The following is a 72,089-nucleotide window of genomic DNA, read 5'->3' as shown; positions in this document are numbered from 1 at the left end:
ACTAATTACTGTGAGGATTCAGAAATGGGGTTAAGCACTAGGATTAGGTTTTTTAGTTTTTTTATTAATTCTTAGGGGGATCAGAGTTGAAACTGTTAATTCATGGTGTTGCTGTACTGGGGTAGTGATTAGGGTTGTGCCGGTTGGTTCAAGAACCGAATGGTTGAAGGGGAGTAGCTGTTCTTGGACCTGGTGGTGTGGGACTTCAGGCTTCTGTACCTCCTGCCCGATGGGAGCTGCGAGAAGATGGCACGGCCCAGATGGTGGGGATCTTTGATGATAGATGTAGCGTTCTTGAGGCAGCACTTTCAATGGTGCGGAGCAATTTATTTGAACAAAAACAGGTCAAACAAGGGCAACGTGTAGTCAAACCAGGGCATTTAACTCAACCATTCAGATATTTCCGTGAACTGAGTTCCCACATGGCAGAAGATGGTTGCAGTCCCACAGCCGCTGGTCATTCTCCCAAATGCTTGTTTGTATGGACGGGCTGTACATAAGTCAGGTGTTCATAACTGGGGGAGGACCTGTATTATTATAACCAAGTCTACATTAACATTGTTGAAGCTCTATTTTCATTGTGTTAATTTGCCTGCAGATTTGCTCCTCTACATCCTTGTTTCTTGTTGCTGACCTGTAGTACAATGAAAGTATATTGTTTCTTAACTGTAACCAAATTGATTCTCTTGTGCACTTCAATATTCTTGCCAATCAGTGTTGCCACACCCTTTTCTTCTGTCTCTATCTTTACAAACCAATCATTAAGACATTATTGAAGCATGATTTGGTGATTGCTATGGTATCATATTCCCATATGACTATTTATGCCTGCAGCTTATTTGCGTTATTTATTACAAGTGTGCCTGCACACAAGCATCAAAGAGGCACCTTAGTTGCATATTTATTCTTGGTTTGATTCCATTTAAGGCACATTAGTTCTAACCTGCAGCAGGCTGTCTTTCTTCAGTGTTTTAGCACTTTGCTTCTCCTTCTTCACACTGGTGCTCAATCCCCTCCCCCACTTCTAATCGCTTTAAACATTCCCAAACATCTTTAATTCAAGAGCAATTGGGAATGGACAATAAATACTGACACTATCCACAACATCCATATCCCCTGAAAGAACAAGTAATAAAAACAATATTAATCTCATAAAGAGTCAAAGAGCATGGAAATTGGCACAGCACGTCCAATGACCAGTGTGTACCCATCCGTATTAATGCCATCTTCGAGCACTTGGCCCACAGCTTTCTGGGCCTAGCAACTCAACTGCTCATCTAGACACTTCCTAAATGCTGTCTCAACGCTGCTTCAACTGCCCTCTCAGGTGCTGTATTCTAGGTACTTACCACTCTCCGGATAAAAATGATCCCCTTCAGCATCCCTCTAAATTTCTTACTCCTTTCCTTAAATCTATGTCCTCTCATTTTATTCACCTCTGATATGGGGAAAAGTTTCCTGCAGTCTACTCTATCCCTGTCCCTCATAATTTTAGATACCTCAATCATGTCCCCTCTTAGCGTCCTGTGTTGCAGAGGAAACAGACCCACCCTCTTCAGTCTCTCCACGTAACTGAAACACTCTATCCTAGTCAACATTCTGGTAAGTTTCCTCTGCACTCTCCCTAGAGTTATCACATCCTTCCTCTGGTGTGGTGACCAGAATTGAACACATTTCTCCAGCTGAGGTCCGACAAATGTTGGAGCATAACTTCCCCACTCTGTATTCAGTGTCCCGAGTAATGAAGGCTAGTATCTCATATGCATTCTGAACCATGTTGTCTAGTTGTGCTGGCACCTTTAAGGATCTTTGGAGTTTCACACCAATGTTCCTCTATTCCTCCTTACTCCCTAGGACCCTACTATTCATGTTGTATGTCCTAACCTCATTGGTGCTCTCAAAATGCATCACCTCACATACATCAGGATTAAACTCCATCTGCCATTTCTCAGCCCATTTCACCAACACATTGATGCCACCCTTTTGCCTTAGACTACCCTCCACACTGTTAACAACTCCACCAATCTTAGTGTCATCTGCAAATGTACTAATCAAGTTACTTACTTTCACATTCAAATTACGTGCATTACAAATATCAAGGGTTCCAGCACTGATCCCTGTGGAACACCACTGGTCATAGGCATCCAATCAAAAAAAGCAACCCTCTATCATCACCCTATGTCTCCAATTAGCAAGCTAATTTTGGATCCAGTTTGCCAACTTGCCCTAGATCCCATGGGTCCTAATCTTTTGGGCAAATCTCTAATGTGAGACCTTATCAAAAGCCTTACTGAAGTTCATGTAAACCACATCTACTGCACTGTCTTCAGCAATACACTTTGTGCTGAATTCTAGAGGCGACCATAAAAGATTGTTCTGATACCAAAGCAGTAGTTAGCTTGAATGTGACATCAAGGAGCCCTGGCAAAACCAAGGTCAACAGGGAAGATATTCCAATAGTTGGATTGATACTTTGCACAAAGGAAGGTCGTTTTGGTTGTTGGAGATTAAACCTTTTCGCTCCAGGACATCCTCCGAGGCCCAATCATTTGAGCTACTTCATCAGTGGCTTTCCTTCCATCACAGGGTCAGAAGTGGGGATGTTCACTGATGTTCCATTCCATTTGCCACTCAACAAATGCAGTGTCTGTGTCTGCGAGCTCTAAAGTCTAAACAACATTCAGGCAGGGGCTGGTAACTTCATTCCACAATGAGTATTTTGTACCATTCATGCCACAAAAGTTCTAGTCAATAACCATCTCCAACAAGGGAGAGTCTAACCACCTTCCTCTGATGATCATGGCATTACCATTGCCGAGGCCCCCACCATCAACATTCTGAGGGAAATCATTGGCCAGAAACTCAAATGGACCAGCCACGTATCATTGTTGCTACAAGAACAGGTGAGAGGCTGGGTGTCCTGGGCTAACTGACTTTCTTCTGATGTCCTTTCCATTATCTAATAGACACAAGTCAAGAACATTATGAAATACTATTCACTAGCCTGGATGAGTGTAGCTTCAAAAACATGAAAGGAATTATTCCAGGACAAAGCAGCCTGCCTGATTGGCTCTTCACCCACCAACATAAATGTTCATTCCTCCATAATCTGTGCATTACCATTTCCATGTGTATCACCTACAAAGCGTATGATGGACACACGTGGATGAAAATAATGAAAAATTCCAGTTGCTGGAAATCTGAAAGAAAAGCTCAATGGGTCAGGCAGCATCTGTGGGAAGAGAAACAGAGCGAACGCTTGGGGTTAAGTAACCTTTCTGAGGGCTGGGAAGGAGAGAAAACAAGTCAGGATGAAGCATTAACAAGTATTAGTGGTTAATACTAACAGTAACGCTTTCTCTCCTTTCCAGTTCTGGCAAACGGTCTTCTCACTCAGCCTCACTCTTTGTAATTGCATCTTCCAAACCCGCGGCCACCGACATCAAGAACGGCCGTAGGTGCAGGGGAATACCGCAGCCTGCAGGTTTGTATCCAAGGCCTTTGTCCTTCATTGTCATGGGGTCTACATCTTGGAACTACTTGTTCAATGGAAATGGTGCAGTGACTGGTGCTGCTACCTCACAGCTCCAGTGATCTGGGTTCAGTTCTGATCTCAGATGCTGCCTGTGTGGGGTTTGGATGTTTCCTTTGGCTGCCCTGGTTTCCTCCCACAAGCCAAAGACATGCTGGAAGATCGTTAACTGACGACTATTCATTGTTCTTATTAGATGGGTGAGATTTGGCGTGGGGGGGGGGGGTGAGGGCATAAGTGGGTGGATGCCAGTGGTGCAGTGGGTGGATGGTAGTCATGCAGTGGGTGGATGGCAGTGGTGCAGTGGGTGGGTGGCAGTGCTGCAGTGGGTGGGGATACAAGAGTAAAAATAGAGTGAGTGTAGATTTGTGTTTGATAGCTGGAGTAAGTGTGGTGGGCTGAAGGACCTCTTTATGTGCCACAGGATCATTGTGGAGGAGGTTGGCTCACCCCACCTTCTCGAGGGCAAATAGAAACAGGCAATATGCAAGACTTGAAGCAATGCCCACATGTTCAAAAATTAATGAATATAAAGTACCTGTAATCCTAATGCAGCATCTGAAAGTAGAAAATATGTCACATGCCATTCCTGTGTTCCCAATGTACCTTTTCTGGTCAGTGCCATCTGAATTGCCCATCACAGAGGCATCTGATGTTGCAAAGCCAGCTGATTTCACTGGAGCATTAAGCTTTATGGAGAGCTCAGCATTAAATTACAGCTGCTGCAGGATCAATACATATGGAATCACACTGAAAATGTGGAGATGTATCTGCTGGCCAAGCTTCAGAAGATCTAATGTGAAACCTGGAATGGGACTTCAATCCACTGCCTTCTGAATTGGAGTGAGGTTGCTTGTATTTGGCACAAGGATGAAAAGAATCCTTGAACTTTTGATTGTCTTCTTTTCCATCTGGAATCAGATTAAATGTCCAAATGCAACAGAATTCACACAAAGCTGATTCTGGATCACAATATTCCACTGATAATCATTTATTTTAATTTTTAGTTACCTTCCATTGCAGTTCTTGAAAAATAGGTGTGATCTACAAGTGACATGGTGTAATTTAAAAGTTAAATTAAATCAAAGCACTTGCAATAGGAAAAGTGGGCGGTTGCAACACTAATTATTTACCTTCAGCCTAAAACCGCAGAGTATTTCTCTTACTCAACTTTCTGATGTTTGAACTTGTGGCTTACATCAGTGAACATTTCTCACTACCGTTTTTTCTGATAGTGTATTGGTGAAGTGGGACCAGGTGCCTGGATTCTAATCGTCATATCCTGGAAATTTCAGACCCCTGCACCAGTCTTTCTTTGGTTATCAGTCTTTCTGAAGCAAAACTGTATGTTGAGTGGCACAAACTAACATGTGAGTGTGAGTGGGTATGTGGAGGCTGTTCAAATACTATAAACCAAACTAGATTTGTAACAAGGTGAGTGCATGTAATGCATATTGCGGTGGCTTATTTAGATTGAGACATTTCCATGGAGAACTCTTACACAGTAAATTAGACTAGTTCAGTGACACCTAGATCGTGTGCACTGCCAGTTAGTCTTGTCACTTCTATGGACAGAGTTTCCAGTGACAATTAGTGGGGACATAACAATGGAAAACTCATTATCAAATTCCCCTATTTTAACCAGAATGTGGGAGTGGTGCACATGAAACAATGGGCTGAATCTCACTGATGTTAGGCTATGGGTCCATGGAGAAGCAATGCTAAGTTTCAGTGTGCACATCAGCACAATCCTGACTTCTGGGACTGTCACTATAGCTTGAAGGGATGGAACATGCTGGAGAGTGGATGACATAATTGAGTCCAGAAACATTTAAAAGTGATCTGAGATGTTGGGGTGTACACTCCCTGTTTGGTGCCTTGGCTATACAAGGGCCAGTGCATCTTGAATGGGATCACCAAACTTCATCTTTCCACTTTTCCATTTCAAGTCATGTTGCAGCTAAATAAAACATTAGTCTGATCACACTTGGGGTATTGTGTGCAGTTCTGGTTGCCCCATTATAGGAAGGATGTGGAGATTGTAAAAAAAGATGCAGAAGAGGTTTACCAGGGCTTTGCCTCGATTAGAGGGTAGGAGCTGTAAGGACAGGTTGGACAAACTTGGGTTGTTCTCCTTACTGCGTCAGAGGCTGAGGGGAGACATGATAGAGGTTTTTAAAATTATGAGAGGCATTGATAGGGTAGACAGTCAGAATCTTTTCCCCGGGGTAGAAATGTCAAACACCAGAGGACATGTTTTTAAAGTTAGAGGAGGGCAGTTTAAAGGTGATGTGAGGGGCAGTTTTTTTTACACAGAGAGTGGTAGGTACCTGGAATGGGTTATCAGGGGTAGTGGAATCAAGTGGTTTGATGGAGTTTAAGAGGCTTTTAGATAGACACATGAATGTGAAAGGAATGGAGGGATGTGGATGATACACAGGAGGAGGACATTTAGTATAAATCAGCATCAAGATCAGCTCAACGTTGTGGGCTGAATGGCCTGTCTAGTGCTGGACCGTTCTATGTTATAGGATAACCTTATCTGTTTCTATTAAATGCAGAAAGTCACTTGATAGCTAATGACGCTTCCCACATTAGCTGTGCTGACTAAGAGTTCTTTGTTGACAGTGTTGAATCACTTATTATGACACTGCAGTGATAGAGGTAAGCTTCATACCACAGGTATTGTAACGGTCAACTAAAGAATCTGGAGCCATTTTGTGGATGTGCAACTGAGGTGAAGATCTTTGAAGTTCCACAAGTGGTGGTCCAAATTCAGTTTGCAACACCTCCATTTATAAGTGATCCAATAGTCATTTCATACTGAGTAGATCTCATCCATTACAATGCAGACAGGCAACATCCAGGTGAAATGGTGCTGAAGATCCACTAGGTGGAAGTCAATAGCCAAGGCACTGAAGCATAATTCATTTATTCGTTACACAGCACACATGACTGTCGTTTGACACATTTTCTGGAGGCAATCTACTGGGACAATATGATGAAAGAAAATAGTCCTGTCCCTAATCACGTGGAAAGCTGAAGGCCTGAAGAATAGAGGAACGTCAAGTCAGTATTTGTCATTGGGCCAAAGAATCGGTTGGTGGCAACGTGTCTGGAAACTCCACATCATTAAATCTCTTTTCCCACTCTGGAGTAAGAGATAAAGAAACAATTAAGTTTTCAGATTCCTTATCGCAACTGTGTAAAACTGATATTAGTCACCGATCATCTGCGCAGTTCAATGTAGAGAGATGGAGCTTTCTGCCAGAGATTTACTGTTTCTGCAGGGGGCGTGCTATTGCTGCTTGAACAGCAGCAGTCACCACTGATGTCACAAGAACTTCATGTTTTGTGTGCTATTCCCATCATAAAAATCATTTAAAAATGTACCTTGATGAATGAGGTGCAACTGAGCATTTGATGTCATACTAAGCCATATGCATGAACAACTTTTTTCTAAAGTTTATGATATGTTATCTTTATCTTATCCATGTTGTTTAGAAAATGGAGATTTTTAACTGCCTGGTTTCCTCCAGTTTTATTGTTTAGTGTGACAGTGCACTCAGCAAACCTGATCCAACCGAAAGCACCACACAGCTGTTTACTTTGGGAAAAGAAGAAGACCCATACCACAGACGTATTGAAGATTTGTAGGCATGTCTGAAATAAGGTTGCCAAAGGTCCTCTGAGGCACCAGATTTCTGTAACTAAAAGGAAAAATGTTGCCCTGCATGACTTTGACACAGAATGTCAATTCCCTGTGCTGGCAAGTGTGAGGCTGTGGAGGAATGGCCAGGACGACACAGTAGCACTGCATGTAATGCAGCTGTCTCACCGTTCCAGCAACCCAGGTTTGATTCTGGCCTCCAGTACTGACTGTGGAGATGGCATTTTTCCCCTGTGGCAGTCTATAGTTCCACGTGTACCACCTTCCTCCCACATTTCAAAGATGCACGGTGCTTGATGCCCTCCACCTGGCTTTGTCTCACCTAGATCAAAAGGACACTTATGTTAGGATGCTCTTTATAGACTTCAGCTCCATCTTTAACACAGAACCTCATAAGGAAGCTACACCTACTGGGCCTCAGCACCTCCACCTGCAATTGGATTCTGGACTTCCTCTCTGAAAGGCCTCAGTCAGTTCGCATCGGATATACCGTCTCAAAAATCACCAGGCTGAGCACTGGAGCCTCCCAGGGCTGCGTGCTCAGTCCACTGCTGTTCATGCTTCTGACCCATGACTGTTCTGCCAACTCAAGCTCCAACCACATCATCAAGGTTGCTGATGATACAACAGTGGTGGGCCTCATCAGCAGGAATGATGAAACAGCTTACAGAGAGGAGGTGGCAAGGCTGGCGGACTGGTGCTCAGTCAATAATCTCTCTTTGAACGTGGACAAAACAAGAGAGATACTTGTGGATTTTAGAAAGGCCCAGGCTGACCACTCACCCTTGTGCATCAATGGCATCATTGTACAGAGAGTCAGCTGTTATAAGTTCTTGGGAATATAGCAGATGACCTGACCTGGTCAACTAACATCTCTTCCCTCGCCAAGAAGGCACAGTAGCGTCTATACTTTTTATGGCGGCTGAAAAGAGCAAACCTGCCTTCCCCCACCCTCTCCACATTCTACAGGGGTACCATTGGGACTGTCCTGACCAGCTGCATCTCTGCCTGGTACGGCAACTGTGACATCTCTGACCATAAGTCTTTGCAGAGAATTGCGAGTACAGCGAGAAAGATCATTGGAGCACCTCTTCCCTCCATCCTGGATATCTACAACACACGATAAACCCACAAGGTCTGCAGAATCACAGATGACCCCTCTCATCCCTCCCATGACCTATTTGTCCCACTGCCATCTGGTAAGCGGTACCAGAGCATCCGGGCCAGAACTACCAGATTGCACAACAGTTTTCTCCCCCAGGCTGTCAGGCTCCTGAATACCCTGGTAGACAAATGCTGTGTTAAAAGCCCTGGTTTGCACAATGGCGTATAAGAACTTTGGCTGCTGCTAAACATGTTTATACAATGAGTACAACACACTGAGTTTGTATTTCTTTTTGTCCAACTTGGTTTTACACTAACTCTGCACTAAATTTGTATTTTGTATATACCGTTCTTTTGTACTATTTGTACTTGCACTATTTTTTTGGTTTTTGTTTTTTGTCTGTGTTTATTGTATGTCTTCTGTTCTACGTATGTCCTCTGCTGTGTGAGTCTGGGGGAAACAACATTTCATTCTGTCGTGTGTTTTTATAGCATATGGGTGAACGATAATAAAGTAACTTGACCTTGCACTTGAACTTGGTGCTCATGAGGTGAATTGGTTAATCGAAATTGCCCACCCTGTAGGTGGCTGGCGTTGTGCCAAGTTTGCACTAATATTAGAGATACATTACTGACAACTAGTAAATGGTAAACTGAATGAAACTCATTAAAAAAAAACTGCAGATGCTGTAAATCTGAAACAAAAAACAGAAAATGCTGGAAAAACTCAGCGGGTCAGACCACATCTGTGGAAAGAGAAACAGAGTTAATGTTTCAGATTAAAGATCTTTTGTCAGAACTGTTTCCCTTTTCACAGATGTGGCCTGACCTGCTGAGTTTTTCCAACATTTCCTGTTTTTATATTATAAAAAAGGGACAGTTAACATTTCATGTCAAAGACCCTCCATCAGAACTGAGAAAGTGAGAAAGCTGCACTGAACAAAATGGTGCACTAAGCTGTATTCAAACTCCTAATTACAACGACAAAGTGCAAGCACTCACATCTTGTACAGTATACCACCTGTCAATACACAAGGTGATCAGTCTCAGTCAGGCTTGTGGCCTCCTGTCCTGGTCCAACCACGTAGACACCACAGCCAAGAAAGCTCAGCAGTGCCTCTACTTCCTCAGGAGGCTAAAGAAAATTGGTATGTCTCCTTTGACACTCACCAATTTTTATCGATGCACCATAAAAAGTATCTGATCTGGATGCACCACAGCTTGGTATGGCAACTGCTCTGCCCATGACTGCAAGAAACTGCAGAGAGTAATGGATACAGCTCAGCACATCACGGAAACCAGTCTCCCCTCCATGGACTCTGTCTATACGTCTCACTGCCTCTGTAAAGCAGCCCACATAAAGGTCCCACCCACCTCAGACGTCGTCTCTTCTCCCCTCTCCCATCGGGCAGAAGATACTAAAGCCTGAAAGCACGTACCACCAGGCTCAAGGACAGCTTCTATTCTGCTGTTATAAGACTATTGAATGATGTCTTCGTAACCTAGTACGATAAGATGGACTCTTGACCTCACTATCGACCGCGTTATGACCTTACACCTTATTGTCTAACTGTGCTGCACTTTCTGTGTAGCTGTTATACTTTATTCTGCATTTTGTATTATTTTACCTTGTAATACCTCAATGCACTGTGTAATGAATTGATCTGTATGAACAGTAGTCAAGACAAGTTTTTCACTATACCACGATACAAGTGTCAATAATAAACCAATTCCAATTCACCAAATCCTATTCTCAGTCTTCCTTTGGAAGCGTTGGTCCTGCAGTCTTTCTGTGATCCCAGGATCTTGTGCTGTTCCAGTGTTCAGTAAGGAGCTAAATTCTGTTCCCAGGACCCTTTGTTCTGACCAATGAGATAGCACCAGAGTGATGTTCCACCCTAGGTCCCACCCACTTTGTCCGCCTTCCTCCTGCTGCAGTTGGGCGTTGGTTGCTACACTGCCATCTTCATTTTCCACTTCAGCAATTACGGGCACTGAGCCAATCAGGTACAGAAGGGTGTGGAATTAATTTCTTACGATAGCTGTGTCTCATGAGCAAGTCTCAACACACAGGTAATTTACTGTGTTGACCCAGTCCTCTAGTTATTTCTTATTACCATGACAACAATGACCTCTTCTGCTCACCTTTGAAGCCTTAGATGTCTTAGGAGATGTTTCAGAATGGACTCTTTGCTTCTTATCTCACTGCAACCTAATGCCTTCTCTCTACTTGTTTTCAATTTATTTGTATCCAAGTCGCAACAAAGCCAGACAACTCCCTGGTGAGAATAATGAGAATGAGAGAATGTTAGTTTGCAGCATTGTTCCATTATTGGGGGAATTGCAATTGGTTTATTATTGTCACTTGTACCGAGGTAGAGTGAAAAACTTGTCTTGCATACCGATCGTACAGATCAATTCATCACACAGTGCATTGAGGTCGTACAAAGTAAAACAATACAGAATGCAGAGAGTGTTACAGCTACCGAGAAAGTACAATGCTGGTAGAAAATAAAGTGCAAGGTCATAACGAGCTTGGACCCACATGAAAACCTAGAGCTGCACTTTTGATCTGGAGAAATTGGAATCGGTTCATTATTGTTGCATATATTGAGATGCAGTGAAAAAGTTAGTTTTGCATGCCATCCATACAGCTCATTTCAAAACATGAGGACCTCGAGGCAGTACAAGGGGAAAGCAATAATGGAATGCAGAATATAGGGTTACAGTTACAACTCCAAAGAAAATGCACTGCAGGTAGACAATAATGTGCAAAGGCCCTGAGGAGGTAGATCATTAGCTTGAGAGTTCATCTTCAATATACAAGAGGTCCATTCAAGAGTCTTATAACAGCGGGATAGAAGCTGTCCTTGAGTGTGTGTGTTTTCAAACTTTTGTATCTTCTGCCTGATGGAAGGAGGAGGAAGTGTGAATGTCCATGGTGGGAGGGGTATTTCAATATGCTAGCTGCTTTTCCAAGGCAGCAAGAAATGTAGACAGAGTCTGTGGAGGGGAGGCTGGTTTTCTTGATGGACTGAGCTGTGTCCACAACTCTGCAGTCTCCTGTGGTCTTGGGCAAAGCAGTTGCCATACCAAGATGTGATGTCTGGATAGGAGGCTTTTGACGTTGCATCTATAAAAATTGGTGAGGGTCAGTGGGAACATACTGACTTTCTTTAGACTTCTGAGGAAGTAGAGGTGAAGGTTAGCTTTCCTGGCCAAAGTGTCTACGTGGTTGGACCAGGACAAACTACTGGTGATGTTTCCACCAAGGAACATCTCCACCTCAGCACTGTTGATACAGACAGTGGCGTGTTCTCTGCCCTGCTTCCTGAAGTCAGTGACCAGCTCTTTTGTTTTGCTGATATTGAGAGTACTTTAATCCTTCCTCTTTCGTACTTGATGCTATTTAAGTGTTCACAATTTAAGTGAAGGAATGAAAGGTTTTAAACTTCCTTCTTTGGAAGAACATCAAATCGATGTTACATGCAAACGAACAACACCTGTAGTAAAATACGTCTGTAAGCTCTAAATTCAAACATAACATGTTTATTTTAACATAATTTGTGACAGCTGGACTGCTAAATACCCAGACTGGTTCACTCCATGCTGCCATGAAGCTCTTCTGTTTCTCACAATCCACAATCTGTATTCAGAACCTTCCAGAAGTTTGGTTCTCTTAAAGCACGATGGAAAGCTGCATTTTTAAAATCAACTTCAGAGATACTCTTTCACTGCACAGTGCCTTGCATGGCTTTCAAGAGGTACAGTCAGAATTTTTCTCTGGGTATTGCTACAAGACTGCACCCACAACTGACAAACATCTTGACTTTTATCGACCCCACAGCCAGCCCTCCATTACCCAGTTTCTTTCCCCTTCTCCCCCACCACCCGGTTCCCACCTGCATATCACCCCTCCCTTACCTGCCCACTCTTTCCCTTCCTTCCTTATCAGATTGCAGCTCCATAGGACTGTAGTTAGACCACACTTGGAGTATTGTGTTCAGTTCTGGTTGCCTCATTATTGGAAGGATGTGGCAGGTTTAGAGAGCGTGCAGAGGAGATTTACCAGGATGCTGCCTGGATTGGAGAGCATGTCTTATGAGGATAGGTTGAGTGAGCTCGGGCTTTTCTCTTTGGAGAGAAGGAGGATGAGACTTGATAGAGGTGTACAAGATGATCAGAGGCATAGATCGAGTGGACAGTCAGAGACTTTTTCCCAGGGCAACAATGGCTAACAAACTCGAGGGCATAATTTTAAGGTGATTGGAGGAAGATATAAGGGGGATGTCAGGGGTAAGTTTTTTACTTAGAGAGTGGTGGGTGTGTGGAACGCACTGCTGGCAGAGGTTGTGGGGCCAGATACATTAGGCACACTTAAGAGACTTTTAGACAGACACATGAATTATAGAGAAATGGAGGGCTGTGTGGGAGGGAAGGGTTAGATAGATTTTAGGATAAAATGGCACAACATTGTGGGCCGAAGGGCCTGTACTGTGCTGTAATGTTCTATGTTCTATTCCATAATCTGCAGCCCTTTGTTGTCTCCACTCATCATGTCCTTGCCCGGTCTCTATCTTCACCCTTCAACACCTGACTCCTTCTGCCAAGCAGCCCTTCCTCACCTGGATCTACCTATCGCTCGCAGCTCTAGCCCCACCCCTTCCCCTCACCTGTTTGTACCGGCTACCTCCCCTCCTTCAGTTCAGAGGAAGGGTCTCGACCTGAAGTGTCGACCGTCCATTTCCCTCCACAGACGCTGCCTGACCCGCTCAGTTCCTCCAGTAGCTCGATTTTTGGTATTAAACCAAAATGGTGACAGGTATAACTGGCCTGTTCTGATCCTGTCAAAACGACTGTTACCAAACATTGAAGAATTGAAGAGTTTCCCGCGTTTTGTTTCACATTTCCACAATCTGCAGGTTCTTTTATTTATATTCCTGACCAAACCGGTTACCCGTAGCTCCCCCACCAATGATTGTTGAGATGCACCAACGGGCCAGAGCACAAGTCAGCACTGACCTCGGCAAAGTACTGAATTGTGCCTTTAAACTGAGCCGCTCGAATGGATGTAATCTTCCAGATATGAAGTTTAAAGCCACGTCAGTAACTCCACCCCAGTAAGCCCACAATGTGCATAAATTATGCAGCTGCACCGAGCTGCGGTCAGGTCCTGATCCCCCGGGAGCTGCTTTGAGTAATGTTCCTGCGATTTCCAACCAGGAATCGACGTCCTGCCGGAACTTATTTCATCCCATGACGTTCTCCAGCGTAGATCACCATCCATCTCCCCTCTCTCTCTTTCTCCCTTTTGCAGCTTCTCGTCGATTAGATTTCAGGTAAAATTGTTTCTCTTAATTCCCTTCAGTTGGAGCCGGCAGTGTCCCGGGTCCGTGGGCTGTTTCAGTTGGAAGAGTAGTGAAAAACTCCCTGAGTCCTGGGTGCATTGAAGCAGTCGTTTCTCGCCCCGGGCTTCACCATCAGCCAGGGCGCGGCTCCTTTGTGGATGGAATTAACTTGCTGGGGAAAAGACTTCGAAATGGAATCGAAGCCTGATGTGGATTGAAGTGACAACCGGGCAGGGCGGAGCCGACGGACAGCCCATGACGGGTGAATTTGCCGAGCCAGCTGTCTCCGAGGGCTCTGGTTCTTCCAGCCGACGCCCGGGGGCGCCTGAACCGACAGGGCTGGCGATCACCGGCCGACTGAGCGCCGGCCCACCCCACCCCACCGCCCCGAGCCCAGTGGAGACCCGTGCAGTCGGCACCGTTATACAGCTGCCCCTGAGCCGCGTTTCAGCTGGTCAGCTAATCCCTGAGTCCCGGCGGCAGAGAATGTGGCCATCAAACTTTTTTCGAGAGGAGGAGATACATATATATCTATATATCCTTTGTTGTTTGGGAGGTCGAAACCATAACGGAATTTTGGAAACGTATTTCATGGTTTACAAGAAATAACGCAGATTTAACAAAAGCGAACGGAAACGAATTTCATCCTGTAAATGCAGCGATGAGCAAGTTTAACGCTCTGCTGAACAGTTGCTCCACAAATCATGTTGTCAGGCCAATGATCTGACTGGCTTCCTGTGTTTCTGTTTCTCATTTTTGGAGCAGATGTTGGACTAACTTGCATCAGGCAATCCGGAGCAACACCTTTGTGTTTTGCTCCAGATTTCCAGCATCGGTCCTCTCTTGTGTCTCCATTTGACCTCAGTTTCAGTCCTGATGCAGGATCTCGACCCCGAACGTCGTCCATTCCCTTCCCTCCACAGATGCCGTTGGACCTGCTGAGTTCCTCCAGCAGTGTGTTTTTGCTCTGGATCCAGCATGTGTTCTCCGTTGTGTCCGGCACCAATTTTTAGATTTTTTTTTAGATTTTATTTACAACGTGGTAACAGGCCCTTCCGGCCCGATGAGTCCGCGCCGCCCATTTTAAACTCCCAAATTAACCTACCCGTACATCTTTAGAATGTGGGAGGAAACCGGAGCACCCGGCGGAAACCCACGCAGACACGGGGAGAACGTACAAACTCCTTACAGGCCGCAACGGGAATCGAACCCTGATCGCTGGCGCTGTAATAGCGTCGCGCTAACCGCTACACTACCATGCCTGCCCAATTCCTGTTCTCCCACCACCCCTGTTCCCAGTGACCGTGGTTGACTGTCCTTGTCCTGAAAAATCTCAACTTCAAAATTCTCCTGTTCCTGGCACATGGCCTCACCCTCTGTACCTTTGGTACTTCTGCCTTTGCATAGCTTGAGAGTATTATTATACTCCCTTGCTTACATTCGTTCTTTGTAGCTGCTCCCATCAACCTACCTCTGCAGATTATCCCCATGACAACGCCGGCCTCACCTTATCACACACATTCACTTAGTCCCATCCATCCCTGGGTTTACTAGAAGTTAGAGAAATCGATGTTGAGGCCATCAGGTTGGAGACTCCCAAGGTAGAATATGAGGTGTTTTTCTTCTGACCTGCTTCTGGCCTCAATGTGGCAGTAGAGGAGGCCGTGGACAGACATGTCAGTGTGGGAGTGGGATGTGGAATTGAAGTGGGCGGCCACTGGGAGGTCCTGGCTGTTGTGGCGGACAGAGCGAAGGTGCTCAACGAAGCAGTCGCCCAGTCTACGTCGGGTCTCACTGATGCACAGTCTTTCGCTCAGGGTTGGAGAGTTAAGAACTAGAGGGCATAGGTTTAAAGAGAGAGAGGGGAGAGATCTCCCCTGCCCATCTACCTTCCCCCTCTCACTTGGACTCACCTATCACCTGAACTCGCCTATCCCTTGCCTGTGTGTGCTCCTCCCCCTCCCCTCACCTTCTTATTCTGGCTTCTGCCCTCTTCCTTTCCAGTCCTGATGAAGGGTCTCAGCCCAAGATGTTGACTGTTCATTTCTCTCCATGGATGCTGCCTGTCCTGCTGAGTTCCTCCAGCATTTTGTGTGTGTTGCTCCAGATTCCAGCATCTGCAGAATCTCTTGTGTCAACATACCATTTTCCTGCTTAACTATTTGCTTTCAGTGACAGGTGTATAATGACACCCATGTCTCCCCGTCTGGAGGGGCTATTCCTGCCCCTGGCACCTTGCTCAGGTCTCTTTCTCCTGGCTGCCGAGGATGAAGCCTGCTGCCCTGAGTACACTGTCCCCAACAACAAGCACATCCCATCTAACCCCTCCCAATGGATCAACCTCCTGGACCACAGTGCCCTGCAGTCAGCTTGCTTGTCTCCTTCGTGGTCCCCACACTCGGTCACAGGGTTTGCAAGACTGGACAAGTGCAGGGACCCAGTCTGCTGAAGTACACACTCTTGGATTCCTGTAGCTGCCTGACTCTTCACACTCTCTTATTCCATTCCAAAGTATTTAATCTAAGCGGTGTTTATAAAGGTTCACCAACACTTCCGTGTCCCTGTACTCCATGCCTCCATTTATAAAGCCCAGGATGCTCTCTTAACCACTGCCTCAACCTGCCCTGCCACTTGCAACATCCAGAACCGTGGCGACACTTGCGGGCTGCCCCCAGAACACTTTAGGGCAGGCACGGTAGTGTAGCAGTTAGCGTAACGCTTTACAGCGCCAGTGTCCCGGGTTCAATTCCAGCCGCTGTCTGTAAGGAGTTTGTATGTTCTCCGGGTGCTCCGGTTTCCTCCCACATTCCAAAAACATACGGGTTAGGAAGTTGTGGGCATGCTATGTTGGCGCCGGAAGTGTGGCGACACTTGTGGGCTGCCCCAGAACACTCTACGCAAAGATGCATTTCACTGTGTGTTTCAATGTACATGTGACTAATAAAGAAATCTTATATACCCCCAGATCCCTCTGGTACCACTTTTGGAATTGTGACCTCTGGTTTATTCTCATGTGTTTACGTCCCTTTCTCTTTCTCCCTCTCTCCCTCCTTCTCCCTCTCTCCCTCCATGGTGCAGAGCTCTCGTGTGGAACCTCGCTTCCCACTGCTACCTCCTCCTCCCCGCTCTATTATTTGAAAGAGCTTCCAGTGCCAACGCCTCTGCGCAGATGAAGACAGTTGACTGCTCTCTGCTCTGCCTCTGGCAGCTTCTCAGCCAGTGGGTTCCAGGTAAAACTATTTCTGATGTCTCTGTAAGCCGACGGTGTCTGCAATCTGGCCCAAGAGCTGATTCAGTGGGAAGAAAAATGAGAACGTATTGGTCGAAATGTAATTATCTGTTGAACGTTCTTACAAATTGTGTACATCTGAAAATTGTAAACGTGGAGGGTGAGGAGGCAGGAGTGTGGGACGGGGTGACACAGAGTGGGGGAGCACAGCCGCAGTTGGTCAAGTTTTGAAATGTGTCACTCCATGAGACCTGGCTGGGAGCTGTCAAACCCTCACATTGCACCATTATGTTCAGATAGTCTGTCAGTGCTGTCCAACCTTCTCCGTCAGGAGTTGATCTGCACACAGCCAATATCCAGGGCCCTCAACAGCCACTCTGAGTGAGGCAGAGATTCACATCGATCTCCACCAACCTTGCCTATTGCATTTGTTGCTCCTGATATAATCTCTAGGCCGGTGAGACCAGGCACAGGCCAGGCGACTGCTTCGCCGAGCACCTGTGCTCCGTCCGCCATGGCCTTCTTGAGCTGCCGGTTGCCAGCCAGTTTAATTCCCCTCCCCATTCCCACACCGACCTGTCTGTCCTCGGCCCCCTCCACTGCCAGGGTGAGGGAAAACACAAACAGGACCTCATATCCCGCCTGGGTCGTCTACGACCTGATGGCATAAGCACTGAATTCTACAATTTCAGGTAAACGGCTCATCTGTGCATCTCTCCCCTCCTGATCGACCCATTTCCTCCTCCGCCCACAAGCTCCTCCCACTGTCCCCTCCCCCCCACCGTTCACATCTGCCCTCCCCACCTCCCTCATTTCGGTTCCAGGCTCCAATCGGATTCCATCATCCGCAGCCTCCACCCATCACCTCCCAGCCTCTGCCCCTATTTCCATTCTCCCTCCTCCGCCTGCCCGTCACCCCCTCCTCACCCCGAATCCACCCATCACCTGCCAGCTCTTCCCCCACCCCTCCCCTCCACCCCTTTATACCAGCCGTCACCCCTCTACTCTTCCAGTCCAGATGAAGGGTCTCGACCCAAAATCTCGACTGTCCATTTCCCTCCACAGATGCTGCCTGACCCGCTGAGTTCCTCCAGCAGATTTTTTTTGCTCCATAGATTACATTCCTTTCACATACTCTTCATTTGTTTTGTCTTCCTCAACTGTTGGATGGTGGGTTCCTGTTCGATATCTAACACGAGTCAGTTGTGTGTCTGGTGGTGCCTGATGTTTTACAAATGTAATGTTGACTCACTTGAGTCCATATCGACTGACAATAAAGAGGTTTATTGAAGACACTCAGGCACCCCTTAAATAGTGAAGCCCGTAGTTGCCAAGGTGAAAAGGTAAACTCTGCATGTCTGCTTCTGTTTGTTAATGATTATGTCTGAGCCTTGACTCAGTTTGAATTCCTTTCTTTTTAGCTCAGGGGGCGAGTCACAACAAGGTGGCTGCTACAGGTTCCTCGGTTCAATTCCCCGGAACAGATAAGGAATTCGAAAATTTGAACTGGGAGTTCTCAACTCCGAGCAGGACTCTTCCCATCACTGATGTGGTTGGAGGAAGGTATGTCATATTTGAGAAGTACAAGAATCGAATTGAAGTTAACATACCTGATGGATCCTTTCTATTACAAGCTGTGGACAAAACAGACAGTGGACAATACAAAATGACAGTAGACTTAGACCCATGGAGGACCAGAATTCTAACTCTTGAAGTCTTTGGTAAGTACCCAAAGGGTTTGTAAAGACTTAAGTAGAAGAGTATCGTGGTGACAATGTGCTGTGGCACTGCTTTCTGGGCATGGTTTTGTCATGTATTCACTGCCTTGGAAGCTCAGTGGTTATGTTCATGACCTGTCCAAGTTCAGGTTCAAGTTTATTGTCATCAGCACACATACCCAGGGGATAGATTCATGAAAATTAGCTTTTTGCAACAGCAATACAGTACATTGCAAACATAAATTAACTAAAATTTACATTAACATGAATTATACATAACTTACAGGACAAAAGTAACCATAATTACACTGGTGGAGGTTGAGAGAGAGAAAAAAGGTATTTAGTCCGAGGTTGTCTTAGGGTTTTTCAGGTTGTTTCAAGACCCTGACGGCAGTGGGGAAGATGCTGTTGTTGAACCTTGAGGTGTGGGGTCTTCAGGCTCCTGTACCTCCTGCCTGATGGCAACATCGAGAAAAGGGCATGGCCCGGATGGTGGGGGTCCCTGATGACGGACCAATGAAGCAATGTTGTAGGCGATAGGAAATCCCAACTATGTGTGGGTGAGCCTTGCCTTCTCCCCACCACTCACTCCCATTGGGTCAGGACAAGCTCTCCGCTCTCAGTTGTGCTGCCTTTTCTCACACCAGACTGCGATATTTGTTTGCCCTTCTCTGCTTCTGGGTAGAAAACTGGCGTGAGGTTTTCGTTTTGAACAGGTCATTATATTACTCTTTACTCTCAGGGTTTTATCTTTAGGTACGGTCCCCACTATTTATCCATTCCATGTTCACTGTGGGCAGCCATGATTAGATGACAAAAAGCTTGGGCTTCATTAAGCCAAATGAGGTTTCTTTAAGCCAATTACTAACTCTGCTCAGTAAGGCTTCATTAAGCTAGTTACAAATTCTACTCATTATACTATTTCAGACCTCAAAGTGAACAGAATTGTTGTATATCCAGGTGGAACATAAAACACACCTGGACTAGCAGGCTCTGAGCAGTCAGACCATAAACACTTATAAGATAAGATAATATATTTATTTATTAGTCACATGTACATCCAAGCACACAGTGAAATACATCTTTTTGTGTTGTTAAGAATGTGCTGGGGGCAGCCCGCAAGTGTTGCCACTCCTCCTTCACCAACATGATATGCCCACAGCTCCTAACCTGTACATCTTTGGAATCTGGGAGGAAACCAGAGCACCTGGAGGAAACCCAGTTCATTGTAAAACATGGATTAAAACCAAGTTTTGTGGAAGAATATAGAAATATAGGAACAGCGCTGAACAATTCAGATTTTTCTGCCACTCAGTCTGCTCATGGTAATTTCCATTTTAAATCAATGTACCTGGTTTGGTTGTGGAAACCTTAACACTCTTGCCTGACAACGATGTATCAGTCCCTGTAATGAGATTTTAAAGTTTCTGTAAACGTTTGCTTGTGTTCTTGAAAGTGCTGTCACAGAGAGTGGGTGCACAGTGGTGGAGGAGGTACCGCTGGTGTCTTGTGGCTCCTGCAACCTGGCTTCAATCTGACCTCTGGGTGCTGCCTGTGTGAAGTTCGCACGTTCTCCCTGTGACGGCAGAGGTTTCCCCAGGGTGCTCCAGTTTCCTCCCACATCGCAAAGATGTGCTGGTTGGTAGGCTAACTGGCCACTGTAAATTATCCCAGGAGTAGGTGTGTGGTAGGAGAAACCTGAGAGAATAGGTTACAGGGACATGGGTGGGGACGTGGCGTTGATTGGACTGCTCTGAGGGCGGATGTAGACCTGATTTGTCTCTGCCTAACATAAACTTTCTTTCATAGCCTGCATATTTCAACAGCATACTTTAGGTTCATGGTCATTCTTCAGTTATCACAGTGGTGCTGAGTTAAACATCTGCTAATTCTGACATTCAAACAGTGTGAACAGTAACTGCTCATGGTGAGAGATTGTGTTATCTTATTTGAACCTGTCACATTAGGTTCACAGCACTGAATGCTGACCCACTTTTCAAACATGAAACCTCTCAGCTGGTAACATTCCTATTTGCCTGTTGACTTTGCTGTATTAGTATCACAGATTTGGGGTGGGGGGGGGGGGGGGGTTCTCCGATAGAAGCCTTGGTGAGTTGTTGCATTGACTCCAGATAGTTCACGTTGTAGCCATGGTGCGTGGGTGATGGAACCTGACGGAAAAGGAGAGGAGAGAGAATGACCCAGGGGGGTGGGGTCTTTGATAATACTGGCTGCTTCACCAAGGCAGCGAGAGGAGCCAGCAGGGAACTGTAGGGATGAATAGCCTCCTTTAGTCTCATAACAAACAATAACCCTCTGTTACTTCTGCAATAAAAATCTCTCAAATCAGTTGGCCACTATTTGTATTTAACAACCTTTGCTAACTAATCACACTTCTGCAAGTGACTGCTAACTTTATTGCTGATTATTTTTTTCAGAAACTGCCTACAGCTCAGGTACCTTGACTGATCTGTAATTACTGGTTTTATCTCCATAGCCTCTTTTGATGCAGCATTTGCAATTTTCCAGTCCTCAGGGACCAACCCAAGTCTCTTGAAATTTGTACCATTATGGCCTGAGCCTCTGCGATTTCCGCCCTTGTCCCACCAAGCGGTTGATCCACTTGAAGTACAACGAGGTTTTCCAGAAACTCCTCCATCAATTCCCAGCCCATCCAATATCACAACTACGTATTCCTTTGCTGAGATTCCAGCAGCAACTTGTTTAGTCTAAATGTTGAACTGAATTCCCAATTGCTCCAGAGTTGATGCAAGAAATCCCAGGACACAATACTGAACAAGGGCTGTGGAGCTCTCTCCTGCAAAATGTTCCACCCTCAACAGACAGCAAAACCAGATTTTCTGGTTATTGTCTCATTGCTGTTTGTGGCTGCATTTCTTATTGTATTTAATAAACTTGGAAGCTCTTTGGAATCTCCAGAGGTCACAAAAGGCACTCCACTGATGCAAGTTGACATATTCGTTCATTCACTGAAAATCCCTCTTGTCTTCCTCCAGATCCTCTCTCCACACCATCCATTAACGACACCTCTGAGGGCAACAGGACTGTGCTGAGCTGCACGGTGCAGAGAGGGATACCCACTTCCATTCTGTGGACCAGAGAAGAGGTTGTGCTCCCAGTGGACCAACGGCAGTCCCTGTCTGATGGGAACAAAACTTTAACCATTTGGAACACACAGGAATCAGACTCTGGATGTTACACCTGCACAATGGAAAACCAAGTCAGTTGGAATATCAGCAGCTACCAGCTGGTCATCAAGAGTAAGTCTGTCAGGGTTGCATGAAGTTGCATCGTGTCTATTGAATAAGAGCCATGTTGACATTAATGCTACACCAGAGCCTCCTTCCACTCTTGTGATCTAACGTAATCAGCAGAAGGTTCTACTCCTTTCTCCCTCCTGTGTTTAACTTCCCCTAAAAAAATGCTACACTGTTTGCCCAAACCACTCCACACTCCAACCACTCTCCAGGTCGATACGTTTCCCCTTAAGTCCCCATTGAATCATGGATGACTATTTTATATTTATGCTCTCTCATTCTGGTTTTTCTGCGAGGGGAAGTATCTCCTGTACGTTTAGCCTTTTTATAATCCACTTTCACTCAAAACCCACACTTGGTCTTCCCTTTGCTGGAGAAAGGACCTGGGTCTATTCAGTTGTTGCTGACAGTTGGGATCTCTCTGTCCATTCCTGAAAATCCTTTTTAGCCATCATCTGCAGTGGCTGGTTGTCGATATGAAGTAATATGGAGACCGGAACTGTTGCTTACACTCTGATTGTGTTCAGCCCAAGGTTCTGCATTCGATCTATGGTCTGTGAAACAGATTGTGATCCCTGGGATATAATGTTCTGTTTGACCTCTCAATGTGTTTCAAAACCTTGGCAGAGAGTGGAGTCAGTGTAACTGCTTCACTATTTCATCAGTGGGTTTTGATTTGGAGATCCTTGTTTTCCTGGTTTCCTGCTCAATTGATAGAGCCTCAGACAGAAAGCATACAACATAGAACAGTACAACACAAGAACAGGCCCTTTGTCCCGCTATGTCTTTGCTGACTATGATGCCAAATTAGTTTGAACCTATCTGTCTGCACATGGTGCATACCCCCCATTCCCTGCATATTCATGTGCCTGTCTAAATGTTGCTTAAACACCTCTATCGTGTCTGCCTCCACCACCACCCCTAGCAGCCGGTTCCAGACACCCACCACTCTCTGTGTAAACAAATTACTCCGCACATCTCTTTTAAACTTTCCCCCCTCACCTTAAAGTTACATTCTCTAGTATTTATTATTTCTCCCAGGGGAGAAAGACTGACCGTCTACCCTATCTGTGCCTCTCATAATTTTACAAATCACTATTCAGTCACCCCTCAGTCTCCGCCACTCCAGAGAAAATAATTCAAGTTTGTCCAACCTCTCAACTCCCAAGTGAGTGCTTTTCATATCCTCAGGATATCCTCAACATCTCAACTTGCAAGTTCTTGGATCATTGGAACCTTTTCTGGGGAAGGGGTGACCTGTACAAGAGGGATGGGTTGCACCTGAACTGGAGGGGAACCAATATCCTGGCAGGGAGGTTTGCTAATGCTACTGGGGAAGGTTTAAACTTGCTTCGCAGGGGGATGGGAACCAGAACAACAGGTCAGTAAGTGAGGGAACGGGCAGGAGGGCCGATGTCAGGGAATGTAGTATGTGGCAGATTCCTGATAACAGATGTGATGAGACGAATGGTTTGAAGTGTTTGTACTTCAGTGCTGGGAGTATTACAGGCAAGAGTGATGAACTTAGAGCACGGATCAGTACATGGAACTGTGATGTTGTGGCCATTACAGAGACTTGGTTGAGGGAGGGACAGGAATGGGTGATCGATGTACCAGGGTTTTGAAGTTTTAAGAAGAATAGAGAGGGGGGTAAAAGAGGGGGAGGAGTTGCAATGCTAATTAGAGATAATATGTCAGCTGCACTCCGGGGAGACATAATGGAGGGCTCGGACACAGAGTCTATATGGGTAGAACACAGGAATAGGAAGGGTACAATCACTTTCTTGGGGGTGTACTATAGACCTCCCAATAGCCACCGGAACATTGAGGAACGGATATGCAAACAGATTAGGGAAATTTGTAAAAATTACAGGGTTGTGGTCATGGGAGACTTCAACTTCCTGAATATAGATTGGAACCTTTTTAGAGCAAGGGGGGTTAGATGGGGCAGAATTTGTTAGCTGAATCCAGGAGGGATTCTTAAATCAATATGTTGACAGTTCAACAAGGGGAGAGGCTATTCTGGACCTGGTGTTGGGTAATGAGCCTGGCCAGGTGACACCTGTCAGTGGTTGAGCAATTGGGGAACATTGACCACAGCTCATTAACTTTCAGGATGGCTTTAGATAAGGATAGATATGGGAATAGCAGAAGAGTTTTAATTGGAGCAGGGCTAATTATGAAGGCTTAAGGCAGGAACTAGGTAGAGTAAACTGGGGACACCTTTTTGCTGGCAAGTCCACGTTGAACATGTGGAAAGTGTTTAAGGATCAAATCCAGAGGGGACAGGACAGATACGTCCCGGTTAGAAGGAAGGACACGAATGGCAAAATAAGGGAACCTTGGATGTCCAGAGAAGTGATGAACTTAGTCAAGAAAAAGGACAAGTATGTAGCGCTTTGGAAGTTAGGATCAGACAGAGCATGTGAGGACGATAACGAAGCTAGAAATGTACTCAAGAAAGGAATTAGGAAAGCCAGGAGGGGCCATGAAAAGTCCACAGCAAGTAGGATTAAGGAGAATCCAAAGGCATTGTTTACCTACGTAAGGAATAAGAGGATAACGAGGGAAAGGGTAGGACCACTTAAGGATAAAGAAGGGAATCTATGTTTGGATGCAGAGGATGTGGGTGAGGTTCTGAATGAGTATTTCTCTTCAGTATTTACCCAGGAAAGGGACATGCAGGACACATAAATTGGAACTGAGGGCATAAACATGTTAGGGCATTTAGAAGTCAAGGAGGAGGTTGCGTTAGGTCTCCTAAACAGTATTAGGGTGGATAAGTCCCCGGGGCCCAATGGGATATACCCCAGGTTACTGAAGGAGGCGAGAGAGGAAATTACTGGGGCCTTGACCAGTATCCTTGTGTCCTCTTTGACCACGAGTGAGGTCCCGCAGGACTGGTGAGTGACTAATGTTGTTCCTCTATTTAAGAAAGGAACAAGGGAAAATCTGGGGAGCTATAGACTGCTGAGTCTCACATCAGTTGGAGGGAAATTACTGGAGAAAATTCTTAGAGATAGGATATACGAGCATCTGGAATCCAATGGCTTGATAAGGAAAGGACAGAATGGCTTTGTGCGAGATATGTCATATCTTACTAACCTGGTTGAGTTTTTTGACAAGGTGATGAGAGAGATTGACGAAGGTAGAGCTGTGGATGTCATCTATATGGACTTCAGCAAGGCATTTGACAAGGTCCCACATCATCGGTTAATCAAGAAAGTTCAGATGCATGGGGTCAGTGGAGAATTGGCTGTGTGGATCTAGAACTGGCTTGCCCACAGAAGACAGAGGGTGGTGGTTGAAGGGACTCATTCGGGCTGTAGGCCTGTGAGTAGTGGTGTCCCACAGGGGTCTGTGCTGGGAACTCTGCTGTTTGTGATGTACATAAATGACCTAGATGAATGTTGATGGGTGGGTTGGTAAGTTTGCAGATGATACCAAGTTTGGTGGAGTTGTGAATAGTGTAGAAGACTGGTGATGGATACAGTGTGATGTGGTTGCAGATGTGGGCAGATAAATGGCAGCTGGATTTTAACCCGGATAAAGGTGAGGTGTTCGACCTTTGTGGGACTAATGTCAAGAGGCAGTACACTCTAAAAGGCAAGACTCTTAACAGTGTTGAAGAGCAGAGAGACCTTGGGGTGCAAATCCATGGCTCACTGAAAGTGGCTACACAGGTAGATAGGGTGGTAAAGAAGGCTTATGGAATGCTTGTATTTATTAATTGGGGTCTTGAGAGTACAGGAGTCAAGAAGTTATGATGCATCGCTATAGAACTCTGGTTAGGCTGCATTTAGAGTATTGCATACAATTCCGGTCACCTCACTACAGGAAGGATGTCGAGGCTTTAGAGAGGGTGCAGAGGAGGTTTACTAGGATGCTGCCTGGATTGGAGGGCATGTGCTATCAGGAGAGGCTGGACAAACTTGGGCTCTTTGGAGCAGTGGAGGCTGAGGGGTGATCTGTTTGAAGTGTATAAAATTATGAGGGCCATAGATAAGGTGGACAAGCAATATCTTTCTCCCATTATTGAGTGACCTAATACCAGAGGGCATGCATTTAAGGTGAGCAGGGGTAGGTTCAGAACAGACGTGAGGGGTACATTTTTTATTCAGAGAGTGGTGGATGCCTGGAATGTGTTGCCTGATAGGGTGGTGGAGGGGCTTGGATGGGCACATGAATGGGAGGAAAATGGGGGGATATGGGCATTCTGTAGGTAGAAGGGATTAGCTATGTCGGCACAACATTGTGGGCCGAAGGGCCTGTACTGTTCTATGTTCCCGCAGTCACCGCTACATTATTTCTGAATGTGAGCACAGCAGCCAGTTTGGGTGCAGCCTGGTGCACACACAGTAGGAAGATAATAATCGGGGAATGTGTCTTTTTCACTTCCTGAAGTGAACTGGGACTGTGCAGCTTCACACCCAGAACGTGAGTGTGTCCCACTGTGTAGTCGGAGCTCCTGTGACGGGATACGGGACGATGCCCAGCTCTCCTTCAACCTGGTGCGATGGGAAGGCTTCTCTGCATCACGGTCATTGAATGTAAAACTCACAGGAGTTAACCAAAGACCAATCCTTCGGTTGTAGATCCTGAACCCCGTACCAGAGCTCGACTCGGATTGTATCCAGCTGCTTGCTTAGTGTGCACATCGGTGCTCGTGCTTAATGTGCGATTAGTGCACGGTGAGTATCTGTGCCCTGGTAAATCTCTGTCCTTGTGTGGTGAGTGTGTGGTCAATTTGTGCACAGTGTGATCCCACAAATGGCCGCGGGACAATCTGGTTTGGACATTAGTGAGGGATAAATATTAGACAGGAGGAACTTCTGTGTTGTTCTCCTGCGTCGTGGAATCCTTCACATCCACTCAACAGGGGCAGATGGGGGCCTTGGTTTAATGGCTCATTCACTGGGGAATGTCTGTCGGTCAGAGAGAAGCACTGCCACCTCTCTAATGTCTGTTTCCATCCGGCTTGCTCCTCTCCACTGCTCAAGGCATCTTGTTCAATGTATGAATGCAGGCCACCAGTGCAGAGCACGTTGCCTCTCCCTCAGGAAGGCCTCACGTTTTTAACCTGAGCACTTGTAAATGTTGGTGTTGTCATGCCCACAGGTTGAACAGGACGCTTCAATAAATATCCCACCCCTGCTCAGTGGAACAAGGGCAGCAGGTACATTGGAAGACCACCAAGACCATCTCAATTCCACTGCAGTTTACGCTGTGCCAGTTTTGCTCCTGGTCACCATCCCTTCCGCACTGGTGGGAGGAACTCCTGGAATTCCCCAGCAAGCTACGCTGTACAAAGACCTTCACCACAAGAGCAGGCACAGTAGTGCAGTGGTTAACGTGATGCCATTACAGTGCTAGAGACCCGGGTTCAATTCCCACCGCTGTCTGTAAGGAGTTTGTACGTTCTCCCAGTGTCTGCGTGGGTTTCCTCTGGGTGCTCCGGTTTCCTCCCACATTCCAAAGACGTACGGGTTAAGAAGTTGTGGGCATGCTATGTTGGCGCCGGACGTGTAGCTCCCAGAACACTCTACGCAAAAGATGGATTTCACTGTGTGTTTCGATGTACATGTGACTAATATGGAAATCTTATCTTATCTTATCAAGATATGGCAGAATTTATTTAGTCAGTTATTTCATTGCACTCAGGAGATACTTATCCCCAGTTAAAAGATGGATCCGTATTGCACCAGACTGAAGGACAGCTTCTACCTCACTGTAATAAGACTATCGAATGGTTCCCTTATATGATGAAATAGACTCTTGACCTCACTATCTACCTTGTTGGGATCTTGCAACTTATTGTCTACCTGCACTGCATTTCCTCTGTAGCTGTGACACTTTACTCTGTACTGTTATTGTTTTTACCTGTACTACATCAATGCACTCTGTACTAACTTAATGTAACTGCACTGTGTAATGAATTGACCTGTACTATTGGTATGAGACAAGTTTTTCACTGTACCTCAGTACAAGTGACAATAATAAACCAATACCAATACCAGGGAGAGATGAACCGATTTCAGAAGGCATGTGGCAAGGGGCCATATAAGGGCCTGGTGCACAAGATAAGAGCTCGTGGTATCAGAGAGAAGGTGTGACCATGGATTGAAGACAGAAGACAGAGTCAGAATAAACTGGAAGGGGAGTGTCCCAGGATGGACGGTAGTTCTTGGCCCTCAATTATTTGGTAATTGGTTACTGGTTTATTATTGTCACATGTACCAAGATACACTTTTGTCTGCCATCTGTGCAGATCATTTCAAAACTTAATGACCTGGAGGAGGGGGTTGAGTGTGAGGTATCCAGGTTTGGCAATGGTGCAAAACATAATTCACTCATATTTATATATACAGTGGGCAATGCATTTACAGTAAACTCACCTGGGCAGGCCATAAAGAGATAACATAAGCATCAAATAACTTTTCACAGGAACTTAAAGCCTTAAAGTGATTGACGTTCCTTAGAAATGTGAACTGTGGAAAATTAAGGACAAAATTAGGGGTAAGATGGACTCCAGACAATGTTGAACTCAATGGGCTGCATTGGCCAGTACCCACACCATCCCCCACCCCCAGCCCACCTTGCTCGTCCCAATCACCTTTTGCAGCTCTGCAGTTCCCAGCCTCCCTGAGGCGAGCTTGCAAAGCAAAACAGAGCCATTCATGAGAGATGATTAGGCTTTGACAGCAAGTCTGAGGCCCCAGAACTAGTTACAATCAACATCTCAACTCTAAGAACAAGATCCCCACCATTTCCTACCTTGTCTAGCTCCCACGGCTTACGCTGAATTGAGAAATGTGCCTTGATGTTACAAAGAGTTACGCCTTAATATTACAAAGAGTTCAGTTCAAGCCCTACCACAAGACTTAACCACATAATTTGTCTCTGAAATTACTGAGGCTTAATATATGGGCAGCGACAGTCTTATCCCACATATATACGCCACTCCCACATGACCCTCAGGAATTGCACTTTAAACATGGGACTGGGACATGGGCAGGGGTTGCTGTCAGTAGTGAAGCTTGTCGATGTCAATGGAGGTTGCTCTGCCTCGCCCGGAAGCAGTTTGCCAGCTCCCAGCAGTACCCACTGGGAGGACCACTCAAAGTAATTTGGAGGCGAGTGGGAACGTGAGCTCAGCTGGCTCATCGCTGACCACATCATCTTCGGAGTTTGATCCATCTAATCAGGGTGGTGCAGCGAGTAGATCCGCTGCCTCACAGCTCCAGTGGCCCTGGTTCGATCCTGACATCCGGCGCTGTCCGTGTGTGGAGTTTGAAAGTTCTCCCTGTGACCGTGTGGGTTTCCCCCGGGTGCTCCGGTTTCCTCCCAAGTCCCAGACACGAGCAGCTTGGTCGGATAAATGACCCGTTATTCTGTCCATGTTGTGTAGGTGAGTGCCGGAATCTGGGAGGAGTTGATGGGAATGTGGGGAGAATAAGTGGGATAAGTATAAGAGTGGTCTTAATGGCTTAATGCTGGTACAGAAAGGCCTCCATCTGTGCTGTGTTACTCTGTTGAATGGCAAAACGGACTCAAGGGACTGAAAGGCCCCCTACTTTGTCTGCCCCACTGTACCTGGGGACAGCAGGAATTTTATCCACTGACGAGCAGAAGGTTGTCCAAAGACTTGACCAAATGGGTTAACTGTTTGGAAACCTCAGTTGGCTCTTATCAGACTTACCACTGTCCGACAGTTAGTGTATTATGATTTTCTCCTTTTGCACTGGATCAGGGAAAATAATGGTGGTTTCAGGCTATTTTCCACGTAGGGGTGACAGGGTAGGTTAACCCTGGTGTTGCTGGGTGACCATACATGAAGCATAAAAGACCAGTAATGTGATCAGTGAGGAAAACATTTTACACTGTGGGGAAAAAATTGCCACATCCACAAGAATTTCCTTAAATGTTCTAGCTTGCCGGGAATTGTTTCAAAATTAGCTCTTCACTTTCCTATGATCCCACCTGGGCCAGTTAATGGACACAGATTTTAACGGAGAAAGATAAAATCAAGTGTTATTTTCTGGGTGGAATTATGTGCTGCAAGGGAATTCATACCAAGTTAGCTCCGCTTGGGGGAGAGTGGAGACCGTATCAATTCTGGTGTGTTACTGGAGGGTGGCAGTGAGTGGGGGATGGAGTGGAGGGTAGGCAGTCCAACGCCAGCATATCCTTCCTTAGATATGGGGCCCAAAACTGCTCTCAATACTCCAAATGTGGTGTGAACAACACCTTATAAAGCCACAGCATTACATCCTTGCTTTTATATTATAGTCCTCTCGAAATGAACGCTGACATTACATTTGCCTTCCTTATTACCGACTCAATCTGCAAGTTAACCTTTAGGGAATCCTGCACTAGGACTCCCAAGTCCCTTTGCACGTCTGATTTCTGAATTCGCTCCCAATTTAGAAAATAGACTACGCCTTTATTCCTTCTGCCAAAGTGCATGACCGTACACTTCCCTACGCTGTATTCCATCTGCCACTTCTTTGACCATCCTCCCAACCTGTCCAAGCCCTTCTGCAGATTCCCTGCTTCCACAAAACTACCTGCCCCTCCACCTGTCTTTGTGTCATCCGCAAACTTGGCTACAAAGCCCTCAATTCCATCATCCGGATCATTAACGTATAACGTGAAAAGTAGCGGACCTTTTGTGTCTCAGGATTAGCAGCCTATTGTACTCCTTTCCATGCTGAATGAAGGGAACTTGGGCAGAGACTGATATCCAATACCATCTGTTTGTTGTAATGGTTGAGTTAAATGTTTACAATTCTACACCCTTTCCTGCTGCAAGGTCTTTTGTTGGGTACAACAATGTCTTGCATTCACACGGTGCCAACGTCAGAAAACACCCCAAATTGCTTCACAGCCACGCTTTCAACACATTTTTGTGCTAATTTTGTTAATGTCAATACTTATAAGAGAAAACAGAGTGACTGTGGCCTGTGGCCAACAGAAAGTACAATGGGGCAAGTTTTGAACTCATCCCCTTGCATAGAAAATAATACGTTAGCCATTCAGTGACTGTGAGCAACATTCTGGCCAGTGTACCATTCAATGAGTGTCCGGTCCCGGTAAGGAAAGAGGTGGTCCGGGTCATAAAACACAGAACAGTACAGCACAGGAACAGGCCCATCGGCTCAAGATGCCTGTGTCGACCACGATGCTAAATTAAAGTAAACCCATCTGCCTGCACATGATTCATATCCCTCCGTTCCCTGCCCATTCATGTGCCTGTCTAACTGTCCCTAAAATGTTACTATTGTCACTGGTTCCACCACTCCCCCCAGCAGCCCGTTCCGGGCACCCACCACTCTCTGTGTAAAAAACTTGCCCAGCACATCTCCTTTAAACTTTCCCCTTCTCACCCGAAAGTTATGCCCTCTAGGATTTGACACTCTTACCCTGAGAAAGTGACTCTGACTGTCTACCCTATCGATGTCTCTCATGATTTTATAAACTTCCATCAGGATGACCCTCAGCCTCCGACGGTCCAGAGAAAACAACCCTACTTTGTCCAACCTCTCCTTATAGCTCATACCCTCTAATCCAGGCAGCATCCTGGTCAATCTCTTTTACACTCTCTTCAGACTCTCCATGCTTTACTAAAGGAATCAATGTTGCTGGTGTCATGTCTACTATTTCTCATCTGCCTTGTTTCACAGTCCTGCTACGAGATACCAAATGTTGAATGTAAAGTTGCTGCAGCTTATCTGGCAGGACCAGCTTGCCCCGCACCTAAGGACACCTCTCTCCTCTGACTGCAGATACACACTGAAGCGAATTGCTGAGTCTTACTTGTCAAACTCAAGCTGTTCATTACATTTTTAATAAAAGTTAACCTACCTTTAGCATGCAGTTAGCCACAATGCAGGAAGGGTGTTCTTGTCATTGAGAATTGACTTTACCTGGAATGAAACTCAATAGCTACCATTTCTATACCCTGAAATTTGACCCAGCTCTTTCTGCACAAGTCATTATCGGGTGTCTGATACAATTTGCACAGCAGTCACACATGGGACAATGTTCTAACGAACTGAAACTCAGGCTAACGTCCCTGGTGCAGCCATCACTGGGCACGTGTCAATCGGGTGTTAATACCACAGTGCTGGAGTGGGACCCCTGTGAAGGTCCCTACTTCTGAAATGTTGGGTCCCCACCCTCTAAGCACTGCCCCTTCCACTGAACTTGCCCTCTCCTGTTCCTCCAAGGTGCCAGACACCAACCTCCTGATGGCCCCTGGGCCCAACCAATCCGCTAATTTTCTGAGAATCTCTCAATCTACCAACTCCCCTGACCAACCCTCCAATCCACTCGAACGCCAACCCTTCTCCACCGACCATTCTCTCCCCTCTGACCACCTGAGCCCTCTCTGTCCCTGACCCAATGAGTCCAGTGGGAATCCCAAACTCCATGGACCTCCTTCTCCAGACTCTTAGCTAATTCCCAGTCCTAACCAGATGGATGGCGGAGAACATGGTGGGTGGAATATAACAAAGGAAAGTATGAGATCGTACAGTTTGTAGAAAAGACAGACAGACAGAGCACTTTTGAACTGGTGAGAGACTGAAAGATGTTGGTGTTCAGGAGGACCTGGGTGTCCTTGTTCAAGAAGTACTGAAAGTCAACATGCAGATGAAGAATGGGATCTTGGGGTCCAGGTACATGGCTCTCTAGAAGTGGCCGCGCAGGTTGATGGGGTGGTGAAGAAGGCCTATGGCACGCTTGCCTTCAGTAGTCAAGGCAATGCGTTCAAAAGCCAGGAAGTTATGTTAGAGCTTTATAAAACTCTGGTTAGGCCACATTTAGAGTATTGCGTTCATTTCTGGTCACCTCATTAGAGGAAGGATTTGGAGAGGATGCAGCAGAGGTTTACCAGGGTGCTGCCTGGCTTGGAGAACATGTGCTACGAGGAGAGGTTGGACAAGCTATGGCTGTTTTCTCTGGAGTAGTGGAGGCTGAAGGGAGATTTGAGAGAAGTTTATAAAATTATGCAAGGCAGTAGACAGCCACTATCTAGGTGTGAGGGGGAAAGTTCAAATGAGATGTACGGGGCAAGTTTGTTACACAGAGAGTGGTGGGTGCCTGGAATGGGCTGCTGGGGGGGGGGGGTGGCGCGTGTGGTGTGGGGTGTGGAGGCATATGACAGAGGAGTGTTTAAGAGACTCTCAAGAGAGGCACATGAATATGTAGAGAAGCGAGGGATATAGTCAATGAGCGGGGAAAAGGGATTAGGTTAATCCCTTTCTGTAAGGGACTAATCGCCGCTGTCTGTAAGGAGTTTGTACGTTCTCCCCATGTCTGCATGGGTTTCCTCCGGGTGCTCCAGTTTCCTCCGACATTCCAAAGGCGTACAGATTGGGACATTGCGGGCATGCTATGTTGGTGCCGGAAGTGTGGTGACACTTGCGGGCTGCCCCCAGAACATTCTACGCAAAAGATGCATTTCACTGTGTGTTTCGATGTACATGTGGCTAATAGGAAATCTTATCTTATAAGCATCATTGATTTAATTAGTTTGGCACAACATCGTGGGCCAAAGTGCCTGTCCTGTGCTGTACTGTTCTATGTTCTACATTGTATGTTCTATGCAGATTTCATCAAGCAATTAAGAAGGAACATGTTGGACCTTGATTCCAAGAAGTTTTGATGACATTAATAAGGATTATGAGAGATGTCTCACTCCAGTTATACAGCACCATGTGAGGCTGCGTCTAAGAAGCTGCATCTTGATCCGGTCTCCCTTCCCACGGGAGGATGTACCTGTGATAGATGGAGTGCAGTGAAGATTCACCAGACAGATTGCTGGGTTGGAGGGTTTGTTTTATGAGGAATGATTCAGCGGGCTGGTCCTATGCTGTCTCAAGTTTGGGAAGATGAGATGCAATCTCATTGAAACGTTAAAAAAAAATTGACAGGGTGGATGCGGAGCGGATCACAAGATCACAAGACAAAGGAGCAGAAGTAGACTATTCGGCCCATCGACTCTGCTCTGCCACTTCACCATGAGCTAAACTATTCTCCCATATAGCCCCAATTCCCGGCCTTTTCCCCATATCCCTTGATACCCTGACTAATTAGATACCTATCAATCTCCGCCTTAAACACCCCCAATGATCGGGCCTCCACAGCTGTACGTGGCAATGAATTCCATAAATCCACAACCCTCTGGCTAATGAAATTTCTCCACGTCTCTGTTCTAAATGGGTACCCTCTAGTTCCAAGACTGTGCCCTCTTGTCCTGGACTCACCCACCACGGGAATCAACTTAGCCACATCTACTCTGTCCAGTCCTTTCAACAATCTAAATGTTTCTGTGAGGTCCCCTCTCATTTTTGTTTTAATTTTTTTGATCATCATGATCAAACATCATGGATGTTTCCCCTGGTTGGTGTGTCTAGACCTAGGGCCACAGTCTCAAAATCAGCCTCAAGGTGTCCTGCTGGCCATTGAGGTGGGAAGAAGTGAATCTGGAGTTCTCTACCCAGGGGAACTGAGGAGGCTGTTGCTCAGTAACACAAGGCGGAGGTCTACGGAGTTTGAATTGAGGCGTTTGGAGAAAGTGGGACACAGACTGGAGATCATCTGTTACCCTATCAAATGGTGAGGAGGCACATGGTGCCGAATAGCCTTCACAGTCATTTATTTCTCATCTTCTTGACTGTTTTGTGTAAAAGAATAATTTATTCATAATATTTGCAGTGAACATAATCAGGACAAGTCTTCCTCTACATTCATTGTACCATCAGTTGAATACCTCCTCCTACAGTGTATCAGCAACACTCCTGTTTTCTGCTAACACGATGCACCCATGAAGCTTTTGTCACACAGGGCTCAGTGTCCAGTGGTGAAAAGACCCTCGACTGTGGTCCTTCCCTGCGGGGCCTTTGGGGTGGCTGCACCTGTCGAGCCCCCCAACCCCAGGCACTGATTCTTCCAGAAGACTCCTTGTCTCTCAGCCACTTACCTTCCTCAGTTACCTGACCTCATGGCTGGATTGACCTCCGGCTGTGGCCTCGCTCCCGCCATCACCAGCGGAGCCTCTGACTGACCTCAGTGCAGGCTGGAACATTTAAGATGTGTCATGCTTGTTCATCCATCCATTTCCTGAGTTACTGACAGAGCAGGTAACGAGTGCAACATATGGTACCAGCTGTACTAGTAGCATTTAGATTATTCACTTAAACCAACGGTTCCATGTTGCAGCTCATCTTCTGAAGAGCATTTGGAAATGGGGAATAAATACTGGTCTTGTCAACAATGTCTGATCCCAAAACATTAATAAACATGAATATATCAGTGCTGTGATCCCAACTTCCACGCTCAATCCAACTGGTTCTGAACCAGCTGGTTCACATTGCTCGATCTCAGTTACACAACGAGTACAAAACAGATTAAACGCATTCTGACGCCTGACTTGCGGAGTGTTTCCAGCAGCTTCTGGTTTTTATTTGTGGCATTGAAAGAGGCAATCATTTCACATCTTCCCCTCTGCCGTCAGTTCATCATTTGGCTCGGAACTGAGATCTGACCAAAGGATTTTGAAGGGCATCACTGTAGGACTATCCAGTTCATAGCTTTACTTAGTTACAGTTTACTACTTAACTTAAACTAATGTGAGACCTTGTTCAAAAAATCACTGTGGGGACAGGTATCTTGATTTTAACACATTGGACTTATTAATTAAATTACATCCTGTGCAAAATAAGCTTATACCCTGTAAAACATTTCACTGTTTAAGCCGTGTCCTGCATCAGGAACCTGCAGACAAAGGGCTCCGACATTTCTGAAAGTTGAGAGGCCACCTCAGCTTACCTGATCACTCAAGGTTGTGTCATGTGTCATTGTGGTCCACGGTGACCAGTGGTCCTTCCTCAGAACCGGAGAGGAGTTCTGATCGTTCTATGTGCGACAACACTCCCCATGAAGGGCGGTGTTCCTGTCACAGGATCCATTCCACCAAGGTCCTCACGTTTTCACAGCTTATAAAATCAAAGTCGCTACAAGTACATGACCCTTCTCCAGACCAGAAACTTCTGTTTCTTCCCCCACACATGCCACCTGACCAGCTGAGTGTTTGCACCCCTTTCTGGTTTTATTCACCACCACCTTCGAGAAGGCCTGGTTGTCACATTTCTCGCCTCCCAACATTTCTCCCTGATTATCTGCCTTTCCCTGCCCGTACAGGGAGTGGAAACAATCTCCAGTCAACTGCCACTAGCTCAGGCACTCCACGCTCACCGCACTCTCCGTGGAGCGGTGTAAATGACGTGTGCATCAGGTCCGCATGTTGTTGTTGGGCTGTTATCCAGAGGAAACTGTAGAGTGGAGTATATGGTCTCATACTGTGAATTCTGTTCCTTGTTCTGTGCAGAACAGAGAAAGGACAATTTATGGTATGTAAAAGTAAAGAGGTGGGAGAAAATATATAGCGGGTCATGTAACGCGGTTGAATGAGGAGGGAAAGGTTTCAGATACTTTGTAGGGAATGTCCAAGCAAGGGAGAATTCATCTCAAGAGCAGGAGTAAACCTTTCAGCCTGTTCCGTCACAGTTGAATCTGCGCCACAGTGGTATCTTTCTTTCTTTGTTCATTCAGGCACGGAAACTGGACATCACTGGAAGAGCCATTATTTTGCCCATCCCTAACTTCCCCCGAGAAAGTGGCAGCAAACTTTCCTCTTGAGCAGTTGACATCAGTGCGGTGAAGATGGATTTACAATGCTTTCCAAAACTTAGAATGGGTCACGCTAAGTAGGGTAAGCTCACATGTGAACGATGGGATATACCCCATGTTACTGAGGGAGGCGAGAGGGGAAATAGCTGGGCCTTGACCAGTATCTTTGTGTCATCTTTGACCATGGGTGAGGTCCCGCAGGACTGGCGAGTGTCTAATGTTGTTCTTCTGTTTAAGAAAGGAACAAGGGAAAGTCTGGGGAACTATAGACTGATGAGTCTCACGTCAGTAGGAGGGAAATTGCTGGAGAAAATTCTTAGAGATAGGATATACAAGGATCTGGAATCCAATGGCTTGATTAGGAAAAGCCAGCATGGCTTCGTGCGGGACATGTCATGTCTTAATAAACTGGTTGAGTTTGTTGACAAGGTGACGAGAGAGATTGACGAAGGTAGAGCTGTGGATGTCATCTATATGGACTTCAGTAAGGCATTTAACAAGGTCCCAAATCATCGGTTAATGAAGAAAGTTCAGATGCATGGGGTCAGTGGAGAATTGGCTGTGTGGATCCAGAACTGGTTTGCCTGCAGAAGACAGAGGGTGGTTGGTGGTTGAAGGGACTTATTCGGGCTGGAGGCCTGTGAGTGGTGGTGTTCCACAGGGATCTGTGCTGGGACCCCTGCTGTTTGTGATGTACATAATGACCTGGATGAGTATGTCGATGGATGGGATGGTAAGTTTGCAGACGATACCAAGTTTGGTTGTGTTGTGAATAGTGTAGAAGACTGGCAATCGATACAGTGTGATATAGATCAGTTGCAGATGTGGGCAGAGAAATGGCAGTTGGAGTTTAACCAGGATAAATGTGAGGTGCTGCACCTTCGTAGGACTAATGTCAAGAGGCAGTACCCTCTAAAGGGCAAGACCCTTAACAGTGTGGAAGAGCAGAGAGACCTTGGGGTGCAAATACGTGGCTCACTGAAAGTGGCTACACAGGTAGATAGGGTGGTAAAGAAGGCTTATGGAATGCTTGCTTTCATTAATCGAGGTATTGAGTACAGGAGTTAAGAAGTTATGGTGCATCTCTATAGAACTCTGGTTAGGCTGCATTTAGATTATTGCATACAATTCTGGTCACCTCACTACAGGAAGGATGTTGAGGCTTTAGAGAGGGTGCAGAGGAGGTTTACTAGGATACTGCCTGGATTGGAGGGCATGTGCTATCTGGAGAGGCTGGACAATCTTGGGCTCTTTTCTCTGGAGCGGCAGAGGCTGAGGGGTGATCTGTTTGAAGTGTATAAACTCATGAGGGTCATAGATAGAGTGGGCAAGCAATATCTTTTTCCCATTATTGAGCGATCCAATACCAGAGTGCATGCATTTAAGGTGAGGGGGGTAGGATCAGAACAGACCTGAGGGATATGCTTTTTACTCAGAGAGTGCTGGATGCCTGGAATGCGTTGCCTGATAGGGTGGTGGAGGCAAATTCATTGGGGGCTTTTAAGAGGGGCTTGGATGGGCACATGAATGAGAGGAAAATGGAGGGATATGGGCGTTCTTTCACAGAAGGGATTAGTTATGTCGGCACAACATTGTGGGCCGAAGGACCTGTACTCTTCTATGTCCTATGTTCCGGCAGTCACTGCTACATTCTCAACACTGGTGCCCACAAGGCTGCGTCCTCAGCCCTCTATTCTACTCCCTATACACTCACGACTGTGTGGCCAGATTCTGCTCTAACTTCATCTCCAAGTTTGCAGATGATACTACCGTTGTAGGCCGTATCTCAAACAGCGACGAGTCGGAGTACAGGAAGGAGATAGAGAGCTTAGTGGAATGGTGTCATGACAACAACCTTTCCCTCAATGTTAACAAAACAAAAGAGCTGGTCATTCACTTCAGGAAGGGGGTGGGGGGGTGGTGTACATGCACCTGTCTACATCAATGGTGCTGAGGTCGAGAGGTGTGAGAGCTTCAAGTTCCTGGGTGTGAACATCACCAACAGCCTGTCCTGGTCAAATCACGTAGATGCCATGGCCAAGAAAGCTCACCAGTGCCTCTACTTCCTCAGGAGGCTAAAGAAATTTGGTTTGTCCCTTTTGACTCTCACCAACTTTTACTGATGCACCATAGAAAGCATCCTATCTGGATGTATCACGGCTTGGTACGGCAACTGCTCTGCCCAGGACCACAAGAAACTGCAGAGAGTTGTGGACACCGCCCAGTGCATCACAGACACCAGCCTCCACTCTTTGGACTCTGTCTTTACCTCTCATTGTCTTGGTGCAGCAGCCAGCATAATCAAAGAACCCACCCACCCGGGACATTCTCTCTTCTCTCCTCTTCCATTGGGTAGAAGATACAGGTGCCCGAGGGCACGTACCACCAGGCTTGAGGACAGCTTCTACCCCACTGTGATAAGACTACTGAACAGTTCCCTTATACAATGAGATGGACTCTGACCTCATGATCTACCTTGTTGTGACCTTGCACCTTATTGCACTGCACTTTCTCTGTAGCTGTGACACTTTACTCTGTACTGTTACTGTTTTTACCTGAACTACCTCAATGCACTCTGTACTAACTCAATGTAACTGCACTGTGTAATGAATTGACCTGTACGATCGGTTTGTCAGACAAGCTTTTCACTGTACCTCGGTACAAGTGACAATAATAAATCAATACCGATACCAATACATTATTTCCGAATGTGAACACAGCAGCCAGTTTGGGTGCAGGCTGGTGCACACACAGTAGGAAGATAATGATCGGGGAATGTGTCTTTTTATCTTCCTGAAGTGAACTGGGACTGTGCAGCTTCACACCCAGAAAGTGAGCATGTCCCACCGTGCAGTCGGAGCTCCTGTGACAGGGTACGGGACGATGCCGAGCTCTCCTTCAACCTGATGCGATCGGAAGTCTTCTCTGTATCATGGAAAATTAAGGACAAAATTAGGGGTAAGATGGACACCAGAAGAGTGTTGAACTCAATGGGTTGCATTGGCCAGTAGCCCCACTCCCCCAGCCTACCTTGCTCGTCCCAAGCTTGTAATTACCTTTTGCAGCTCTGCAGTTCCCAGCCTCCTTGAGGTGAGCTTACAAAGCAAAGCAGAGCCATTCATGAGAGGTGATTAGGCTTTGAGAGCCAGTCTGAGTCCCCAGAACTAGTTACAATTAACGTCTCAACTCATTTCCTACCTAGACTAGCTCCCTCGGCTTATGCTGAAGTGAGAAATAGGACATATAGAACATAGAACACTACAGGACAATACAGGCCCTTTGGCCCACAATGTTGTGCCGACATTTTATCCTGCTCTAAGATCTATCTAACCCTTCCCTCCCACATAGCCCCCCATTTCTCTATCATTCATGGGCCTGTCTAAGAGTTTCTTAAATGTCCCTAATGAATGTGCCCCCACAACCTCTGCCGGCAGTGCATTCCACACACCCACCACTCTCTGTGTAAAAAACTTACCCCTGACATCCCCCTTATACCTTCCTCCAATCACATTAAAATTATGTCCCTTCATGTTAGCCCTTGTCGCCCTGGGAAAAATTCTCTGATTGTCCACTCGATCTATGCCTCTTATCATCTTGTACACCTCTATCAAGTCACATCTCATCCTCCTTCTCTCCAAAGAGAAAAGCCCTAGCTCGCTCAACCTATCTTCATAAGACATGCTCTCCAGTCCAGGCAACATCCTGGTAAATCTCCTCTGCACCCTCTTCTAAAGTTTCCACTTCCTTATTATAGAACTGAACACAATACTCCAAGTGTGGTCTGAGCAGAGTTCTATAGAGCTGCAACATTACCTCGCGGCTTTTGAACTCAATACCCCGACTAATGAAGGCCAACACTCCATCCGCCTTCTTAACAACCCTATCAACCTGCGCCTTAATATTACAAAGAATTCAGTTCAAGCCCTACCACAAGACTTAAGCACATAATTTGTCTCTGAAATTACTGCTTAATATAGCATGGTACGGTAGTGTAGTGGTTAGTGTAATGCTTTACAGCACCAATGACCTGGGTTCAATTCCGGCTGCTGTCTGTGAGGAGTTTGTACATTCTCCCTGTGTCTGTGTGGGTTTCCTCCGGGTGCTCCGGTTTTCTCCCAAAGATGTACAGGTTAGGAAGTCGTGGGCATACTATGTTGGCGCCGGAAGCATGGCGACACTTGCGGGCTGCCCCCAGAAAACTACGCAAGAAGATGCATTTCACTGTGTTTCGATGTACATGTGACTAATAAAGATATCTTATCTTATATTTGGGCAGGAACAGTCTTTAAGAAAAGATCTTAAATCTCCGCCCAGGTGGTCAGCAGTGAAGAACCTCGACAGTAGCCAGTGAAGCCGGTGATACCACTACCTTGAGGGCTCCATCCATGGAAGTGAAGAGGTCACAGCCAACACCTGAGCTTGGAGAACAACCTTTGTAAAGCGCAGGGAATCCTGTACTCCAGGAGCCCAGCCAAGACACCTGTGACTGGCCCCAAGCGTAATGTATTTGGGACCCGGGCAGATGGTTGGAGCTTAAGTTAAGTATTACATGAGTGTGTGAGTGTGTGAGCACAGTTGTGTTTGCACCAGGATCCAACTTGTGTCCTTTTGTTTGCCTTGAATGTATAAAGCACCTGGGTACACACTCATAAAGGGATATTGGTGGAAGTACTCAGAAAATGTAGGAATAATGCAGGTTCCTTAGGAAACTGCTGCCTATCCAGTCCCCAGTTTGCCTAAGATCGGAGTTCTGTGGAAGTACTCGTGCAGACCAGAAGTTGGACCACAACCTGCTGGGAGCACCTTGGTCCCATACTGTACCTTGGTTGAATCCAACTTTATATAAAACTTCTCCAGCTGTTACGGATAGTTTCCAACCATGGAGACCCTTGGCTGAACCTCAGAAAGACAGGAAAAGGCTTTGTAAATGAAAAAAGAGATAAATGCACTTGCAAGCAATTTTAAAATAAACATTTCCAAAATATTTCAATACTCGTGCATATTCTTTAATGTATTTAAACAATGACATGACAATGTAGAACAAGGCAGAATGAGCATTGCAACAGTGGAGCATCATAATCGAAAGAGAGGAGGGAGGGGAGAGAGAAGAGGAAGGAGACGGGGAAGGGATGATGAAGATGGAAGGGAAGGTCGGGAGTGAAGAGGAGGGAGGGAGTGGGTTGAGAGAGGGTAGGGAGTGGATGAGAGGGAGAGGGTTTGGGATGGAGATGGGGAGTGCGGGGGTGGGGAAGGGAGATCGACGGTGGAGGGTGACGCAAGGTAAGAGAGGAGGTGGGATGGAGGAGGAGGGGAGGAAACAATGAGGGGACAGGCGAGGGAGTTCAGAAGGCACAAGGGAGGGGGAGGAAGGGGAGAGGAGGGAGAGAGGAGGGAAGGAAGGGGTAAGAAATTTGGTAAGGGACACTGGTGAAGGGGGAAGGGAGGGGAACGGGGTGACTGGGAGATGGAAGATCTCTTTGGGAGAGCGTCCTCCCTCTCTCCTCCCTCCGCCAGCTTATCCTGCAGTCTAGACCACGCATAAAAACCCCCAGAGAATACAAGAGGCATTGGGGCGGGGGACCTGGAGTTCACGGAGGAGATGTGACCGAGGGTACAACCAACGCAAATCCGCCGCTGGATTCCGGGTTAAACTGGAGAGAAGTTTCCGCGGATTTACTGCCGTAACATCGGCGTGGGGGATGAACAGAAACCATGGAGATTCACCCTTGCTTCTTCATTCTCTGTTCGATGGGAATACTTGTCGGCAATGAATCTCGAAGCACCGGGAAGCAGGTTACCCAACTGTTGGATGTCTGAAGACCATTCCTCCAGGAAGCGGCCCGGCCAGAGCATTATGTGAGGGCGGTACCTCGATCGAGGGGGCACGTGTATTCTGATCTCCGACCTCTGCCCTGTTCTTGGCATGGAAACCTCCAAGTGGACGTGGAGAATTCCCGATGTCTTCTCCCCCTCAGCCTCCACATCACACACAGGCAGATCCCAAGCACAGTGAGACTTCCAAGTACAGTCACACACAGTGGGAGGTTAGCCAGATAGAATTGATGTTCTCCATTCATTTCCACGGGCTTTGTAACTGAAATATTATCAAACAATTGGAAAATCAGTTGTTTAGCTTTCTGGTGGTGTGCTATTAGATGGGATTTGGTTGGGGGGGGGGGGTTGGAGGATCTGTGCTCTATCTCCGTATACATGCTAATGTAATGGTTTTCAGTCATACACTATGAATCTACCTATCTCTATAAGCTTTCTCTCTGTCCCTTAATACCTTCCATTAACCAATAAGAAGGGTTGTCAAAGGATACAACAGGATATAGATCAGTTGCAGGTATGGGCGGAGAAATGGCAGATGCAGTTTAATCCGGGCAGTTGAACAAATGTAAGGATGTACACAGTAAATGGCCGGGCCCTTAATAGCATTAATGTACATAGGAATCTTTGGGTCCAAGTCCATAGCTCCGTGAAAGTGGCCACACAAGTAGATAGGGTGGTAAAGAAGGCACATGGCATGCCCGCCTTCACTGGGCGGGGCACGGGGTATAGGAGTTGGGAAGTGGTATTGCAGTTGTACAAAACTTTGGTTAGGCTGCAATTGGAGTATTGTGTTGAGTTCTGGTCGCCCCATTTCAGGATGGATGTGGGGGCTTTGGAGAAGGTGCAGAGGAAGTTCACCAGGATGCTGCCTGGATTAGAGAGTATTTGCTATAAGGAGAGGTTGGACAGACTTGGGTTGTTTTGTTTTTGAACATCAGAGGCTGAGGGGAGACCTGATAGAATTATGAGCAGCATTGATCGGGTAGACAGTCAGAGTCTTTTTCCCAAGGTGGAAATGTTGAATACTAGAGGGCATAGCTTTTAGGTGAGAGGGGGGAAGTTCAAAGGAGATTTAGGAGGCAAGATTTTTTAACGCAGAGAACTGTAGGTGCCTGGAACACACTGCCAGAGGTGATGATGGAAATGGACACGATAGTGGCATTTAAGAGGCATTTAGACAGGCACATGAACAGGCAGGGAGTGGAGAGATATGGACCATGTACAGGCAGATAGGTTTAGTTTCATTTGGCATCATGGTTGGGACAGACATGGTGGGCCAAAGGGCCTGTTTCTGTGCTGTACTGTTCACGATCCAGGCAGTATCTGCCAACGTCAGGTTTAAAATCAATAACCAGCCTGCCAATGATTGACATTGGCAAAGAATCGTCCGCATTTGCCCCTCTCTAAAAATCAATAACCAGCCTGCCAATGATTGACATTGGCAAAGAATCGTCCGCATTTGCCCCTCTCTGATTGTAGAAGCGTTTCTGAGCTGCCGGAGATTCCCACTGCCTTCACCTGACCTGAACCAGACTACCAGCTGCTCAATGGTGAGGTGTGGATATGATGGGGAGAGGGAGGTGGGGGTGGGCAGAGGTGGGGAGAGGGAGGTGGGGGTGGGGGTGGGGGAAGATGGGGAGAGGGAGGTGGGGGTGGGGGTGGGGGAAGATTGGGAGAGGGAGGTGGGGGTGGGGGTGGGGGAAGGGGGAGAGGATGGTGGGTGTGGGAGGTGGAGACGGTGGGAGTGGGGAGAGATGTGAGGGAGAAGGTGGGGTGGAGGGAGATGGGGAGACGGTGGGGATGGGGGAAGGGGGAGGGGGTGGGAAGGTGGAGTGAGGTGGGGTGGGAGAAGAGGAGAGGGAGGTGGGGTGGGGAGGTGGGGTGGGGGGAGATGGGGGTGGGGTGGGAGGAGATGTGGAGGTGGGGTAGCGGAATGTGGTGAGGCGGGGGGGTGGGAGGTGGGGTGAAGGTGGGGGAGATGTGGAGGGAGGTCTGGGTGGGGATGTGGAAGGAGGTAGGGGCGAGATGTGGAGAGGGAGGTGGGGGTAAGGGAGGTGGGGGTGGGGGTGGGGGAGATGTGGAGGGAGGTGGGGGTGGGGGTGGGGGGATGTGGAGGGGGAGGTGGCGGTTGGACGGAGACCGGGGAGTGAGCAAAGCAGAATGGAAATAGAAGGGGAAGACCGGTGAGGGAGTTTGCTGCCGAGAGAGCAAAGGTTCGGACACAGTGAACATCCGGCAGCGGTGAACGGCGGATCGCTGAATGCGAGGGGTACAGTGAGGACGGGGGTAGACAACAGAATTATTGCGTGAAGTGACTTGTAGAAGGTCGGGACTCGGAACGTGATGTCCCTGTTGCAGGGCACTCGGATACCAGAGAGAGGGTCACAGACTGAAAGGAACTGGGCGAGGGGTCAGAGGGACACGTGTGCGTGGAGGGAGGGGGAGGATTATCCAGAGTGTGGTCGAGGTGGGTATCTCACTGTCAGAGACGCAGGCAACACCCCCACCCCCACACCCCCGGTTGGAGGAGAGCCCCTTTTCGACCAGCACAGACACGCGGGCCGAATGGTCACATTCTGCGTCATAAATGTTCTCTGATTCTACCAAGTAGTCTCCCCACCCCCTGACTGCCCCGTAAGTGATGCGCAGTCTCGCACCACTGGGTGACCATATTCAGCGACAAGCTGGTCACAGGTCAACGTTGCTCCGTCAAAAGGGGGAAGCGGGGGTGGTGGGGGTTGGGGTGAGATAGGGGTCAATGTACCTGTCTCATTGTAGACCGTTAACGTCACGTTGTCTTTAACGCTGTAGTCCCCTTCGCTGTAAACGGATATCACGTACACTCCGCTGTCACTGAGCCGTAAATCCCGCAGTAACAAGGACCCATTGTCCGGGTAGAGGTGAACCCGTCCCGTGTGGGAAGGCGAGATAGTCAAGTGATCTGAGCAGTGATAACCGGGTCCGTCAGGGTGTGGAGAGCACTGCAATCGGGTCAGTTTCACAAGCGGAGTTGTGTTGGGGTATAAACGCCACTCCAATTTTAGCAGGGAGTAGGGAGCGGGTGTGTAGGAGGCGGCGAGAAGAACAGCCTGGTTAAAGGTCCCGCTCACTTCTCTCTCACAGACGCTGACGGTGACGCGGCTTCCAGAGGCTGCAACACAACAGGGAAAGCGTTAACCCCGCTTTAAGTTCCTCTGAACCAGAGTCCGGTTATAAATCACCAGAGAACCGCCACCTCACCTGCCAATAATTTCCACAACAGCAACAGAAACAACAATCAGAGCGCAAAGAAAAAAAACCCAAAATCAAATAATCCAGCAGCAGGAGAAACCATTCTGCCCGACGCTCCCGTACTGAGCGCCCCACACCAGCAGACACGCCATATCCCTCCCCCAAGCCATGTACTTCTCAACGTACCTGGAATCCTTGTACTCCGTCCTAACCCAATGTAACTACACTGTGTAATGAATTGATCTGTGTGATCGGTTTGCAAGACAAGTTTTTCACTGTACCTCGGTACAAGTGACAATAATAAACCAATACCAATACCAATTCACTGCCAGAAAGGGTGGAACACGGAGAAACGCTCCTGGCGGGCAATACTTGGATGTGTTCTTGAAGAGTCATCGTCTGCGGGGCCCCGGACCCAGGACTGGAGGGTCGGAACAGGCAGGGCCGATAAGTTTCCTGATTCTATGAAGTGTCTCCCCCACCCCCCCTCCCCACCCCAGTCAAATCTGGTGATGATCTGCAGTCTCCCACAACACCTGGGTAGTTTCAAATGGGATTCCCGTCGCTCTGGTGACAAGATTCAACTGAGCGCCAGCGACAAGCTGGACAGAGGTCAACGTTGCTCTATCAAAGGGGGAAGCGGGGGTGGTGGCGAGTGGGGGTGAGATAGGGGTCAATGTACCTGTCTCATTGTAGACCGTTAACGTCACGTTGTCTTGAACGGTGTAGTCTCCACCGCTGTAAACGGATATCACGTACACTCCGCTGTCACTGCGCCGTAAATCCCGCAGTAACAAGGACCCATTGTCCGGGTAGAGGTGAACCCGTCCCGTGTGGGAAGGGGAGATAGCCAAGTGATCTGAGCAGTGATAACCGGGTCCGTCAGGGTGTGGAGAGCACTGTGATCGGGTCAGTCTCACAAACGGAGTTGTGTTGGGGTATAAACGCCACTCCAGTATTAGCAGGTAGGGAGCGGGTGTGTAGGAGGCGGCGAGAAGGACAGACTGGTGAACGGTCCCGCTCACTTCTCTCTCACGGACACTGACGGTGACGCGGCTTCCAGAGGCTGCAACACAACAACAGGGAAAGGCTCAACCCCGCTTGGAGTTCCTCTGAACCGGAGTCCGGTCATAAATCACCAGAGAACCGCCACCTCACCTGCCAATAATTTCCACAACAGCAAAAAAAAACTAACAATCAGAACGCAAAGACAAAACAAAAAACAAAATCAAATGATCCGGCAGCAGGAGAAGCCATTCTGCCGGTCGATCCCGGACTGGCCCTCTGAGCGCCCCAGACCAGCAGACAGACCTCCTTCCAAACGTACCTGCCTCGCTCCAACACTTTTCGCAGAGTTTCCGTTGACCACGCTAACATGCCAAACCTTGCGGGCCCAGCTGACAACATCTGGCAAGGCTGTGTACCTGGGGTTCCCAATACATTCATCGCAAACATCTGACGAGAACGCGCGGCTCGCTCCCGCTGGGGGGGGGGGGGGGGGTGGGGGGGGGGTGGCTGCGGCACCTGACCGAGGTGCTTTTGAGCGGGAGGTAGAGGGGTCCCTGAGGGGGCGGGGGAGGGCGGGAACGGGAATTTCTGTTGAAAGGGTCTGCAGGGAAAATAGACCGCATTGTGTCTCCAGAGGAGCACAGACCCCGCTCTGCACTACAACTCATCCTGAACAATATTCATCAATGGCTTGGTACACATCGACCCGTCTGACCCATTTCACATAACAACACACAGAGAAGTCACAGAGATCTACAGCACAGAAGCAGATTCTGCGGCCCGCCGCGTCTCTGTTGACCATCATGCCCATCCATTCTAACCCCAATTGTCTTCAGTACTTCCTTATCCGTCTGTAACCTGCTGACAAGAAGCCCTTTAAATGCCGTTGCCGTTCCTGCCTCCAACACTTCCTCTGGCAGCTCATTCCAGATACCAACCACTCTTTGTGTGAACAATTCACCCTTCGTCGCCTTTAAACCTCCTCCCTCTCACTTTAAACCCGTGCCCTCCCCTACCCTGGGAAACAGACGCTAGCTATTACCCTATAGCCCTGGTGAAGCAGCCAGCATAATCAAAGACCCCACCCACCCGGGTCATTCTCTCTTCTCTCCTCTTCCATCAGGCAGAAGATAAAGGAGCCTGAGGGCACGTACCACCCGGCTCAAGGACAGCTTCTGTCCCACTGTGATAAGAATATTGAACGGTTCCCTTATACGATGAGACGGACTCTTGACCTCACAATTACCTTGTTGTGACCTTGAACCTTATTGTCTGCCTGCACTGCACTTCCCTGTAGCTGTGACACTTTACTCTGTATTCTGTTATTGTTTTTATTCTGTACTACCTCAATGCACTATGTAATGAATTGATCTGTATGAACGGTTATGGAAGACACGTTTTTCTTTGTACCTCGGTACAAGTGACAATAATAAACCAATACCAATACCTATAAGTATTACTAATATTTAAATACGTAGCCACTAGACAAACCATTGCGGCATATAATCATTTTACTATCCCCGCTGCACTCGCAGGTTTGTGTGACAGTTCTATGAGCCCGTGAACCCACTCCGAGTGACTATCGTCAGATGAACGGTCACACGGACGAGGAGCAAGCTGGAGATGGGAATCTGCAGTACCTTCCCTTGGGGTCAAAATAAATAGGTGCAGAAGAAGTCAATTCAGATACCCGTTCCTGCTCTGTGGCCCAATAATTATTGTCTGCAATTCCGGTCACTCCGTTATAGGAAGGCTGTGGAGGCTTTGCAGAGGGTGCAGAAGAGGTTTACCGGGATGCTGCCTGGATTAGAGGGTATGAGCTACAAGGAGAGGTTGGAAAAACTTGGATTGTTTTCTCTGGAGCGTCGGAGGCTGAGGGGAGACCTGATAGAAGTTTGTAAAATGATGAGAGGCAGAGATAGGGTAGTCAGTCAGAATCTTTTTACCCCAGGTTAGAACTGTCAAGTACGACAGGACATCGCTTCAGTGTGGTGTGCGTTTAAAAGAAGTTTAAAAGAGATGTGTAGGACAAGTTTGGTAAATTGGTTTATTATTGTCACTTGTACTGAGGTGCAGTGAAAAACTTCTCTTGCATACCGTTGTCAATTTATTACAAAGTGCATTGAGGGTTAAATAATAACCGAGTGCAGAATAAAATGTTACAGTTACAGAGAAAGTACAGTGCAGGTAGACAATAAGATGCAAGGCCAGAACAGGTCGATTATGAGATCAAGAGTCCATCACAACATTACAGCACAGTGCAGGCCCTTTGACCCACAACGTTGTGCCGACATTTTATCCTGCTCTAAGATCTATCTAACCTTTCCCTCCCTCATAGCCCTCCATTTTTCTATCATTCATGTGCCTATCCAAGAGTTTCTTAAATGCCCCTAATGTATCTGCCTCCACCACCTCTGCACTCAAATTTGATCTTCCAAAGTGTATCACTTCAAACTTTTCTGGGTTGAACTCCATCTGCCACTTCTCAGCCCAGCTCTGCATCCTATCAATGTCCTGTTGTAACCTACAGCAACCTTCTACACTATCCACAACGCCACCAACCTTAGTGTCATCAGCAAACTTACTTCCAAGTTATTTATAAAAATCACAAAGAGCAGGGGTCCCAGAACAGATCCCTGCGGAACACCACTGGTCATCGACCTCCAGGCAGAATATGTTCCATCTACCACCACTCTCAGTCTTCTATGGGCGAGTCAATACTGAATCCGCACAGCCAAGTTTCCCTGGATACCATGCCTCCTGACTTGCTGAATGAGTCTTCCATGAAGAACCTTATCAAATGCCTTACTAAAATCCATGTATACCACATCCACCGCTCTACCTTCATCAATGTGCTTTGTCACATCCTCAAAGAATTCAATCAGGCTCATGAGGCACGACCTGCCCCTCACAAAGCCATGCTGACTGTCCCCAAATCAGCCGCTGCTTTGCCAAATGCTCATAAATCCTGTCTCTAAGAATCTTCTCCAGTAATTTGCCTACCACTGAAGTAAGACTCACTGGTCTGTAATTCCCACGGTTATCCCTACTCCCTTTCTTAAACAAAGGAACAACATTTGCTACCGTCCAATCATCCAGCATTACACCTGTGGCCAGTGAGGATGCAAATATCATTGCCAAAGGCACAGCAATCTCTTCCTTCACTTCCCATAATAACCTTGGATACATCCCGTCCAGCCCCGGTGACTTATCTACCCTAATATTTTTCAAAAGTTCCAGCACACCCTCTTTCTTCAAGTCGAGATGCCCTAGCATATCAGTCTGTCGTACGCCATCCTCACAAATGTCAAGGACTCTCTCACTGGTGAATACGGAAGCAAGGTATTCATTAAGGACCTCACTTACCTCTTCTGACTCCAGGTAGAGGTTTCCTCTTTCATCCCTGATCAGTCCTACCCTCACTCTAGTCATCCTCCTATTCTTCACATACACATAGAACGCCTTGGGGTTTTCTTTAATCCTTCTCTCCAAGGACTTCTCATGCCCCCTTCTAGTTCTCCTAAGTCCATTCTTAAACTCCCTCTTGAGTACCTTGTAACTCTCCAGAGCCCTGTCTGATCATTGCTTTCTAAACCTTAGGTAAGCTTCTTTCTTCCTCTTGACAAGACATTCTACATCTTGTGTTAACCATGGTTCCTTCACTCTACCATCCTGACCCTGCCTCAATGGGACAAACATATCCAGAATCCCATGCAAGAACTCCTGAAACAGCCTCCTCATTTCTGTTGTGCACTTTACCAAGAACATCTGTTCCCAATTTATGCTCTCAAGTTCCTTATAATTCCCCCTCCATATCATCTGTTCCTCTCCCTCTCTGAGGCTATGGTAAAGGTCAAGGAGTTATGGACACTGTTGCAATCTTACCAGGGACCCGTTCAATACTTATAACAGCGGGATAGAAGCTGTTCTTGAGCCTGGCGGTACGTGCTTTCAGGCTTTTGCATCTTCTGCCCGATGGGAGAGGGGAGAAGAGGGTATGTCCAGGGTGGGTGGGATGCTTTACCGAGGCAACAAGAAGTATAGACAAGAGTCGCGGGTATCTGGATCGGGTTGCCTTGGGGAGTGGTGCAGACATTGCGGGCCGAAGGGCCTGTTCCTGTGCTGTACTGTTCTATGTTCTCTAAGAAGCACCTACCTCAGTCTCACTGAACTCATCCCTCGAGTCTCTTAATATACAAACATCCATCGATTTCTTTCTTGAATATAGTGGAGAAGTGCATGACCCCACAAGAGAACTAAAACAAAACGCTTACAAAGAGCGAAATTAAGTAACAGGTTGCAAGGAAGCGAGGGAGGTTTACTTCCCCGCACATGTTGAGCTCCGGGCCGCCCTGATCTCAGGGTCTCTCTCACTGAGTGACAGGCAGCGCCGAGGAACGCGGAGCCACGGTTCCTCGTGTACCTGCTGTCTCTTGTGTCTCTTCATGCGGAATGAGGGACAGAAGTGGTCAGAAACTAATGGGTAAAATAATTGAAAAATACTTCAATAAAATAACGAGATGTGAAAATCTGTTATGTACTGCTAAATACAAGTTTTACTCAAAATTATTTGTTTGTAACCAGTGGTTTTAGCAAAGTTATCTGGTAGAGTGACGGAGCCCCGAGCCCGGGAGGGTTCCGCCTGCACTCCGCCTCCCTGTGTCCGGTCCAACCCCAGCTCTGTGTCCCGAGGAGTGATCCCATCGCCCACAGACTTCTGCCGGCTACCGTCCTCTTCCCAACAAAAAGCTCAATAACATCCAACATCTTCCTCCTTTGAACTGTCTAGGGTGGCGCAGCGGGTATAGCCGCTGCCTCGCAGCGCCGGAGACACGGGTTCGATCCCGACCTGAGCTTGGATGTCGCTGTCTCCAGCGCTGTCTATTTGCATGTTGACCCCCCCCCCCCCCGGTGCTCCCACATCCCAAAGGTCGGTTAATCTGCCCCTAGTGTGCGGGTGAGGACGAGTGGGAATGTGGAGAACTAAATGGGTTCTAAATGGATTAGGGTAAATTAGTGTAAATCCAGAGGAAAAATCTCGACCCTAAACGTCGACTGCCCATTTTCCCCACAGATGCTGCTGACCCGCTGAGTCCCTCCAGCACCTTTGTGTGTTGTTCCAGCAGTGTATCCATTAGTGTAAAAATGGACGGTTGCTGTTCACGGGGACTCGGCGAGTCGAAGGATCTGGTTCTCTGCTCTTCATGGCCGGGGACTTGCGGATATCGGGAGGGTTTACATTGCACGCATCAGGATTTATTACCTTCTGACTGGGACAGCGGTCTTCAATAACACGACAGAAGGGTTCAAGTTATTCCTTATAAAACGGCATTGCCCAGTGGTTATACTTACAAATACCTCGAATGCACATTTACCCTCCAATCAACATTAAGCGAGGCAGAAGTGGGTAAGGCACCTCCAAGCTTAGATGGGCATCTTAGTCGGCATGGACGGGTTGGGCCGAAGGGCCTGTTTCCGTGCTGCATTGCTTATGACTCCATGGCTCTATTGCGGGAATCTTGCCGTGCACGAGTTACTGCTTCATTTGTGCATGGGAAGGTCGTGACGTCTGGTCATCTGAGGCTGACACCTCGGAACATCCTGCCGACCCACCTTCTTTGTTCACGCCAGTGCTACCGGTTCGCTTGTGGTCTGTTAACTCCATTCCTACCGATAGCAGACAACGCGTAGGGACACTGCTGGAATCTATCACTGAGGGTACAAGAACTGGACACGTGAACACGGATATATAACGGGGAAACCACCAGTGACGGTGACAGATTCGGTTTGTCCCCTTTGACTGTCACCAATTTTTATCGACTCACCATAGAAAGCACCCTATCTGGATGCATCACAGCTTGGTACAGCAACTGCTCTGCCCAGGACTGCAAGAAACTGCAGAGAGTTGTGGACACAGCCCAGCACATCACAGACACCAGCCTCCCCTCCTTGGACCCTTGTCTTTACCTCTCACTGCCTTGGTGTAGCAGCCGGCATAATCAAAGACCCCACCCACCAGGGACATTCTCTCTTCTCTCCTCTTCCATCGGGTAGAAGATACAGGAGCCTGAGGGCATGTACCACCAGACTTGACAGCTTCTACCCCACTGTGATAAGACTATTGAATGGTTCCCTTATACAATGAGATGGACTACGACCTCACGATCTACCTTGTTGTGACCTTGCACCTTATTGCACTGCACTTTATCTGTAGCTGTGACACTTTACTCTGTACTGTTATTGTTTTTACCTGTACTACATCAATGCACTCTGTACTAACCCAATATAACTGCACTGTGTAATGAATTGACCTGTACAATTGGTATGCAAGACAAGTTTTTCACTGTACCTCGGTACAAGTGACAATAACAAACCAATACCAATACCAATATTAGAGCGTTTTTGAGGGGTTGTAACTAGCAGAATAGTTGAGAGGAAAAAAGCGGATGTGGTGCATTTGGACTTTCCGAAGCCCTTCAATAATAGTACTCGAGAGGTTAGAATGCACCGGTTTGGAAGGGAGTTGCAAGTGTGGTTGGAGAATCGGTCAGCAGATAAAGAACAGAGGAAAACTAGATGTATCATTTTGGCTGTAGCTAGTAGAGTGCCACAGGAATGGGCGCTGGGACCTCAGACGTTCGCCAGCTGTATCAATGATCTGGGCAGTGTACCATGTGTAACGATTCCAAGTTTGCCAATGATACAAATCTAGGTGCCAGTGTGGGTTATGAGAAGGATGCAGAGAAGATTCAGAAGGGGATATGGACACACTCAGTGAAAGGGTCAACACAGAACACAAGAAAATAGGAACAGGAGTAGGCCACTTGGCTCCTCAACCCTGTCCTGCCGTTCAATGTGGTCATGGCCCATCTCTGCTGCCCTCTTCTATGTCAGTTCCTCTACCCCTCTCTTCCTAGCTATCAAATATTTATCCACCTCCACTTTAAATGCTTCTAATGATCCAGCTTCCAACACCCACCAGGGCAGAGATGTCCAGAGGATCACCACCCTCTGCAGGAAGACATTTCTACATACCTTAAATGAGCAGCCCCTTACCTTGTAGTTATGCTCCCTTGTTCATGACTCTCCCAGTTGTGAAAATGTCCCAACATCTACCCTGTCACATCCCTTTAGGGTTTTATATGTTAGAATAAGATCACCCTTCGTTTATCTGAACTGCAAGAAATACAGACCAAACAATTTAGTCTCTCCTGGTAGGGCAACCCTTGCATCCCAGGACTTAGTCTGGTGAACCTCCCTTGCACTGCCTCCGATGTCAGTATTATATGTCCTTTTTGGGTAAGGGGACCAAAAATCGAAAGAGGACGCAGCAAATGGAACATGACATGGCTGATAAGTGAATCAACATCTCCACAGGAGAAGCAGAATATTTTTCAGATGGCCGGAGAGGGAAAGGTTGATGCTGGACCTGACTGCTCTTGTACAGGAGTCTCTAAATGTTCACGTGTGGGTACAGGAAGCAATTGGGAAGGTAAATGGTGCATTGACCTTCATTGCTGGAGGATATAGATACAACTGGAAAAATGTAACAACATAGGACCCTGATGAGCCCCTGGAATAGTGTGCACAGTGTGGGCTCTGTAATAGAGAGGGATATACGTGATAGAGAAAGAGTAATAGAGCTCTAGAACATGACAGATGGCCCTTCAGACAACCCATCCTTGCCAACCAAGATGCCCATCCAAGCTAGTCCCATTTGCCCACATATGGCCCATATCCCTCTAAACCTTTCCTATCCATGTACCTGTCCAAATGTCTTTTAAATGTCGTAATGGTCACTGCCTCCACCACTTCCTCTGGTAGATGGTTCCATATTGGCAAATTAGTAAATTGTTTATTACTGTCACAGGTACAGTGAAAAACTCTGTTTTGCATGCCATCCACACAGATCATTTAATCACATCAGTGCATTGAGGTAATACAGGGGAAAACAATAACAGAATGCAGAATAAAGTGTTACAGTTACAGAGAAAGTGCAGTGCAGGGAGACAATAGGGTTCAAGGCCAAAACGAGGTAGATTGTGAGGTCAAGAGTCCATCTTATTGGACTGGAGGACCATTCAATAGTCTTATCACAGTGGGATAGAAGCTGTCCTTGAGCTTGGTGGTACGTGCTTTCAGGCTTTTGTATCTTCTCCTTGAAGGGAGGAGGGAGAAGACAGAATGTCTGGGGTGGGTGGGGTCTTTGATTATGCTGGCTGCTTTACTGAGGCAGCAAGAAGTGTAGACAAGAGTCCATGGAGGGGAGACTGGTTTCTGTGATGCGCTGGGCTGTGTCCACAACTCTCTGCAGTTTCTTGCAGTCTTGGGCAAAGCAGTGGCCGTACCAATCCGTGATACATCCAGATAGGATGCTTTCTATGGTGCATCTATAAAGATTGGTGAGGGTCGAAGGGGACATGCCAAATTTCTTTAGCCTCCTGAGGAAGTAGAGGTGCTTGTAAGCTTTCTTGACCTTGGTGTCTACGTGGTTGGACCAGTACAGGCTATTGGTGATGTTCACTCCTGGGAACCTGATGCTCTCAACCCTCTTGACCACAGCACCGGTGACGTGAACAGGAGCGTGTGTACTGCCCACTTCCTGAAACCAATGACCAGTTCTTTTGCTGACATTGATGGAAAGATTGTTGTCGTGACACCATGTCACTAAGGTCTCTGTCTCCTTCCTGTACTCTGACTCATTGTTATCTGAGATACAGCCCACTACCGTGGTATCATCTGCAAACTTGCAGATGGAGTTAGAGCAGAATCTGGCCACACAGTCGTGAGTGTATAATAGGTAGTAGAGTAGGGGGCTGAGGACGCAGCCTTGTGGGGCACCAGTGTTGAGAATAATCGTGCCGGAGGTGTTGCTGCCTATCCTCACTGATTTTGGTCTGTTGGTCAGGATGTCAAGAATCCAGTTGCAAAGGGAGGTGTTGAGTCCCAGGTCTCTGAGTTTGGTGATGAGTTTGCTTGGGATTATAGTATTGAAGACAGAACTGTAGTCAATAAACCATAGTCTAACATCTAGTCATATACCTGCCACCCTCAATTTGTAGAAAAAACTGCCCCTCAGCTCCCCTTTAAATCTTACCCCACTCGCCTTAAACCTACACCCTCTAGTATTTGACATTTCCACCCGCGATAAAGACAGGAATCTCCTCACCTAGAGAACGGTGAACCTGGAATTCTGTACTCATGAGGACTCCAGAGGTTCAGTCGCTGAGTACATTCAAGACAGACATGGACATCAGAGCAAGCGACAGATATTGGGTTAGAGCAGGAAAGTGGCACTGAAGTAAGAGATTAAATATGACTTTGTTGAAAGTGAGAGGAGGCACAATGCACACCACTGTCACTGGGCTGTAAGCTTAAACTAACAGGCACCCAAACCCAGGATGTATTTGCAACGTATGTATTTTCTTAAGCACGTGAGATGATTCCACTTGTCCACAAGGATGTTCTCAAACTTCCCCAGCTATGCTTTAGAAAGTTTCCTGATGGGTTACATCTCAGCCTTGTATGGCAACTGCTCTGCTCTGGCCCATCAGAGAATGGTAAACACAGCCCAGTCTGTCACAGGCTCGTCACTTCCTTCCAATCAGTCCACCTTCATGGTGCGTTGCCTCAGGAAGGCGAGTAGCATCATCAGGGACACCTGCCACCCTGGCCGTTCCCTTTCCTCTCATCTACCTTCTGGGAGAAGACACAGGAGCTTGAAAGCCCAGATGCCTGGACACAAGAACAGCTTCTTCCCCATTGCTATCGGACTCCTGAACCAACCACCCCATTCACATCTCCTTCCCGGTGGAGCTGTCACGTTCTCGGACTCTTAACTGTCCCTATTCCACCATGGTCACTTTAGCATTTCTTTTTGCACTACTTCAGACTGCACTACAACCTTTGCGCCATTCTGCAGTCCTGCACTCATCACTATATTTACTACCACCATGTACACTGTTCACTCTCTGAGCTTCACGCAAACAAGGAATTTCATTGCACCTTGGTGTATATGGCAATAAACTGAATCTGAACCTGAATCTGAGGTGTACTTACTCCAAAAGTGAGAGGCGGCAGCCCAGGAAAGTGAGCAGTGACTACTGAATCTGTCAGAGTGTGGAGAGTGTGATTGGGTTGGTCTCACAAATGGAATTTCTCTGTGGGATAAAGGCATCATTAGAGTGGAGTTGGGGTGGGAGAGGGGAAGGAGGTGGCGAGAAGGGCGGACTGGTGAACAACCTTCCCTCTGGTGGGCGCACACCATGACACAGCTGCCAGAGGTAACCAAAGAACAATGGAAACCAGGCACAGCTTAGCCCAGAGTTCCTGGTTTAAACTGATGGGAAGCTTGAAATCACAATGTAGCCGTGGCAACAATGGGCAGAATAAGTATAAGCCAGTGTAAAAACAAAAGAATTTGAAGCCGATATTCTCTGGAGTTCAGCAGAATGATAGGAAATGTCATTGAAACGTACAAAATCTTGACGGAAGGATGGGAGGTTGGAAATCTCTTCCCTTCCCACCGTCAGGGACCCAGACCATCCTTCCAGGTGAAGCAGCGATTCACTTGCACTTCTTCCTTTCCAGTGTCCTGCATTCAGTGTTCACAGTGTGGTTTCCCCGCCATTGGAGGAAACAAGATTGGGTGATGGCTTTGCGGAGCACCAGTCCGCAGGAGTAACCAGGAGCTTCTGGCTTGTCTCCCACTTTACTTCACCGTTCTCTCCCACTCTGAGTGTGGGGCACCTACACTGTTACCACCAGGCCCCGTGGAAGTTTGAAGACCAGCAACTTATCTTCTGCCTGGGCAGGTTGCAGGTCTCAGGACTTTATACTGAATTCTCCAACTTTAGGTAACTCAGTCTCTCTGTCTCTAGCAGAACGGGCCGTTTCTCCCAGTCAGCATTTGGGCTCAGATTTTCTTTTTCAATTAGAGTAGTCTGGAGATGAGACGAGCTGAGGTGAGTTGAGGTGAGGTGAGGTGAGATGAGATGAGGTGAGGCGAGATGAGGTGGGGTGAGGTGAGATGAGGTGAGGTGAGATGACGTGAGGTGAGATGAGGTGAGGTGAGGCGAGATGAGATGAGGTGAGGTGAGGTGAGGTGAGATGAGGCAAGGTGAGGTGAGGTGAGGCGAGGCGAGCTGAGGTGAAGCGAGGTGAGGTGAGGCGAGGTGAGGTGAGGTGAGATGAGGTGAGGTGAGGCGAGATGAGGTGGGGTGAGGTGAGATGAGGTGAGGTGAGATGACGTGAGGTGAAATGAGGTGATGTGAGGCGAGGTGAGGTGAGGTGAGATGAGGTGAGGTGAGGTGAGATGACGTGAGGTGAGATGACGTGAGGTGAGATGAGGTGAGGTGAGGCGAGATGAGGTGAGGTGGGATGACGTGAGGTGAGATGAGGTGAGGTGAGATGAGGTGAGGCGAGGCGAGATGAGATGAGGTGAGATGACGTGAGGTGAGATGAGGTGAGGTGAGGCGAGATGAGATGAGGTGAGGTGAGGTGAGATGAGGCGAGGTGAGGTGAGGTGAGGCGAGGCGAGCTGAGGTGAGGCGAGCTGAGGTGAGGTGAGGCGAGGTGAGGTGAGGCGAGGTGAGGTGAGGCAAAGTGAGCTGAGGTGAGGTGAGATGAGGCGAGGTGACGTGAGGCGAGGCAAGGTAAGGTGAGGCGAGATGAGGTGAGGTGAGGCAAGATGAGATGAGGTGAGGCGAGGTGAGGTGAGGTGAGATGAGGCGAGGTGAGGTGAGATAAGACTAGGTGAGGTGAGGCGAGATGAGGTGAGGTGATGCGAGGCGAGGTGAGGTGAGGCGAGATGAGATGCCTGGGATACGGAAAAATTCACTCAAACAGAGATCAATACATTTCTGGATATGAAAGGAATCAAACGAGATGGGAATAGTTCAGGGAAATGGCACTGAGGTACAGATCAGCTGTGATCTTGATGACTAGCAGAACAGGTTCGAAGGGCCAAATGGCCAACTCTTGCTCCTGATTCCTCTGCTTATGTTCTTATGTTTAATGCAATGGAACAGAGGGATTGTGGTATGAATCTCCACAGATCCCTGAAGGAAGCAGGGCAGGTAAATGCAATGGTTAAGCAGGCACACATAGCACTCTTCAAAAACAGCCAATGAAGGACTTGGGAAGTGCAGTGACCAGCATCATCTTCCTTGGCCTTGGGGCCCCATCTACAACTGGCTTCTGGTCTTCCTGACCAGCAGACCTGAGTTGGTTGGAATTGGTCGTAACATTTCATCCACCCTGACTCTCAACACTGGTGCTCCACAGCGTTGTGTGCTGAGTCCCCTGTTCTACACCCTGTGTACCCATAACTGTGTGGCCAACGTGATCCTTAAGTTCGCCAATGACACCAGTGTTATAGTCCGAATCAACAGCAACAATGAGATGGAGTTCAGGAAAGAGATCCCAAACCTTGTGTCATGGTGTCAGAACAACCACCTAGCCTCTGGCATCTGCAAGACGAAGGAGTTGGTTGTTGACCTGAGGGAGCAGGGAGCAGGGGGGGTGCGATGGTGGGAGGGGATGATCACAACCCTGTCCTCAACAGCAGAGCTGCTGTAGAGGTGGTCGACAGTTTCAAATTCCTTGGCCTCCATGTCACCAGTAACCTCTCCTGGTCCCTCCACACTGATGCGCTGATCAAGGAAGCACATCAGCATATTCACTTTCTCAGGCATTTGAGAAGACTCCGCCTGTCCATGAGGATTCTCTTGAACTTCTACACATGCACTACAGAAAGTATTCTGGTGGGTTACACCTCAGCCTGGTACAGCAACTGACTGACGGAACCTGCAGAGAGCAGTAAACACTGCCCAGTCCATCACAGGCTTGTCACCTCCTTCCATCCAATCCATCTTCACCGTGCGTTGCTTCAGGAAGGCTAACTGTATCGTCAGGGATACCTGCCACCCTGGCCGTTCCTTTTCCTCTCTTCTACCTCCTGGGAGAAGATACAGGAGCCTCAAAGCCCAGTCATCCAGACTCAAGAACAGCTTCTTCCCCACTGCTGTCAGACTTCTGAACCAGTTACTTCTCTCATGTCCCCTTCCCGGTGGAGCAGCCATGTTCTCAAAACCTTAACTTTACCTCTTCCTATTGAAGATTGATTTACAACCTCACCCTATCACTTGCAATTTTTGGATTACCAAGGATAGAGTCTGGCCATTTATCAGCTTCCGCTAACCGTATGATTGCCTTTGTTACATTAATGGCCAAACCATCCATTTTGCTGAAATGGAAGGATCCAATACCCTCTACTACTTTTCAATGGTTCTCTCAAACTATATCATGTTTAAACTTGGAAAAAATTAGGAGTGGTACTGTTGATCCTTTGCTTAAATTTGAAGATATTTGGAGTCCATTTATTCAATATTTTCACATGATGTAGATCTCCTTTCAATAATTCTCCAATTTAGAGGAACGGAGTTGACGACATAATATTGCTCTGTTTCTACTGAGAAATTTCAGTCCAGTCTTTTTTTTTCTTCTTTTTGTTTGTTCTTTCTGAAATTTTTCTGTTTGGTTCGATATATTGTTTATAATTTTTCTTATTGATTTGGGGATTTTTTTTCTCTTTCTTTTCTCTTATATATATAAGAAATCTTTTTCTTTCCTTTCTTTTATATTATATTCATCTACTAAGAGATTGAGGGATCTACAGATTCTTTTATATTTTGTTGTTCTTTATGATTATCTGCGCCATGACTGTTATCTTGATCTCTTTGTATTACATGTACAAACATTGATGTTATATATTAATCTGTATTAATTTGAAAACTAATAAAAAGGTTGAAAAAAAACTTTACCTTTTCTGTTATTGTCACTTCAGCATTTCTTTTTGGACTATTTCAGTTTGCACTCCAAAACTTTGCACCATTCCATTGTTTTGCACTCGTCACTGTATTTATTATTACTATGTATGCCGTTTACTTTGTGAGCTTCACACGAGCAAGAAATTTCATTGCACGCTGGTGTATGTGGCAATAAACTGATCTGAATCTGAATGTGAGGTGGATTCGCTCGCTGCAGTAAGAAGTGGCTGCCCAGGAACGTGAGCAGTGCTTACTGAATCTGCCAGAATGTGGAGAGTGTGACTGGGTTGGTCTCACAAAGGGAGTTCCTCTGTGGCATAAAGGCCACTTTCTCGTTAGACTGGTGCAGGAGTGGGAGTGGGGTAGGAGATGGCGAGAAGTGCGGACTGGTGGGAAGCCTCCTCTCTGACGGGCGCGCACGGTCACGCAGCTGCCACCCAGGCCATTCCCTTTTCTACTTTCTACCTTCCGGGAGAAGATACAGGAGCTTGAAAGCCCAGACGTCTAGAACAGCTTCTTCCACACCTCTGTCAGACTTCTGAACAAACCACCTCTTTCACATCCCCTTCCGGATGGTGCTGACAAGTTCTCAGACTTTTAACTGGGTTCCTCGTTACTTTAGCATTTCTTTTTACACCACTTCAGACTGCACTACAATCTTTACACCATTCTGCTTCATTGTGCTCATCACTGTATTTATTGCTGTATTTATGATTCCCGTGTACACAGTTTACTCTGTGAGCTTCACACAAACAAGGAATTACATTTCACCCTGGTGTATATGACAATAATCTGATCTAATCTAATCCAATCTACATTTCATTGTCTTTATTATGGCAGCACTGTACATGTCAATAATACATTTGTCCACAAGATGGTGAGAGCACTTATTGCCAAAGACCTTACTCTGTTAAAGAAAAATGTATTTACTCTCTCAAACCAAGAAGGAACATGTGTAATTACTGTTTTAAAGGAGGTGCTTACAGGTAAGTATAGATGTGGAAGAATGGATTGTACAGATAGGTTTGTTAACTGAAAGGGAGAGACGTGAATTCATTTATTGATTTAAATGGATGGTATTGGTATTGGTTTATTATTGTCACTTGTACTGAGGTACAGTGAAAAACTTGTCTTACAAACCGATGGTACAGGTGTTACGGACTCAGTGAATGTCCCTTTAAGATAGAGTGTGTGTGTGTTTGTGTGTGGGGCGTGCTGACATCAATAGAAGCTAAAGGACGTAATGACGTTGTTGAAGAAAGCAGAAGAAGAAAGGGAGAGAGAGAGAGAGAGAGAGGAGAGGGAAGAATGTGAGAGATAGGCTGAGAGAAACAGAGAGATAAACGGGGTGAGAAAGTGGGAGAGAGCACAGGAGGGAGTCAGAACATCTGGGAGCAGAACAGAAGAGAGGTCAGAGCAGGGAGAGCACAGAAAGCAAGAGAATGGGTGCAGTGTATAAGGCAGAGAGAGGGTGGGGGAGAGAGTGGGGGGAGAGAGAGAGTGGGGAGAGAGAGAGAGTGTGGGAGAGAGAGAGTGTGTGTGTGAGAGTGTGTGTGTGTGTGAGAGTGTGTGTGTGTGTGTGTGAGATTGTGTGTGTGTAAGAGAGAGAGTGTGTGTGAGAGAGGGAGGGAGAGTGCGTATGTGTGTGTGAGAGATCATGTGTGAGTGAGAGAGAGAGAGGGAGAGGGAAAGAGACTGTGTGTGAGAGAGAGGGAACGAGAGCGTGTGTGAGAGAGAGAGAGTGTGTGAGAGAGAGGGGGGGGATGGGTGAACCTGAGAGGAGAAAGGCAATTGTGAATCATCAGAAAGGGAGGGAGAACATGAGAACACAGAGAAGGGGGAGATAACTGGGATGGTTCTGAGACTCCTGGGCACGGCGGGCTGGTGTGGGTCCCCGGCATCCAGTGATGGTCCATTTCCAGCCCCTTCTGGCAAGCTTCTCGCTTGAAACCTCGGACTCCAGCACCGGTTGCCTTTGAGCTCCCGCTGATCACCCTCCAGCAACAGTCTCCACCTTCACTCTCCCCCTTCCCCCACCCTGCTCCACCTGCCCACCATCCTTCACCCCTCCTCAGTCCACCCCTCACCTACTGGCCCCTGGCTCACCCCTCTCCTCTCTATACTGGCCATCTCCCCTCTCCACTCTCAGATGCTGCTCGACCCAGCACGTTGTTAGTCGCTCCAGATTCCGGCCTCTGTAGCCTGTTGTGTCTCAGCTGCTTTGTCAGTGACCTCCCTTCCATCATAAGGTCAGACATGGGAATGTCTACTGATGATTGCACAATGTTCTATTTGGAACTCCTTGACGTCTGAAGCAGACCATGCCTGCATGCAGCAAGACCTGCACCATACACAGGCATGGAGTGACAAGCTATCAGGCAATGAGCAACTCCAGCAGGGTGAATCCGCCCACCATCCATTGACATTCAATGGCACTACCATTGCCAATTAACCAATCACTAACATGCTGAGGGTTGCAGTTGAACAGAAATTCATCTGGACCAAGCACATAGATTTGCATCTACAAGTGTCGACTGGGTATCCTGTGGTGAGTGACTCGCCTCCTGAGGTAGTTTCATGTCTGCAAGACATGGGCCAGGATGCATGAAGGAATACTCTCCACTTACCTGGATCAGTGCTGCTTCAACAGCCCTTAAGAAGGCAACATCCATCGTCAATGATCCCCGCCATCCGGGCCATGTCATCGTCTCATAGCTACCATCGGCCAGGAGGTACAGAAGCCTGAAGTCCCACACCACCAGTTTCAGGAACAGCTACTTCCCTTCATCCATTCGGTTCTTGATCCAACCTGCACGACCCTAATCACTACCTCAGTACAGGAACGCTATGACCACTTTGCACTGCAGGGGACTTTGTCTCTTTTGTTCTGCGTTCCTTCTTGTATAATTTTGTATAGTTTATGCTTTGCTTGTGAATGTTGTGTCTCTAATGCTCTGTGCCTGTGATCCTGCTGCAAGTAAGTTTTTCATTGCACCTGTGCACACATGGACTTGTGCAGATGACAATAAACTCGACTTTGACTTTGAACCTTGACATGAACCAAAGCAAAACAGCCCATTACATTGGTATCTCATCCACTACTGGATACATCCGTTCCCTTGACCACAAGCACACAATGCTGCATTGGGTACCGTCTACAAAATTCACTACAGTTACTCACCCAGGCTACTCCAACAGCACCTCCCAAAGCAGAAACCTCAACCACCAAAGACAATGGTAACAGATGCACATGAACTTCAACAGTCCAGATGTTTCATGGATATCATAACTGTCATCAGATTCGTTAGTTAACTGAATTTAAATCCCACAGCTGCCCTGGTAGGATTTGAACTCGCATCTCTGTTTTGTCAGTCTGGGCATCTGGATTACAGTCCATTAATTTATCCATAGCCCCACTCCCCACAGAACTGAATCATTTAACCTCCCACCACTTTTCCCCTTTATTCCCAGAATAGATCCCCAGTTCCTTTAATTTGTGTGGTTTGCCTTGTTATTCACATATTCCTCCCTACCTACAGTGCCACGTGAACCTTTCCATGATTTCATGCTTATTTCATGTTTCCTTACAACCAAGAGGCCATTCAGCCCATCGTCTATCAGTCTCTCTCCCCCAATTCGTTCCCTGCAACATTCTCTCACACATGCCCACCAACTCCTTTTGATTGTTCTGTTACTCACCGACTAAGTGTGATGTACAACGGCCAGCTGTCCTACCAGCGCGTCCTTGGGGGTGTGGGAGGAAACCGGAGCACCCGGGGGAATCCCACGGGGTCACAGGGAGAACATGCAAATTCCACACAGATAGCATTGGAAGTCGGGATTGAACCCAGGTCACTGGAGCTGTGAGACAGCAGCATTAACCTGCTACACCACTTCCCCAGCCAATGTTGAATAATTGTGTTCTAAGTATAATAAAATTGGTGAAACAGAGATCCATTAACTGATAACAAAATAGCTCTTCTAACCTCTTCCAATTGTCCCACAGCCACCCTTATGTTTACGCTTCAAAAGATTTGATCTTTATGGGTAAATGCCAGTGACTGTCAATTCCACCTCACAATCATAGAGCGATATCAAAATATTTCCATTGTTAATAACCAGTTGATCAACCACTTCTTCAAAGCCCTTCCTGCAATGTGTGTCACTTGGAAATCACCTGCTGTGGTCACATGACAAACTTGCCCATGCCGATGCTGTCACTTTATCTCACAGGGAATTGACACATAAGCCCTCACTGATGCTAAACTGCAGGACATAGAGTAGTAGGACATGGAGACAGGTCATTCTGTCCACCAATGGGCACCTATCCATATTGATCCCATCCCCCCGCACTTGGCCTGTTGCCTTCTGTGCTTAGATGACTCAAGTGCTTGTCCAGACGTTCACAAGAAGGACCTTGCATGGGGCTGGGAGTGACATTGTGCCATGACCTGACTTCAGTGCCAAGGTTAACACCAGGTTAACCTCCTCTGCTTCAATGTGGCAGTCGTGGTACAACTGAATGCCCCGCTCGGCCATTCCAGAGGCGTCCATGAGTCACCACGTCGGTGGGTTCTGAGTCAGGTCTAGGCCAGATTTGGGTAACGGTGACTGCTTTCATCTCCTGGAGGGAATGAGTGAACAAAGTGAGACATCACATCCAACCTGCAGTTTTGTGGTCTGGTCCCCTGGCGTTTTTGCATTAAATCCCATGGTCCTTCTGTGTTGGAATTCGAACCCTGGATTGTTGGTCCAAGTCTCTGAATTACCAGCCTACTTAGTAATCTGTTACACCACCACCTTACCCTGTACTCACCAGTACTGGAGCCAGCAACTTCCAGAACTACTGGGGCCAGGGAGGAGGGGGAAGGGGTTGGAGGGAGATGTGGTGAGGCAGACCTGGGTGTCCTCAATACTCTGTATCAATGGCTGATGTTGACTACAGTAAAACTCCTAGAATCTAACTAGCTTAGGACATTGGTGGCACCGGATTGGCAGATTTTCCAGCCGATTGGATGCTTTTTTCTAGTTATGCCTCAAACCTCTTTTAGTTCACTTTGTTGAGATGTTACACAGCACGATAGTAAATTTTCCAATCAACCAGGTAGGAGAGAGCACAGGAACTGGGGGCCCTGGTAGGAGGAACAGGAGCACAGTAAATGGGGTCCCAGTGAGTGAGACGGAGTGAAGGAACCAGGGCCCTGGTAGCTAGGGAGGGAGCAGAGGAACCAGGGCCCTAGTAGTTAGGGAGAGAGCGTAGGAACCAGGGCCCTGGTAGTTAGGGAGGGAGCAGAGGAACCAGGGCCCTGGTAGTTAGGGAGGGAGCAGAGGAACCAGGGCCCTGGTAGTTAGGGAGAGAGCGTAGGAGCCAGGGCCCTGGTAGTTAGGGAGAGAGCGTAGGAACCAGGGCCCTGGTAGTTAGAGAGGGAGCAGAGGAACCAGGGCCCTGGTAATTAGAGAGGGAGCAGAAGAACCAGGGCCCTAGTAGTTAGGGAGAGAGCGTAGGAACCAGGGCCCTGGTAGTTAGGGAGAGAGCGTAGGAACCAGGGCCCTGGTAGTTAGGTAGAGAGCGTAGGAACCAGGGCCCTGGTAGTTAGGGAGAGAGCGTAGGAACCAGGGCCCTGGTAGTTAGGGAGGGAGCAGAGGAACCAGGGCCCTGGTAGTTAGGGAGAGAGCGTAGGAACCAGGGCCCTGGTAGTTAGGGAGGGAGCAGAGGAACCAGGGCTCCAGCAGTCAGAAGAGGAGTGGAGGAACTGGGGCCCCAGTGAGTGAGGGGGATCACAGAGTCTGACGCCCTGGTGAGTTGGAAGTGAGTGTGGCAAACATCATCTGGTGAGCCAGGTGCCAAACTATTGGGATTTCTGATTGATTGGATAACAGTCTCACGGTATAATTGGCAATTAGTTTATTATTGTCACATGTACCAAGATACAGTGAAAACCTTTTGTTTTGCATGCTGTCCAGTCAGATTATTGCATACATCAGTGCATCGAGGGAGTACAAAGGGAAATGCAATAACAGAATGCAGAATATAGTGGCACAGTTACAGAGAAAGTGCAATGCAAGTAGAATATTGGTCAGAAAGGGGGGGGGCCAAGGATAGATCGCTCGGCGTCAGGAGAGGCAAGGATGCAGTCCCCAGGAGAATGCCCCTTCCCCCTTTGGCTGGAGACTGGAGCCAGGAGAATGCAGGCCCAGTTGGAGGGAATCAATAAGGAGGTGCTGAAGGAGAATGGTGTGGTCAACGCCAAGATGTGGTGTGACTGAGCTGGACTCACGAGGACCTCGCTGGGACTGGAGGTCTGGAGTTATAAGGAGAGGCTGGACAGGCTGGGTCCGTTTTCCCTGGAGCGGAGGAGGCTGAGGGGTGACCTTATAGAGGTTAATAAAATCATGAGGGGCACCGGAAAGGTGGATGGGCACAGTCTTTTTCCCAGGGTAGGGGAGTCTAAAACCAGAGGGCAAAGGTTTAAGGTGAGAAGGGAAAGTTTTAAAAGGGACCTGAGGGGCAACTTTTTCACACAGACGGTGGTGGGTATTTGGAATGAGCTGCCTGAGGAAGTGGTAGAGGCGGGGAAAACTACAAAAGGTAAAAGATATTTGGAGGGCACATGGAGAGGGAAGGTTCAGAGGGATATAGGCCAACCGCAGGCAAATAGGACTGGCTTAAATGGGCATCTTGGTCAGCATGGACGAGTTGGGCTGAAGGGCCTGTTTCTCTGCTATGAATCTATGAATCTAAACGCTGTCATAACCTGTACGTGGGTCGATGAGGGTGTGGAAGGATTAATGTGCTCAGGCATGTCTTCATGTTTGTGTGGGTTCTTTTGTTAGTTTGGCAGGGATGAGGGGAAAAAGGAGGGATCCCATCCGAGTTCTGGGAAGTCTGGCATGGATTAGGGAGCTGAGGGCACACCGAAGAATTGGACTCAGGAGTTTGTCACTCACGTCTTTGCGCCTCTGAGAACAGTTATATGAATGCTCTCTCCTTAAATAGGACAGTCAACAGCTTCAATAATCTCCAGGGTAAAGCTACACCTCATCACAAGTTAACCTGATGTCCCGACAAGCTCCTGCTGAGCAAAAATTCCTTTCTTATTTGGTCAGGTTTAAAAAAGTGAAGATAAAACAAAGCCTTCTGGTGCTGGAAATCTGAAATAAAAGCATAAAATGCTGAAAACACTCAGCAGGTCAGGCACCATCTTTGGAGAGTTAATGTCCCAGACTGAAGACCCTTCCAGCTGAGGTGTTGACTCTCCACAGATGCTGCCTGACCTGCTGAGTGTTTTCAGCATTTTCTGCTTTTATTATTGAACAAAGTGACTTTGGCTGATTCTATAAAGATTTCAATCTATGGCATAATCACTCCCAGTGAATCATCTGTTCATGTTCTGACGTGTTTTATCATCAAAGTGCGGATCACATTCATTTTTCATTTATGACACAGACAACAATCAGCCGGCTCAGTTCTGATACCCACAGCCATTTGCGGAGGGGGAATCAGGCTTGGGAGGGGTCTAATCTAATCTCCACAAAGATCTTTCTTTTTCCTGCCCCTGGTACCACATCTTGAGATGATTCTCTCTCCATCTTGATTTCCACCCACAGAGCAAACACTTGTCTGAATCTACCAGAGCATTCGCAAAGTGGTTTGAAAAATGTTGGGCTGGGTTTCACAGCTAAAATCAAACTGCTTGAGAAATGCAGCGGGTCAGGCAGCGTCTGTAGAGGGAAAGAAATTGTCGATGTTTCGGGTCGAAACCCTGCATCAGGACTGACTCCTGAGCCCTGATGAAGGGTTTCGACCTGAAACGTCGACAATTCCTTTCCCTCCACAGACACTGCTCGACCCGCCGAGTTCCTCCAGCAGATTATTTTCTGCTCCGGCATCTGCCGTCTCTTGCGTCGCTGGGTTTTATCTGCTTTTTATACATGGAACTAAACGACCTGTGGAAATCCTATTGGAATTCCACCCCCTCCAAAATGGCCGTGGACATTGGGAACCAACTGGAGCTGAGATGGTTGAATTTGGTTTCTGAAGATGATAGAATTTTGTATCAACATATTGTCATAGAGCATGGAAACAGGCCCTTCGGCCCACCAAGTCTGTGCCAACCATCAATCGCCCATTTACACCGATCCCATTTTATTCTCCCCACACTCCCATCAACTCCCCTCACTCAGATTCTACCCCTCACCTACACACCAGGGGCAATTTACAGTGGCCAATTGACCCACCAAACCGCATGTCTTTGTGGAAGGACACTGGAGTACCCAGAGGGATGTAGGAGGAAACCGGAGCACCTGGGGGAAACACACGCGGTCACGGGGAGGACATGCAAACTCCACACACACGTACACAGACAGCGCCGGAGGTCGGGATCGAACCCAGTTCACTGGATCTGTGAGGTAGCAGCTGTACCATCTGGGCAACCCTGATTTATGTCAATGTTGAACCGGAGTCTCAACACTCAATAAAGCAAAGTATGAGGTATAAGGTGCTAATTGGCACTGATTGATTGGAAAACTGCAGTAAAATGTGTGACAATAAGTCAACAGTGAATAACATTTAAAGATGATCTTCAATAAGGCGCTTGACAAGAGATGATTACACACAAATAGAGCTCACAGTACTGGGTCTAATATACTGACATGGATTGTGGATTGGTTAATGGACAGAGTGGGAATAAAGTGGTCATTTTCTGATTGGGAGGCTGTGACTGGTGGGTGCCGCAAGGATCAGTGACAGGCTCCAGGACGATCACTTACTGCACAGGCAGAAGTGAACCGTTTCATGGAATAAGTACACAGAGGCTGCACCTGTTTAAATTGTTAGAGAGATGCAGCTGGAGACCCAGATTTAATACAGTAATGGATGGAAATGTTTTCACAATATTACTTCAATTTTCTCCGCACTCTCTTCAAAACATCATTCTCAGTTAGTGGATATATATCACGCAGAACAAACAAGAATGAACGATGTTGATGCGCTGCTCAATTGCCTGAAAGGAATATTAATTCCTCATTTCTTTTTGATCCCGGGGAAGAATGTCTCTAATGGATATGAAGGCCATCTCTGCAGCGCATTGTCAGTCGACGTCTAGGCTGTGGACTCCAGCTTCTCCATCAATTCTCCACCGAGCTTTGTATCATTGACAAAACGAATGTTCTACACATGATCACATGATCCTCTCGTCAAAATCATTGACATCCATCATGACAATGCCACATACAAATTCGCTGACGACACCACTGTTGTTGGACAAATCACAGGTGGCGATGAGTTAGCTTACCGGAGCAAGATAGGTGACATGGTTGAGCAGTGACACAACAACAACCTCTCACTCACCGGCGGTAAAACTGAAGAGCTGATCGTTGACCTCAGGAAGGGGAAGGAGGGCGAACATGTGCCGATCTACATTGGGGGGATTGGCGGTGGAGAGAGTCAACAGCTTTAAATTCCTGGGTGTTAACATATCGGATGACCTGCCCTGGGTCCAACACATAGATGCAATAACAAGGAAAGTGCACCAGTGTCTTTACTTTCTTGGAAGGTTGAGGAGGTTCGGCTTGTCACCGAACACTCTGACAAACTTCTACAGATGTATTGTTGAAGGTATCCTGACTGGTTGCATCATGGTCTGGGACGGCAATTTGAATGCCCCGGAATGCAAGAAGCTGCAGAGAGTAGTGGACTCAGCCCAATACATCACTGGCACATCCCTCCCCGCCATCGGTAGTATCTACAGGAGGCGCTGCCTCAAGGAGGCAACATCCATCATCAAAGATCCCCACCACCCGGGCCGTGCCATCTTCTCGCAGCTACCATCGGACAAGAGGTACAGAAGCCTGAAGTCCAACACCACCAGGTTCAAGAACAGCTACTTCCCTTCACAACCATTCGGTTCTTGAACCAACCGGCACAACCCTAATCATTACAGTTTAACAACACTCTAGCCACTTTAATCACTTTGCACTAAAATAGACGTTGCTTTTTTTTGTAATTATGCTCTTTCTTGTTAAAAATTGTGTATAATTTATGTTTAACCTGCTTTTCTCGTGAATGTTGCTTAAATGATGCTTGGTGCCTGTGATGCTGCTGCAAGTAAGATTTTCATGTGCAGACATGTACTTGTACAAATGACAATAAATGCAACATTGATTTTGAATTTGACCAGTTTAGAAGAATGAGAGGTGATCTCCTTGAAATTCTAGTGCAGCTTGACAGCGTAGATGCAGGGATAATGTCTCCCTGCCTGAGATGTTTGGAACCAAGGTCACTGGCTCTAAATAAGGAATTGACCATTTCGGATTGAGATGGGGAAATCTTGGTTCCTCACTTCATCCAGTGAACCTTTGGAATTCTGCACCCAATGGGTCTGTGTGGCAGTCACTGTGTATTCAACACAGGGGTCAATGGATTGTTAGACTAAGAAGAGACGTGGGAGTTACTGATCTGAAGTTGTCCTGAGATAAAAGGTCAGCCATGTTTTTATTGAAAGGAGTAGTAGACATAAACGGGCCAAATGGCCTACTTCTGCATCCACTACTTTCATTTGTATGTTGTCAGGGGAGTCCAGGTCTGGGGGGCAGGTTTCAGTCAATGTGGCTGAGATGTACATTAGTCAGTTTATAATTGAATGGCAGGGTAGCAGGTCGGGTCCTGAGCTCAGCTACAGTCTGCGAGGAGTTTGCACCTTCTCTTCTTAACCACATTGTTTTCCCTGGTTGCTCCAGATTCTCACATATTTCCTTGTGACGTAGGAGGCTTTTCATCCCATTGAGTCTATGCCAGCTCTCAGAGTAACCCCATCAATTCCACTGCTCATTTATTTTATTTAATTTATTCCCTCTCACATGACATTCAAACCTCCCCTGATTCTCCCAGTACCCACCTACACACTAGGGACAATTTTCAGTGGCCAAATAACTGACATCTTACTGAACACAATCGTGTGGGAGGAAACCGGAGCACCTGGGGGAAACCCACGCGGTCACAGGGAGAATGTGCAAACTCCACACACACACACACGCACACACACACACACACACGCACACACACATGCACACGCACACGCACACACACACAGTGCTGGAGGTCGGGATCGAACCCAGGTCTCTGGAGCTGGAAGACAGCTGCTCTACCCACCGCGCCACTGTGCCGGTAACTGGCTCCTGTAAATTACCTCTTAATTCAGGCTAAGTTGCAAAAGAATCAAAGGAGTATTGATGGACAAGTGAGAGGGAATATTTCACAGGGGAACAGACACTTAAGGAGAAGGCAGAAAGGAACCAATGGAATTTCTCATCAGTCCATCATTTATGTTAACAATTTGGATGAGAGTGTGGGTGGTATGGGAAGTAAGTTTGTAGAAGGCACTAAAACTAGTGGTAGAGTGGACAGTGAAGAAGGTTGTCTGAGATAACAATGGGATCTTGATCAACTGGGCCAGTGGAGCAAGGAATGGCAGATGGAGTTTAAGTCAGATAAATGCGAGGTGTTGCATTACAGCGCCAGCGACCCGGGTTCAATTCCGGCCACTATCTGTAAGGAGTTTGTGCATTTTCCCCGTGTCTGCTTGGGTTTCCTCCAGGTGCTCCAGTTTCCTCCCACAG

At 47.2% G+C, this 72,089-nt stretch overlaps 1 protein-coding gene across 2 annotated transcripts; it reads left to right on the top strand.

Annotated features, from left to right (window-relative positions):
• Window positions 1-12,995: 12,995 nt before the first annotated feature.
• On the top strand, window positions 12,996-27,661 carry LOC127586053 (carcinoembryonic antigen-related cell adhesion molecule 1-like). Of its 2 annotated transcripts, XM_052043836.1 has the most exons (6): window positions 12,996-13,645; window positions 16,733-16,884; window positions 18,305-18,604; window positions 21,619-21,882; window positions 26,475-26,570; window positions 26,998-27,661. In XM_052043836.1, exons 1-6 carry the CDS (start codon window positions 13,563-13,565, stop codon window positions 27,000-27,002), a joined length of 900 nt encoding a protein of 299 aa, XP_051899796.1. In that variant the 5' UTR covers window positions 12,996-13,562; the 3' UTR covers window positions 27,003-27,661. The 2 variants fall into 2 exon arrangements, with proteins under 2 accessions (XP_051899796.1, XP_051899797.1); XM_052043837.1 differs by lacking the exon at window positions 26,475-26,570.
• Window positions 27,662-72,089: the final 44,428 nt, after the last annotated feature.

This window comes from Pristis pectinata, chromosome 34, assembly GCF_009764475.1.
Source record: "Pristis pectinata isolate sPriPec2 chromosome 34, sPriPec2.1.pri, whole genome shotgun sequence".
Classification (NCBI taxonomy): Eukaryota; Metazoa; Chordata; class Chondrichthyes; order Rhinopristiformes; family Pristidae; genus Pristis; species Pristis pectinata.
This window is presented reverse-complemented; position numbering and strand designations above follow the sequence as displayed.

Excerpts from the sequence above, each read along its gene's own strand:
- LOC127586053 (XM_052043836.1), top strand. The coding sequence starts at position 13,563 with ATGACGTTCTCCAGCGTAGATCACCATCCATCTCCCCTCTCTCTCTTT. Across the intron at positions 13,646-16,732 it reads TCTCGTCGATTAGATTTCAG|AGCTCTCGTGTGGAACCTCG; the intron begins GTAAAATTGTTT and ends TCCATGGTGCAG. Across the intron at positions 18,605-21,618 it reads TCTAACTCTTGAAGTCTTTG|ATCCTCTCTCCACACCATCC; the intron begins GTAAGTACCCAA and ends GTCTTCCTCCAG.